This window comes from Arvicola amphibius, chromosome 1, assembly GCF_903992535.2.
Source record: "Arvicola amphibius chromosome 1, mArvAmp1.2, whole genome shotgun sequence".
Taxonomy (NCBI): domain Eukaryota; kingdom Metazoa; phylum Chordata; class Mammalia; order Rodentia; family Cricetidae; genus Arvicola; species Arvicola amphibius.
In genome coordinates this window covers 48,041,324-48,102,020 of record NC_052047.1, presented here as the reverse complement: position 1 = coordinate 48,102,020, position 60,697 = coordinate 48,041,324, and the positions used below count along the sequence as shown (strand labels likewise).

At 43.2% G+C, this 60,697-nt stretch overlaps 1 protein-coding gene across 2 annotated transcripts; it reads left to right on the top strand.

Annotated features, from left to right (window-relative positions):
- Window positions 1-13,076: 13,076 nt before the first annotated feature.
- Window positions 13,077-55,873, top strand: Zcchc4 (zinc finger CCHC-type containing 4). Of its 2 annotated transcripts, XM_038312190.1 has the most exons (13): window positions 13,077-13,203; window positions 13,922-14,040; window positions 15,033-15,115; window positions 26,625-26,900; window positions 27,297-27,374; window positions 35,132-35,204; window positions 37,700-37,850; window positions 39,219-39,319; window positions 47,200-47,321; window positions 47,547-47,622; window positions 49,943-49,994; window positions 50,456-50,600; window positions 55,044-55,873. In XM_038312190.1, the coding sequence occupies exons 1-13, from the start codon at window positions 13,080-13,082 to the stop codon at window positions 55,111-55,113; spliced, it is 1,470 nt and encodes a 489-aa protein (XP_038168118.1). In that variant the 5' UTR covers window positions 13,077-13,079; the 3' UTR covers window positions 55,114-55,873. The 2 variants fall into 2 exon arrangements, with proteins under 2 accessions (XP_038168118.1, XP_038168119.1); XM_038312191.1 differs by lacking the exons at window positions 47,200-47,321; window positions 47,547-47,622; window positions 49,943-49,994; window positions 50,456-50,600; window positions 55,044-55,873 and adding an exon at window positions 44,336-44,892.
- The last annotated feature ends 4,824 nt before the right edge of the window (window positions 55,874-60,697 follow it).

Genomic DNA, 60,697 nt, shown 5'->3' with positions numbered 1-60,697 from the left:
GTTCACGGTTTACCAGTAAGGTTCCCAGGCATCTGCCTCCTTCAGTGGCTACATGGCGTCTTCCTGACTCCGCCTACTTTCTCCTCTATCTCTGCTTGTATTTCCCACCTTTTTTAATTCTGCCCTGCCAGTCGACCAAAGCAGCTTTATTCATTAACCAGTGGTTTACAGCATACAGAGGGGAATCCCACTTCAATTACAACAGTACGCTTTGTTTCTTACTTTGGATCTTCTTGTGTGATTCTGAAGGTGGAACCCAGGGCCTTACACATGCTGGATTGGACCCCTGAACTACATATTCATATTGCAAAGCATTACTTTTCACACTGGGTATAGGGTTTAACCCTTTGTTGTGCCAAAAGGTAGAAGTAGTGGTGTGTGTATTTGAGCCAGGTGGTGGTGGTGCACACCTTTAATCCCAGCACTCAGGAGGCAGAGGCGGGCGGATCTCTGTGAGTTCAAGGCCAGCCTGGTCTATAGAGTTCCAGGACAGGCTCCAAAGCTACAGAGAAACGCTGTCTCAAAAAAAAAAAATTTTTTTTTTAGACTTGTTCATGAAAATGATATGATTGTCCTTAAGTCAGTACTGTGCTAGTGAGGAAAACAAAGACCATTTTGATGAAGTGACATCCTCAGGGTCCGTACCAACATGTGACAGGCTGCAGTTTGAAGGTTTCATATAGCCAGCTGCCTTCCTTAGGTCTCTTGGGCAGCTGTCCAGATGTGGGCAGAGATTCTTAGTGCTGTTCTACCTTCACATCCTCCTTGGAGTTAGTGCGGAACAGGTGATCTAGTTCTGGCCAGCGAATGTAGAGTGGTACATAAATTCCAGAGCCAGCGACGAAGTGCCATGTTTGAGCATGATTTTGTCTTCATTTGGTTATAAACAGGGACTTTGCTGGGCACAGGCATTTCTGCTGAAGGAAAGCCACCCAGAGAGTTGATTGAAGCATGAGATGGTCACAGGAGTAAGCAGGAAAGACTGGTCCCTGAAATTTAAAATTTAATCATTACTATAGCATAAACTGTCTTGTCTATAACAAGTATAGTTATAGTAATACGTTATAATGTAAAAAGAAAATGTTTAAAAATTTAAACATTAAATTTAAAGTTTAGAAAATGCTCAGGGGCAAGATGGAAGCAGCAGCGGGTGACTTCTTAATCTCCTTAAGTCATCATTAAGTCAAGCAGGAGAGTTTGCCACTACACCCTCTCTGAAACCTAAATTAGATTATTCCTGAATCCTGGCATTTGAATAGTTTCTGTTTAGTCCATCAGCAAGATCACGTGGAAACAGCTGTGGAGGAGCAGCAGAGAGAAGGTAACAGAAGGTTGATGGTCCTAAGAGCCTCTGATGGTGGCATTGATCTCTGATGAGGGGGATTCAATAACCAGTCAGTCAGGAAAGGATTGCCTGGCCTGCGGTCTTGGCAGTCAGCAGAGGGATCTGCAGATGGAACAATGGTGCTGGGATGTGTGGATGACTGGGAGGGAAGGCTTTGGGCAGAGAACCATCTCATCAGGTAAAGGAAAGGGTCTGTGCTGATGAGAGAGGTTGCCAAATAAACCCAAATTCACAGTGACAAAGCACTGTAGTGAGGAGAGAAGAAACTGTGATGCCAAGAACAGTCCTGGCCCAGGCCCACACTCCTCACCCCCCTGCCCGGGAAGCTTGAAAAAAAAAGGGGGGGGGGGAACTGTCTTCAGTTAAACATGACTACAACTTCCAGCATGCTCACAAAAAACACAGGTTCTTATAACAAACCCAAAGACTATGAGAACATCGCGGAAACTGATTAGTGAAGCAGAACAAACAGTAGTCTGGTTTTTTAGGGATGTGTTTCTATGCTGCCCAGGTTCGTCTCCACCTTGTGCACTCAGTGATCTGTTCCGTCTCCCCAGTAGCTGGGTGCACAGGTACCCATGCCACCGTACCTAGTCCAGTCTAGCGTTTGAAAACATGCTGAAGGAGAAAAGCATCACACTAAAATCAGACATAAAGGAGAAGTGGGGAAGCCCCAGAGGCAAATCCATGAGAGCTGACAGAGCTCAGAGGAAATACTGGAGATAAAAACATGCTTCCGAAATAAACTAGAACACACATAGGCAACACAAAAGACCAGAACAAAAGCATCACAGTGAGTGCTGAAATACCTAGATTATTAGCTGGACATCTCCAGCTTGCAAGTCTTGTCAGGTTTCCGTGAAATAAGCAGTAGCTCCACGTGTTCCTTAGCTGTAGTCTGCCCCTGCCCTTTACTACTGCTGTGGTATCGGACTCGAACCCAGGCCTTCCTACATACTAGGCAAGTTCTTTTCCAGGAGCAATGTCTTCAGCCCCCTTTTTATTTATTTTCAGTTTTTTCAAGACGGGGTTTCTCTCTTCAACAGCCCTGACTGTCCTGCAGCTCCTATAGACCAGGCTGGCCTCGAGTTCACAGAGATCCACCTACCACTGCCTCCTGAGTGCTGGCATTAATGGTGTACACCACCATGCCAGGCTTTTGTTTTATTTGATTGACAGGATCTCACCAAGGTGCTTATGTTGTCGTAGCCCAGGCAGGCCTTAAAAAAGAATTAATCATCCTTTTTGTTTCAGTCTCCGAGTAGCTGGGAGTGCAAGAATGTGGCTCTACGGCCAGCCCAGTTCACAAGACCCTGTGACTGCGAAGGGCCCGTGGAGATAGAATAGTGTTCTTTGCTTGCGTGCTTGTGCGTGCAGGTGCGTGTGCACATGTATGCATGCGGAGGCCGGAGGTGGGCCCCAGACATCTTCCTCAGTTGCACTCCACCTTTTTTGAGACAGAACCTCTCACTGAAACAAGCTCACCAATTGGGCAAAAGTAGTTAGTCAGCTAGCTAACCATTTGAAGATGACTTAATTATGTCGAAAAATTCAGGATCTACACAGCTAACTATTAGGATTAAAAACAATTTTTTAAATTAAGTAATTTTGGAAGGTTAATTAGAAAAATAAAATTTCACTGGACAGTGGTGGCACACACCTTTAACCCCAGCAGTCGGGAGGCAGAGGAAGCAGCTCTCTTGAGTGTGAGGCCAGCCTGGTCTACAGAGTGAGTTCCAGGACAGCCAGGGCTATTAAACTGTTGAGCAGAGAAACCCTGTCTCGAAAAACAACAAAGCAAAAAAGAAAAAAATTCAAATAACGCTATTTGTCAATAGCATCCAAGCACATTAGATCTTAGGAATAAGTTGAACTGAAGATACACTGGATTTCCACAACAGGCTGTGAAAGAATGCTAAAAATAAGGATTTAGGGGTTGATTATAGCTCAGTGCTGGAGCTTTACATGTCCAAGGCTCTAGATTCAGTTTTTACCATCACACAAAATACATGAACAGAGAGCTTATACTGGAAAATATTAAAGGCTTCTCAAATTTATTGATTAAACACAAAATACTGAGAAATTCTGGTTAACATTGAAAAGGTAGTTATGAAGTACATATGAAAATGTTTTGGCCAAAATACCCAGAAAATGGTTGGAGGAAATATTTTATTTACTGGGTCTCAAAACTTTGAAAGCTGCTGCCAGCCAGTGTGGTACTGATAGAGACACTGATTGGTGTTTTCAGTAGAGAATTCAGAAGGAAACCCTAGCCACGTGGTAAGCTGATTTTTTAACAAAGATACTAAGGTAATTCAAAGGGAAAGAGTTTTTTCAACAAAGGATACATCCGGTAGTAACCAGATAACAGGCAGGCGCACACATCAATACCCACATGCTTTTAGCCACATGGATAGACCCAGGAGAGTTTATAAATGTACAGAGGAAAATTTCTGTAATCCCAGCCTTGTGAGCCAAAGGCAGAGGAATCCTAAACTCATAGTGGCCATCCTGGGCTTTGTACTGGGACCTCCTCACCGCCGATAAAAGAGAACTGAAAGTTCTAGAAGCAAATAGGAGGATCTTGTTAACCATCTTACTTAGGGTTTCTGTTGCAGTGATAAGACCAAACACAGCCTAGGGAGGAAAGGGTTTATCTCGTCTTCCATGTCTACATCACAGGCCGTCACTGAAGAAGTCAGAGCAGGAATGCATCTTGTACTTAAGATTTTGGTTATTGCGTAAAAGGAAGTGTGTGTACAGCAGATCCTGGGAGGAGGTAGATTTCTGGAGTAGGGTAACAAAACAGCGAAGCTGTTGAAAACGTGTTCTCTTACCCGGAAAGAAAAGGCCCCTGTGGTCACCGGGAAGAGCTAATGGGACATTTCAAAAGGCGCTGGTTCAGGTTTCTCATGCCTGGGTCTGGCGGTTGTGTTGTCTGTGGCCTCTCAGAGTCCTCCTGCTGGTCTTTTAGATCTGAACACCAAAAGCACGTGATTTCAAAAGCACGTAAGTAGCAGCTGATCCCTGTAAGTGAAGAAATACTTCTTTTTCCTTTGAGTCCTGCAGCAGAAGTCTCCCCTGAAAGCTTCTGAAGCTCCGGACGGTAGCGACAGTAGCCGCAAAGGACAGGCAGCCTCCCTTGCCTCGGAGGTGGGAGGCGAGAGGGTTATGTAAACATCCAGGGAACAAGGCCTAGGAAACTGGTCTAACCAGATAGTAGGTGCCTGTTGCCACTGGGTTGAATAACACTGCCTTTCATCTTCCTGTGGTTTGGGGAACGTTCGGTAGTACTTGGAAACGGAGACGTGTTTTGAAACCGCATGCTGTTTCAGGCCAGAGTGGCAACTGCCTAGCTTGGTTGCTGAACAATTCAGCATCTGGCTGCTGCCCTTGCTCTCTGCTCCCTTCGAGGAGATGGGAGTGCATACTGCCCCAGATGGCTAACTTAAAGTGCCATTATCTCCCTGGGACAGTCTCTGCTTCACTTGTCTGCACAGCAGGTAGTATGACCCCCATGTCAAATCTCAAAAGCCCACAGTGCAGGCTGAGTTGTCAGCATTGGTGCAGGAATTTGGTGTTAGCTCTGGAGGACTGCCAAGGAGAAGGCCTCTGACTGAGCCATGAAGCTAAAAAGACCACGGTGGAGCCAGGGACTTGGGGTTTACAGTACACGTGTCGGCATGTGGATTGTAAATGTACACGCGTGTGGGAAAACACACTTTTCCGTATCTACCCTGAGTGCTGCCTGGTGTCGCTTCTTTTATTTTCCCAGGTGCTATGCTCTAGTTTTCCAGGCTACCCAGAAAACTGTCCATTCTCCTACAGTTCCCTTCTTCCCTGCTCTGTCCTGGCTGGCTGATCATCATGGCAGTGTTGAAAGCCTCCACATTTCTCAGTTTCTGTTGCTTTCTGCAAGTAACAGACACAGCAGAAGAAAGGTGTGAGGGCCAAAGGGGAGGGGAGTTGGGAATCTTTACCCTCCAATCTCAGTAAACCACTTTGGAGAGCATACACATTTTAACAATGCTTATTTTGTGTGCCTGTGTGTCCCCATTACAAAGTCTTTTTTTACCCAAAGCTTCTGCCCTGTTTGCTTGTCATAGTTTCCTGAGCCCTCTGGAAGACTCTGTAGGTTTACCCTTGCCATAATTCGCTTTGGCTTTGGGGAGCCCACCAGAGAAGACCACTCAGTCACAGTTTATAGTCAACTGGGAGTCTTTCTTCCAGCTGGCTGGGACAACACTCCTGTATTTGAAACCCAAGTGTAGCTGCATGTTTAGATAAGGGGCTTTTAAAAGCAAAACCTCATTCTGTTGTCTCGAGTAGCAGTTGCAGAGGGAGGTTTTGCACGAGCAAGCAGTTTAACAGAAGCCAAGATAAAGTTAGCTGGGGCATCTTGACTTCTTGTTCCTAGAATAGAGTTGAGTAATTTTCCAAGGGGCTTTCCATCAAGAAAGTCAAATTCTAGTCAAACCTAAAATGATCCCAGCAAGAAAACAAGATGGAGGAATCTCTTGCACTGTCTTGCCCTACTGCAGTTTCCAGAAGCTGTTGTCTCCTCTTGGCTCTGTGTGATGGCTAATTTATGTTTTAAGTTTAAATTACTGTCCTTAAGATATCTATAAAAAACAAAAATGCCTCTAACTGGTAAGCCCCAGTTGCCTAAAGCCAGATAACTTCCTGGAATGCTGGGGGCTGTTCATATAACAAGCCCAGTGTTTTCAATTCTGCAAACAAACATTTCTTTTCACAGGATATCTCGCAGGATGTGTGCTTGATCACACTTAGGCAGGAGGTATGTAGGAAGTATGTCAGGATGGATGTTTGCCCTCCCTTCCCCTCCCCTCCCTTCCCTTTCTTTTTTTTATTTATTTATTATGTATACAATATTCTGTCTGTGTGTATGCCTGCAGGCCAGAAGAGGGTACCAGACCTCATTACAGATGGTTGTGAGCCACCATGTGGTTGCTGGGAATTGAACTCAGGACCTTTGGAAGAGCAGGCAGTGCTCTTAACCTCTGAGCCATCTTTCCAGCCCCCATTCTTCCCTTTCTTTTGCTTGCTTGCTTGCTTCCTTCCTTCCTTCCTTCCTTCCTCCCTCCCTCCTTCCTTCCCTCCCTCCCTCTCCCCTCCCTCCCTCCTCCCTCCCTCCCTCCCTCCCTCCCTCCTTCCTTCCTTCCTTCCTTCTTTTTTTTTTTTTTTTTTTTTGCCTAGACAGGGTATTTCTGTGTAGTTCTGGCAGTCCTGAAACTCACTCTGTAGACCAGGCTGGACTCAAACGCAGAGATCCACCTGACTCAGGTTTTGTTTGGGTTTGGTTTTTTCAAGACAAGAGTTTCTCTGTAGCTTTGGGGCCTGTCCTGGAACTTGCTCTGTAGACCAGGCTGGCCTTGAACTCAGAGAAATCCACCACCTCTGCCTCCCAAGTGCTGGAATTAAAGGTGTGTGCCACCACCACCACCCAGCAGGTTTTGTTTTTATAAGCCCCTGGCTAATGTAATTCAGCCCCGTATTCTGAGACTCCTGAACATCCATCGTCCTGGCCAGTATTTAATAAAGCTTGCTTCAAATTTGGCTCAAAAATTGTGGTTGTGATCTTATTCTTGCCCAGTGGGATTGGTGTCTGTAGAATGGGAAGGAAGTGTCAATCAGGCTCCTTGGTGGTTTAGTTTAACTTTACACACAATTTAGAAAACCTATGAAACCTCCCTCAATACCCCACTTGAATGTGTCTTCTGATTTCAGCCAGCAGCCTGAATGCCACACAGGTGATGTCACTTAATTCTTACTTTTCTCGGAAGAGCTACGTGTTATCCCATATATATCCACAAAAGCTCAAGACAGAATACTTGCCTAAAGTTTATATAATTTATAATTTACATGTGGGAGAACAGGATGTAGGTTGAGGTCCCTCTGACTTAGCCCCACCGTTTCTCCTGCCTGAATTATACTGGTTTGGCTGAGGTTCCTAGCCCTGGGTACCTCTTTATAAAGCGATGATTTTCAAACCTCCTTGACTCCTTTGAAATCTGTAGTTATTGTAGAACAGTCCATTTGAAACAGCACGTTCTCTTTTCTTTTTTTTTTTTCTCTTCCTCCTCCTTTTAAGCAAGGTCTTGTATCTAACCTAGGCTGGCTTTGACTTCAATGTGTAGCAGAGGATGACCTTGAACTCTTGATTCTCCTACCTCTTCCTCTCAAGTGCTAGAGTTACAGGCTTGTGCTGCCATGCCATTTTGCGGGGAATAGGAGGAGGGTATTGAACCTAGAACTTTTTGTATGCTAGGCAAGCATTCTAACAACCGAGCTACATTCTCAGCATCTAAACACATAATTTCCAAGAAAATTAACAAGTGAATGGAAAGACAGCTACTTCTAATATAAGCCCAAGATTCACTTTCATCCTCATCCTGGCGGTGGGGCAGGGCCCTCTGGGCTTAGACACCTTTTGAAATGCTGAGTCTGGTTAATTTCTGCTAATACCAGCCATGCATTTCTTCAAGGGTCATCTGGGATGGGAAGGGTTAATTGAGAACACACCAAGCATTAACTGTGTGCATGTTATGCTAGTGATAAATAACATGCTTTACTGATTTAATTTAACAATACGGAGTGCAAGTGTGTCTCTATAATCCACACAATACAAAATATCCTTATCTGTCCCATCCTGACTGCTATGGTTTAGATAAACCGCTGCAGTTCCCTGAGGGGCAGCAGCGGGCCATGAAGGGCAGCTGGTCCCACCACCTGAGGCCTCTGTGGGTCCCCGGGAAGTGGCGGGTGAGAGACCTCAGTGGGTCTGGGGGAGCTGCAGCAGGTGAGAGACAGAGATGGATAGGCACACCATGCAGAGTAAGTATTTATTTAGTGGGTTATAGAAGGAAAACAAATGGGGAGAGAAGGGGAGAGAGAAAGAGAAGAGAGAGGGGGGGAGAGAGAAAGAGATAAAGGGAGAGAGAGGAGTGGGGGGAGAGAAGAGGCCTCAGCCACCTCTTCGGAAGAGAGACTGGGCAGAGAAAGGAAAAGCACAGGCTGGAAGTGGAAGGAAGATCTGCTTGCCTTGGTGGAATGGGGGAGTGGGTGGAGCTTGTCTCTTAAAGGGACAGGACAGACCCTTATCAGTTCCCTGACTCAAAACAGAGACTCCAAGCTTAGACTACCTCTGTCTCTACCTGGCCTTGATCTCTATAATCTCCTGTTGCCCTCGAGTGTCCTCTTCTAGATGCACTGTCTTAGGAATTCTTCTATGGCTGTAAGGGCACAATGATCAAGACACCTTACAACAGAAAGCGTTTCATTTGGAACTCAGAGTTCCCAAGGGCAATAGAGTCCATGACCGTCATGGCCAGGAGCATGGCAGTGGGCTGCTTGGTATTGTGCCAGAGCAGTATGCAGAGCTTCCATCTGATTCACAAGACAGACCCTGGGAATGGTGTGGGCTTTTCTTTTTCTTTTTGGTTTTTGAGACAGGGTTTCTCTACCTAGAACCCACTATGAGGACCAGGCTGGCCTCAAAGTCACAGAGATGTCTATCTGCTCCAGCTTCCTGAGTGCTGGTATTAAACATGTGTACCACTATGCCTAGCTTTGGTATGGGATTTTCAAAGCTCAAAGCCCCAGTCCCAGTGACACATCTTCTCCAAGGCCACACCCTCTAATCCTTCCTAAATAGTTCCACCAACTGAAGAACTATTTAAATATATGGGTTGTGGGAGCTATTCTCATTCAAACCACCGCAGATACCCTTAGAACCATTGGGTCAGGGCCTTTCTAACCTACCACCATATTCTCAGCTTGAGGAACAATCTGGTATTTCCTAAAGGCTAACTCACAGGAAGACAGTGGAGCTCCAGGTGGCAGGAATCTTGGAGGACACTTTCGGCCACCATTTGTGCAGCTCTCTGTAGCAGATGGCTTCTTCTCAAGGTTTCCATTTTACACTCTTTAAGGCGACAGTCACTTTTATGTATGTGTCCTGTTTTCTCCTGCCTTTCTCTAGCTTTCTTGCCAGAAAGGCTTTACAGGCAGGAAGAAGGGGCTGGCCTGCTCTTCCATTTGGTGAAGAGCTCTTCGAAACTTCCAGATCTGCAGGGTTGTTTGTATTTTGCTGTGTGGAAGACCAGGTCTCCTGCACACAAGGCAATCACTCTGCCCCTGACCTAGACTCAGATTCGGGGCTGTTCTGGCTTTCTGGAGACCTACTCCTTGGGACTTTTGCAGAGCACATCAGACATGCTAGTGCTTTAGAGACGGAGGCAAGAAAATGAACATAAGCCCAGTGGTGGTGGCACACGCCTTTAATCCCAGCACTCGGGAGGCAGAGGCAGGTGGATCTTTGTGAGTTCGAGGCCAGCCTGGTCTATAAGAGCTAATTCCAGGGCAGGCTCCAAAACCACAGAAACCCTGTCTCGAACTCCCCCCGACCCCCCCAAAAAAAACCCCCCCAAAAATGAACATAGGTTTGAGGCCAAACTGCTTGCAATAGTAAATTCCAGGTCAATCAGTGATATACAGTGAGACTGTCTCTAAAAACAAAAACAAAACACAACCACAAAAAGCTCAGTGAGTCTTGATAGCTCCCAAGAAGGTGACAGTTCCAGGGTGTGTAGCTCTTCGGTGCTGTCACTGTTTTCAAAGGTCTCAGAAGTCTCCCATAGTCCCTTTGGGTCTCATGTCTTCCCAGCCAAGTTTCCGCAGTTGGAGCTCTTCAGGGCTGCAGAGGGAAAGCAGAGAAAAGGCATTTAGGGGGCTTACTGGCCAACTCAGCAGGGAATCAGGGCTCAGATCTGAGACTGGGGTAGTAAAGCAAAGACTTCTGAGGAGACCACATTCTCCCAAGAACCTAGAAGACTTGAGGGAGGCTAACAGGCAAAGCTACCTATGGCAGAGAATGCAGCCAAGGTATAGGTCTTGACTGGAAAAGGGTGCCACAGTACTGGCTGCACACCTCCGCCACAATTGCAGATGGCTGGTTGTGAGGGACAGGACCAACCTTCTTCCACCAGAAGATAGAGACAATGGTAAGACATCCTCTACAAAATGATTAGGCTTTATTCATGTTTTTTGAAGGAGATTTAGGAATTGTAATTCTCTAAGGATGATGGAATAGGCTTCCTGGTGCTTGAAGGAGTTCACCGCTTTGTCCAGAGCCTTTGTGGGAAGAGTTTCTGAAATCATTGGGTCTTAGCTTTAGGATTCTGCTCTGAATGATGGGACACATGGCCAGAGTCCATTCCAATGCTCAGGTCTCTTTTCAGTTTTTCCATCAGAATCCTCCCAAGGCTTTCAGTGTATCTCTGCACACAGAATTTTCCAGTGTGAACTAAAGACACTATTAGGCAATAAAAACAATCATAACTTACTAATGATTATAACCCCCTCAACCAATATTCATATAGTCAATCAATCGTAGTTAACTTCTCATAACAACATTCCAGTCATTAATGGGATATACACACAACAAAACTCTAGAAAACTAGGACCTTGGTGATATTATAACCTCCCCAGTTGTGTTGAATTTAATGTTTCTGTGACAAGATGCCCTAGTGGCACAGTTCTTAAAATCCAAGCCTGCCTGTTGTGAACTGCTGATAACTGGGTCCCTAATTATAAGGCATGGTTTTTTTTTCCTCACCAAAGTTTTTCATCAGAAGAGAAAACTGCATTATTTTTTGAAGTCTACATTATCTTTTTAATTATGTAGTGACTCCTCATACACCTTCTTCAGATCAACCTTTGTTGATCTTTGTGTGTGTGTGTGTGTGTGTGTGTGTGTGTGTGCCATGTTAGGGATACTACAAAATGACATGTTTGAGAGTTTTATTGACAATCAAATGTTGTATGTGAGTCTTGATTATGACTCCCACCATGCTTGGAATTGTATAGACTAATTTCTTCCCCTCTGGTACTTTCTTTCAAAATTGTTTTAGCCATTTCTTTGACTTTTCCTATACATTTCAGAATCATGCTTTCAAATTGCACTAAATCAGTCTGCATTGAACCTGGGAGGAGCTGGCATCTGTACCATGTTTGTCGCCCACTTAATGAGCACTTAATGTGCTTCCACATTTATTTAGATCTTTCTTGACTTTTTTTTTAGCAATATGTTCTAGTTTTCTGCTCTGAGATCGGTGCATATTAGACATACATACTCCATTCATTATTATTTGGGAATTCTAAGTAGTATTCTATATTTAGATGATTTTTTTTATGTTAGTCTTATGTCCTGCAAATTTGCCAAACTCAAGTTAAACTAGAGGTTATAAAAACTGTGCATTAGCGCCGGGCGGTGGTGGCGCACGCCTTTAATCCCAGCACTCGGGAGGCAGAGGCAGGCGGATCTTTGAGTTCGAGGCCAGCCTGGTCTACAAGAGCTAGTTCCAGGACAGGCTCTAGAAACTACAGGGAAACCCTGTCTCGAAAAACCAAAAAAAAAAAAAAAAAAAAAAAAAAAAAAAAAAACCTGTGCATTAGGGGCTGGAGAGATGTCTCAGCGGTTAAGAGCACTGACTGCTCTTCCAGAGGACCCGGGTTCAATTCCCAGCACCCACATGGCAGCTTACAACCATCTGAAAATGCAGTTCCACGAGATCTGACACCTTCACACCAATGAACATAAAGTTAAATAAATCATTAAAAAATTTTAAAAACCTGTGCGCTATTTGTTATTCTCATAGGAAATTGCCACTGGCAAATGGGGACATTCTGTTATTGATGTACAAATATCAGTGGGAATCCAATAATCAAGTACAACTTTCAATGTTAGGTGAGCTCCAGGCATGGTGATACTTGCTGGTAATCCCAGTCTTAGGGAGGTCGAGGCAGAAGGTCAGGAGTTCAAGGTCATATTCTGCTAACCTGAGGAGTTGGAGGCTAGCCTGAGCTACTTGAGACCCTGTCACAAAACAAAACAAGAGGCTAGATGGTACTGTGGCTTTGTAAAACGCAGCAGAGCTGCTGAGCTGTTAGCTAATTCAGCTATTGTTTTAGCTCTTTGTTGGCCTTTCGACTCTATCATTGAATCAAATTTTTGTTCTAAAGATTCATCTCGCCGGGCAGTGTAATGCATGCCTTTAGTCCCCACACTTGGAAGGCACAGGTAGGTGGATCGAGGCTAGCCTGGTCTACATGAGTGAGCTCCTGGACAGCGAGGGCTGTTACACAAAGAAACCCTAACTCAAAAAAAAAAAAAAAAAAAAAACCCAAAAAATATCATTGGGGGGAGGAGAGAGGGAGACAGAGAGAGAGGGGGAGGAAAGGAGGGGGGGGCGGAAAGAAAAAGACAAGATAAAAGAAAAAGTCATCATTACAGCCGGGTTGCACATGCCTTTAATCCCAGGACTCGGGAGGCAGAGGCAGGAGGATCTTTGTAAGTTCGAGGCCAGCCTGATCTACAAGAGCTAGTTCCAGGACAGTTCCAAAAGCTACAGAGAAACCCTGTCTCGAAAAACAAAACAAAAAAGGAAGGAAGGAAGGAAGGAAGGAAGGAAGGAAGGAAGGAAGGAAGGAAGGAAGGAAGGAAGGAAGGAAGGAAGGAAGGAAGGAAGTCATCTCCCGGCTATAGGTTAGCTCTTGGCACAGGTCGGCCAGCCCCCTCCCTCCCCCAGGCTCTCTGGGTCCGACGCTTGGCTCCTCCAGGACACGCGGGGCGCTGTGGGTCCCTGGCGCCGCGGCGGCGCTCTTTCTCCGTCTCCTCGGTTGGGACCGAGACTTTCGGGACGGCGGCGGTAAGATGGCGGCGCCCATGGGCTGTCTTGAGCCGGTGGAGGGAGAAGGAAGCACGGGAAGCAGGGCGTCCGGGGTGGAACTGTCGCTCCCCTCGGACCCCGCGGCTCCCGCCCCGATGTGCCCACACGGTGGGTCGGTGTCTGTGCTCAGCCTGGCGGGATGGCGCCAAAGGCACTTTAGGACTAGACTGTGGAAGAGAAAAAAGGCTTTTCTCTTTCCCTCTTCCTCACCTTGTGTGATGCTTGAGTATCACCCGTATTAGAAAGTGTTTTTCCGTGTGTTTAAGAAACCCCTAGAGAAGTCCTGACTGCTGGCGCTTGAGGGGCGGGGTAGGGAGTAAGCAGAATGAAGGCTGCAGGGGATTGAAGGATTCCCGTTGACAAGTTCTTAGGGGAATTTCATTTGTTTGTTTGCTAGGTTTTTGTTGGTTTGTTTTTGAGTTAGAATGAACAAATAACAACAACAACAAAAGGGAAGTCTAACCAACTTTCGCTCATTGTCCAACTGTAAAGCGTAGGTTTTCACCGAAAAGACACCCCGCGTCTTCCCCAGTTTTGACGTTCCTTGAAGTTCTCTGGGCTTTTCCTTTTGTTTATCCAAGTCTGTTCCTTTAAGTCTACTTTCATTATGGACCCAAGCTGGTGTCTTTAATAATGTAGACAGCAAGCATTTTCTTTTTGGAGGGATTCTAATATTCTAGTGCATCAATGTTACAACTGAATAAAGTTTATCACAGAGAATAGTGCATTGAATTATAAATTATGCATAATGCCTAAGTAACTTTTAAGTAAAATAATTTGTAGACTGTTGCTTGACGCTTCTTTTTCCTTCCTGTTCTGAAACTAGGGCCCACTCTTCTGTTTGTAAAAGTGAACCAAGGGAAGGAAGAAACACGGAAGTTTTATGCCTGCTCAGCCTGTAGAGATAGAAAAGACTGTAATTTTTTTCAATGGGAAGATGAAAAGGTATGATAACATTTTCTTGGCCATAGTTATTGAGAATGAACCAATAAACATACAGTTTAAACATATAAAATATCTTATTAATTTTAATACACTGGTATTTTTCAGATTTAATTTTAACTGTGTGTGTTTGTGTGCTTTCTTATGGGTATGTTCAAATGTGTGCAAATGCCCGTGGCTGTCAGAAGAGGTCTTGGGATCCTCTAGAACTGTAGTTACAGGCAGTTGGGAGCCTCCTGATGTGGGTGTTTTGACAGACTTGGGTCTTTTTTTTTTTTTTTTTTTTGGTTTTTCGAGACAGGGTTTCTCTGTGGCTTTGGAGCCTGTCCTGGAACTAGCTCTTGTAGACCAGGCTGGTCTCGAACTCACAGAGATCCGCCTGCCTCTGCCTCCCGAGTGCTGGGATTAAAGGCGTGCGCCACCACCGCCCGGCTCAGACTTGGGTCTTAGAGTAGTATTTGATCTCAACTGCTGTGCCATCTCTACATCCCCAAGATAAATTCTTTAAAAGGGAAGAAAATCCCAAGCTTTGAATTTTTTTTTTTTTTAAATTCTGGAGATCTGAGTTATTACTTGTCTCTGAACTTTGATACTGTTATGTTACTGTCTCTAAAGAGAATGAGTTTAAGTCGTCAGCCTCTGTGTTTTAACTTCAATTCTTGCCTTTATTAATTAATTAATTAATTAATTAATTTTTTGAGATAGGGTTTCTCTGTGTAGCCCTGGCTGTCCTGGAACTCACAATGTAGACCAGGCTGGCTTCGAACTCACAGAGATCTGCCTGCTTCTACTTACTGAGTGCTGGGGCTGAAGGTGTGCAGCACTGTTCTTGGCAGCTTCCACTTTTGTTAAGAAGAATATTAGAAAACAACAATCATTTATTTCTCACAAGCTCTGGAAACTGGGAAGTCCAAGCTAACAAGGGGTGGTGGTGTGTTCCACCCTTCTGATAATAAATAAATAAATGACTGAATATGGTTTGCTCTCTCTTTCAGTTGTCGGAAGCTAGACTTGCTGCCCGAGAAGCTCATAACCAAAGATACCAGCCCCCTCTGTCCCGAGCACAGTGCATAGAAAGGTATTGGTGTGATGTCTTTTTTTCTTTATCATTTTGGCAATAATGTTGCTTTTATTGTTTCTGTTCCTTTTAGCTTTCATTTATTTATTTTTAACACAAGGCTTTCCACTTGAATTACTGGTATGTGTGTAATACACTGGATTTGATTGCATTCACGATGTGTGCAACCATTACTGCTGTTTCCTAAACGTTTTCATCCCATCAACAGAAATTCTGTCACCATGGAGTAATAACCCCTTATTCCGCCTCCCCAAACCTTGGTGACTTTTTTCCTACTTTTTGTTGCTATGAATTTGATTATTCTGGGTACATATGAGCAGAATAATATAATATTTATTCTTGATATCTATGACTTTTACATTTAGCATGTTTCCAAGGCACATTCACGTTACAACATGTGACAAAGCTTTCTCTTTTGACTAAAATTTCATTGTATGAATGAACCATATTCCAAAAGCCCACCCATCTGTTGATGGCACTGGCTTGCCTGCACATTTTGACTGTCGTGAATCATGCTTCAGTGAGCACAGACATACAAAGTGTGTGTTTTCATGTCTTTCCAGTGGACGGGGTCTTGGTCGTGTGGTAGCTATTCTTTTTGAGGAGCAGCCAAACTCTTCCACAGGGGCTGAAAATAGTTATATGTCCCTGTCAGCAAATGGATAGAGGTTCTCCATGTTCTTCCTAACATTCCCTTTTTTTGTAGTTTATTTTTTCAAGACGGTTTCTCTGTGTAGTCCTGGCTGTCCTGGACTGTGTACCACAGAACTAACAGAGAGCCAACTGCCTCTGCCTCCCAAGTGCTGAGATTAAGGGTGTGCACTACTACTGTCTGGCTAACATTTACTTTTCTTGTGTGATGCTGGAGATCAAACACCACAGGTCTTGTGTGTGGGAGGCAAGTGATGTAGTTCTAAATTACACTGTAGCCATATTTTTATGATTTTTAATGTGTGTGTGTGTGTGTGTGTGTGTGTTGGGGGGGTTACAAGAGCAGGTTCCGCAACAGGCACCTTGAGGTCACAGGACATCTTTAAGAGGTGTCCTCAGTTTGCTTGAGGTGGGGGTCTGTCTTGTTCACTGCTTTGTGGACCAGGCTAGTTTGTGTGCAAGCTTCCAGGGATTCTGCTCTCCCCACCCACTGTCTTCCCCTAGGGGCTCTGTGAATAGAGGTGCACGGACACATGCCCACGCAGCTTTTAGGGAAGTGTTCAGCTTGGGACACAGGCACTGCTCTCTCGTTTTCAGTATTGTCATCCTAGTAGTTGAGAAGAGCTATGTTGTGCTTTTGATTTTTATTTCCCTAATTGGTACTGATGTTTATTTCATGTGCATATTGGAATTTGTGATTTCTTTGAAGAATTATCTATTCAAGTACTTCTGTTCTGTGTGTGTGAGTGTATGTATGTGTAAGTGTGTATGTGTGTTATGAAGATTTATTGAGGGAGGAGATAACAGAGTAGGCTCAGTCCTTGGCTTCTGTTTTCCTTGTGGCCTCTAGTACGTTGCCCTACTCCTGACTTGTGTTGTTATTGATATTTGTTCCCTTGCTCCCTTGAACTTGAGCGCTCCCTTGTCCTTGAGACCTTGAGCAGCTCCATGGCTGTATTGCAAAGCCTGTGTTTAGCCATGGCTTTAAAAAATTGGTTTATTTTTATGAGTGTTTTGTGTTCATGTGTATCTGTGCACCATATTCATGTCTGGTGCCTGTAGAGGCCAGAAAAGGGCATTGACTTCCCTGGAACTAGAATTAGAGATGATTTTAAGCTACCATATTTATGCTGGGAACTGGACCTGGGTACACTGGAGGAGCAGTATCCTTTCTTAACAGATGAAACATCTTTCCAGTCCTAGCCGTTGTGTTCTCTCTCTCTCTCTCTCTCTCTCTCTCTCTCTCTCTCTCTCTCTCTCTCTCTCTCTCTCTCTCTCTCTCTGTGTGTGTGTTTTGTTTTGAGATAGAATCTTACTACATAGCTCTACCTGGATTTGATCTTACAATCTCTGTGCCTCTGCCTCTCAAGTGCAGGATTATGGTTGAAGCTATAAACATTTTAAAACTGGCATTATTAAAATGTTATTGGATGTGTTGGAATTCACGGACTTATTTCCGTAGGAAACCTGTGACAAGAATTCCTTTCTGCCCTGACTCTTTTGCATAGTGCTCCATGTGCTGGGTGAAGCTGTCCAGGAAGCCATGTCTGATTGACAGTTTACTGATAACAGACAGGTTTTCATTTATGGTGCTTCCTTCTGCTGCCCAGGCTTCAGCATTCAGCAGTGTGAGGCCTTATTCTGGCCAAGTGAAAAAGAGTCCTGTGGCCTGTTTAAAATATCTTGCTTGAAGCTGGGGGTAGTTATGAATCCTTTAATCCCAGCACTGGGAGTCAGAGGTAGGTGGTGCTCTCAGTGAGTTTCAGGCCTGCCTGGTCTATCTGTGTAGGGAGTACCAGGCCAGCCAGGGTAAAGAAGAGAGATCCTTCTTCAACAAAATAAGCTAACCCAACCCAAACCACAATGAGTAAACAGGTAAATAAAATATCTTTTCTGAGCTTTCTTAGACTTTAAAGCTTGTGGTAGAGGATGCTTTTCTAAGATAACTTGATTGCCCTTCACTTTAGTACTTAACCAGAGGGGTCTGTTTCCTGGGTAGGAGCTCAGTCAGCAGTGAAAGATGTTGAGACGGGAGTGAGTGAGTGAGCACTCTGTGAGGCTGGTGCTCAGCAGTGCCCCTGAGGTGACCTTCAGTCTCACCAAGGTGGCCACACTTGGTGGAAATTGGAGACTTGGAGCCATGAAGTAACTTGAAGTTCATCCAGTTAGGATGACTGAATTGTGATTCATGCTTTCTGCCTCTCTGATTCAAAGTATCATTTTAGAAATGAAAAAAAATAGTGATTCGTGACTGACAATGATTTCCTGTATAGATAGGAGATAAAGGTATGTCCGGATGTGATTATCGTAGCTGTAGGAAACAGAGTATCGGTGGTTTGGGAAGTAGAAAAGCGTGCCTGCGCTTTCTGCCCAGCAGCCCATCTCTTTTGCAGCCATGTAGGATTTGGTGCTGGCTTTTATTTTTCCTCAGTGAAACCACTAAGCTGTACCACTCTGTGGGTAGAAAGAAAGGTTTATAGGAGAGGCAGAGAGGAGCAAGATGGTGGGAAAGCAAGAGGATTTTATGACAGTCAGCAGGGTGGGGTCTTGGAGCTGACTGACTGGGACGGGATGCCTTTGCCCAAGGTTGTTGACGTTTGGGGGCAAATTGGTTTAAGGGAGGTTCCTGTAAACAGAAACCCCCTGTAGCTCTCTGTTTGCCAGATGACAATCCTTCTGTGTACCTGGCCAAAGTTCTTCTATTTAGGACATTTTCATCAGCACAACCATTGGGGGGGGGGGGGCACATTAGAACTGACACTAAAATGTGCTTTTTTTTTTTTACAGAGTTGCGATAATAATATGTATTTAGTTTTGTACTCTGCTGTCAGCCATTTTCATCTGTTAAGCATGTTTTCATGTCACATAAGGATGTTGGTGACATGGTTAGACCCTAAAGAGGTCTAGATGATCCTTTTCTCTGCATAATAAACTTCTAGTCCAGAAGTGGAGTCCATTTTCATCCCCGTATTGCCAGAGTGTGGGAGTTATTTTTTAAATTATTTTAAATTATGTTTAGGCAAAAGACCTGATAAAGAGTATTTTATTTTGGTTATTTGAGACAGGCTGTCTCTGTTTAACAATCCTAACTGTCCTGGAACTTGCTTTGTAGACCAGTTGGCCTCAAACTCACAGTAATCCACCGCCTCTGCCTCCCATGTGCTGGGATAAAGGGTATTCTACCATGCCTGGCTGATAAGGATTTTTTTTAAATCTATTTTTAGATTTATTTTCTCTTACATTTGTATTTTGCCTGCATGTATGTATGTTCACCATGTGTGTTCCTAATGCCTAAGGAGGCCAAAAGAAGGTATTAGATTTCTTGGAACCGTAGTTACGGATGTTTCTAAGCCGTCATTTAGGTCCTGGGAGCCAAACCCTGGTCCTCTGTAACAACAGCAAGTGTCCTTAGCTATTGAGCCATCTCTCCAGCTCCTGTTAAATGAATTTTTTAAATGTATAATTAATCTGTAAAATTGGCTAAAATATGAAGTATTGAATTTCCAAAAAGCTTTTTGGTATGGGGGAGGGAGGGGAAGGATGGCAGAAACTTCATCTGTTTTATGCTGATCTCTTGAGAGTATGTTTTGATAAAATTATCTTCAACATCTTAAGCCATATATGACCCATAACCCCTGTCCCTCCAGTCATTTGTTCATACAGCAGATATTCATTAAGAGTTCAAAGAGAACAGGAGTGCTACCATTGGAGCCAATGTGTGTGCTTAAACTTGTATAGATACAAAGATGCAGAGTATAAAGAATGCCTTAAGTGAGTGTCAGCTCACTTCGTTGAGACGACTTAGGTGCTCAGGAAAGAGAGGACATTACTGCTGACTCGTGCATTAGCTGACCCGCACACCGTGAAGACGTAGCATCTAATCGGGTTTGGGAAATTCACAGAGGCTGAATTGCTTTCACTGCATGACTTTCTAGTTGATGTTCCAATGTTTTGTTATATGCTGTGTGGAGTAAAAGTTCTAGATAGGTCATTCTTCTAAGATTTACCTTAAGATAGATTGTGTTGAGATCTTGGTGTTTTTAAAATCAAAGCATGGTGGATTACCTGTTCCCTTAATATGCCTTCATGTTGAGATTAGGAGTTTGTTTTTGTGTATGAATGAACCTAGGGGTGTATATTCTTGAGATTGTAATTGTTTTCTAATTTAGGTAATTTAATCATGTCAACTCATCTGTAAATTAACTTATTAAAGAACCATATTGCAAGCATAAATTATATTTAAACTTGATACTTAGGATAGAGCACAACCTTGGTCTCAGTGTAAGTAGGAAGAGCTTCCTGCTGCCTTTTTTTTTTTTTTTTTTTTTAGATAAGGTCTTGGTCTGTAGCCCAGGCTAGCCTCGAACTTACAGTCTTCCAGCCTCAAACTCCCCAAGTGCTGGTCTTATAGACAGGGACCGTGATTCCCAGCTGACTCGTGTTGTTTTGAAATTGTTAGAGAAAGATGATGCAGTAAGATGAATAGATCTTTGTTACCCAGTTTTTGTTGTGGGCCTGGGAATATTGCACAGATTTCTAGTTTATGGAATGGTATTTGATAAGCATTTTTATAACATGGTCTTTGAATCATGTTATATTTCATAGATGCTCAACTGATGGATTTACACTTTGTGCCTGAGATTTGCTTTTCTTTATAGTTTTTAGCTGCCTGTTATGCTTTAAAATGTGTTAATATTCTATTATATGGTGTACTTCCATACTTATTGCGACCTATGAAGTCTGAGAGGAAGATAAATCTGAATGTGGAGATCAGTGTTAATTTATGTGCATCCAGATAATTTTGCTTGGTTGATATTTCATTTGGTTATTTTTTTTTAGAACTCATTTAAACTTAGATTTTCAAGGTCTGCTGTTAGACAGATGCCATAAACATAATTTGTGTACTCCAGGAAAGGCAAATGGAACATCAAATGGAGATCAATAAAAATGACATTTCAAAATGCTAGCCTGCAATTTGTGAATCATGCTGAGCCATGCGGCAGAATGAAATTTCCTCTCCCTCAGGGCATGTGCAGTAAACAGGAGGCAGGAGCTGAGTAATCCTGAGAGCTTCCGGCTCCTGTTCCTTCTTCTCTCAAACTTCAGAAGCCAGCCTGAATGCTAAGTTTAAAGAGGCGTAAAGTGAATGATGATGTTGTGGTCATGAGATACAAAAGGGATGTAAGATCTGTTTATTGTGCATCAAGAAAGGCTTACTAAGATGGCTGCAGAGGCCTCTGAAGAGTAGTTCGGGAGGCCTTAAAGGAAGGAAGCTGTCAGGGTGCAGACGGTAGTGTGCTTTGCTCCTCTTGATATTAGTTATTCTCAGGTGAGTGAATTATCCTGCCTGCCCACTATTGCTTTCTGTATTAGTTGCTTTCTATTGTTGGGATAAAGGCAACATTATAAAAGAAAGCATTTAATTGGGCTTATGTTCCAGAGAGTTGAGTCCATGATGGCTAACCAAAGAGATGGTAGCAGGAACAGCAGAGAGTTCTTATCTTGAACCATAGCAGGAAGTAGAGAGCACCAACTGGCATGAGTCTTGAAACCTCAGAGCCAGCCCCCAGTGACATAATACTTCCTCTAGCAAGGCCCCACCTAAGGCTACCAACTGGGTACCAAGTATTCAGATGCCTGAGACTTATGGAGGACAGTTCGTTCAAACCACCACACTTACCTTCCTAGAGAATTCATGGCTTCTGCCTTCAGCTGGCTATTCCCCTGTGTGGTAGGTAGTTCAATTGAATATCAGAATCTGATTGAACATCTTGCCCTCCATCTGCATGTGGGATTGTTTCCCTCCTCCTGTTGCTGTGGTCAGTACCCTGACAAAAGCAGCCTACAGGAGAGAGGACTGTTCTGGCTCGCTGTTAGAGTGTGGTCCGTCTTGGCAAGGATGTCGTGGGGGCCAGGGCTTGAGGCAGCTGGTGACTTAAGTCTGTCTCAGCAAACAGTGAGTGCTGGTGGTCTGTGAGCTTTCTCCTTTTTGTGCAGTGCAGGACACAAGCCCAGGGAAGGTGGTGCCCTTTATTCGGGCACTCTTCCCATCTGAGTTAACCTAATCAAGGTAGTCCTTCACAGCTCTGCCTGGAGGCTTGTTTCCTTGATTGGAGATGCTATCAAATTGATGATCACATGAACTGTCTCAGGCATCTTCCTTGTTTTCTTAGCTCTTATAAAGCCTGTGTTTGTTGTGGTTGGTGAGTGCATTCATCTCCAATACCAAATGTGCCTGCGTGGTAGTGTGCCTTCATGCTAAGCCGTGGCTTGATGGCAGACAATCCTTCACTGGGATTCAAGTGATGTGCAGTACTGACTTAAATGTGATGGCGTTAGGAACTGACAGCAGTTACCCGTTCAATCTCAGTAGCATCCATGAGCTAAAACAAAATGTAAAATATGTGATGAAATAACATTCTAGATTTTGCTTTGATCCAGAGTGATGCACTTTTTAGCATGATTGTGAGAAACAGGCCCCCAACCCTACAGTAATGAGGTCAAGATGCTCCAAGTATTGAAAGCAGACTATTGGTACTCCAAGTATTGGACTTCTTGCAGTTCCTTCCTCCAGAACCTGTGCCAGCCCAGATGAACTCTTATACTCACACAGCTGATGTGCAGAGTCCACTTTGGCACAAACCAGTGGTTTTTATAGTCACAGTGCAAATTCTACCCACTCCTGTGTTCCTTACTGGTGTGGAGCACAGTTGATGATCATCTGTATAGCCCTGCCCCAAACTTGCCATCCTCTGGGGCTAAGATTCCCTCCCCACTCTGACACATGGTCTCCATCAGGAAGTAGACTGTCCAGTGCATCCTACTACAAGCTCCTCGCTAAGCAGGTGCCACCTGCTCAGGAAAACAGGGCCAGGGCCCACTGCTCCTGCTTGTTTGTCATCTGGCAAACTCAAACCCAAGCACCTCTGGCATTGGAAATAAGTCGCTTGGATTTTGTTGTCATGGTGAATCAGCCCATTTTTGGCTGTCCTGTTGTATCAGTCTGCATGCCCTGGGTTTTGTTGTCTACTTCTGCTTGTTCTCTTTATATTACAGTTTATGTGTTCTCCTTTTGGGGCAGAGTGGTGTTTCTTTTATATTTTTCTATCACCTTGGAAACTTTGTTATATGTTATATGTGTAAGTGCAGGTGCATGTGAACCACAGCACAGGTAGAGAGGTCAGGGCACAACTTCTGGGAGTGGTTCTCCCCTTCCAGTGTGGTTTTGTGAACCCTGGGGATGGGACTCAAGTCACCAGGCTGTTGTGGCAAGTGCTATACCTAGTAAGTCATCTTGCTTGTCCTCCTTTGTACTTTTGGATGCCATGTCTAATCCTTTCTCTGACTTTCATCACTGTAAAATGAGAGAAGGCCATCTGTTTCTTCCTGGTGTTTTATTACTTTCATTTTAGTTGATTCTTTTCTTTAGTTATCTTTGCATCTTTTGAATATGTCTTAGAAATCCTTTACTTGACTCTTTTAATTTTAGGTTCTATATGTCGGCCTATGCACTATTCCGTAGCAAAGCCTCTGCGCCGCAGCTGACCCCTAGCCCCTGTCCCGTCTGTCCTTTCCTCTTGTGTTGTGTTGCAACCATAGTCCTCACTGTTAGGAATTTTTCGTAATGCGAGCTCTCTGCTGACACAAAAATCTCAATCAAGCCAAATCACAACAAGCCAAGTTAAAATATATCCATGTTTAATGGGATTCCTGCGCTCTCAGGTAGCCCCGAGCAGGAACCCGGAGGCCGCTAGCTCGACCACCAGGAGCAGGGAAAAGAGACCTTGTGTTTCTCCTTTGGGAGCTCACTTAAATACCCTGTGGGAGTGGTCCTGACCACTGGGATTTGGAGTCCAGACCAATACAACTCTCAGGCCTGGGGGCTATGTTCCCAACTTAACACTCACCTTTGCTCTGAGATTCTGTGACTTGCCTCAGTGCCATAATAGCCCCCTTGGCAGTACTTGTTTATGTATCCATTTGGCTGAATGTCAAAGTCATTTCCATTTTGAAGCAAAAGACTTTTATTTAAAAGTTTTACATAAGAATCTGTATGTAGCTACTCCGTGATTCCATTTATGTGACCTGTCTAGGGTAGGCAAATTCCTGGAGACTAGAAGTAGGTTAGTGGTGGCCAAGGCTGGGGATGGGGTAATGGGGAGCAGATGCCAATGGGGTCAGGTTTCTCTTGGTGGTGATGAAAATGATCTGGAATTAGGCTATGGCATTGTAGCATGACTTTTAAATACCCTATCTGCCATTCCTTGACCACACAGCAACTGGTGGATTGTGTGGCATGCGAATTACATCTCAATTGAAAACATCTGTCTGAGGCAGGAGACGCAAATATTCCTGAAGCTTCAAAAAGAACTGCCCTTGCTCAAAGTACCTATAGCCAGCTCTTTTAGATGATTTCTTTTAGATTTGGCCTTCCTACTTTTGTTTCTTTTTCTGCACTGTAAGGCAGACTGGTTCGTTGTTCCCTTTTGTGATATTAAGATCGATATTAGCTAGCTTATCTAAAACCTACCAGTGTTTCAGTTGGTGAGTTCTAGCAGTAATTGCTGTTGCCTAAAGCTTAGAAGGGCTGCAGAATCTGATCGTTGCTTTAATGCATAATGCTGTGGAACCAACGCTGTGGACCACCTCGTTGAAGCGCATGTGGGGAACTAAGATAGTGTTGAATTCTTCCCCTCCTGTTCTTTTGGTTTGTGTGTTTGTTTATTTCTGCACTGGAGACCAACGCCATGGTGTTGTAGTCTGCAACAGTAACTTTCTACATCAGCGTTTGCTCTGCAGTCTGGAGAGTTTGCTTACTAGTTCAGCGCCTTTCTGAAGATTTTCTTAGGACTTTGTGCATATATGACAGTGCTGACTGCGATTAAGGAGATTTTAATGTTCCCTGTCCCATCCATCTAATTAGGTTGACTGGAAACTCCAGCAGATGAGATCTAAGAATAGCTAGGGGGAAGGCATCAGGTATTCCTCAGGAAGATGTCAGCCTCAAGGCTTCCTTCATGGAAGTTGACTCCATGTCATTTTTGTGAGGGACCTGCCTGTCTTTGCTGCCCCTCCCCGCAGTGCTAGAGTTAATAAACAGCACGTGTAGCCATGCTCATGATTTCACATAGGTGCAAGGCTCTTCTGGGGACCACGTGGCTACGTCAGTCGTGGTCTGCTCACCCCTTCCAGGCGGTGTGCGGTCAGCTGCTCACTCCCCCCTCTGCTTCCTCCAGTTACTGTGCTGGGGGAACAGTACCTGAAAACTTTATTTATTTATTTATTTATTTATTTATTTATTTATTTATTATGTATGCGACATTCAACATTCCTTCCATGTATGCTTACATGCCAGAAGAGGGTGCCAGATCTCATTATAGATGGCTGTGAGCCACCATGTGGTTGCTGGGAATTGAACTCAAGACCTCTGGAAGAGCAGTCAGTGCTCTTAACCTCTGAGCTCTCTCTCCAGCCCCTCTGAAAACTTTTGTATGTTTTGTATGTTTTGGAGGGTCAGATGGTAAATCTGGACTCCACGAGTCCGTCACTGGTGGAGAGGCAGCCGTGGTGACTTCACACCAGGGCTGCTGAAGGCTCTGCTAGACTTACCACTGGCCATCTGTGCCTTAGGGTCCTTCCTTGCTGACCTCACTATGTGTTATTCTGAAGTTTCTTCTTTTCCTCCTCTCTTTCTTCTTTGTAGTCATGAATGAAGCTGTCAGAGGAGCCCTTAGCAGGGGGCGAGAGACATTTCCGTTGTGGGCAGCAGCTGATTTCTTGCTGTAACCGTTTAGAATACTCGCCACTGCCTTGGGGCCTTTGGAGTGAAACTGCTTAAAAAGTTCTAATGCTCTCTGGGTTCCTCTTTATAGCATCTGCCATGCAGATCCCGACTGATCCCGTTGACTTACTGGATGCAGGCACCCTGTAGCACAGTGCTGCATGGCATGCTTGCACTCACACCGTCTGCTCATTTCTTTTCCTTTTGTGTTCTTACTCTGATTTTGTAACTGGTGTCACATATATAAAAACCGTCAGCCTTTAAGATATAATGACTGTGTTTTCTTCAATAATCTTTAATACACTGAAAAAAGAAAAGAAATGTAGTAACTCTGGAATCATATTTGAAAACAAATAAGCGGGGTATCCAGTACTGACCCGGTTTCTGGTTTTTGAGACTGGTTTACCATTTAGTCCAGGCTGGCCTGGGACTCATGGTCTTCCTCTTTTGGTTTGTGGGTGCTGGGGTTGCAGACCTGTGCTGCCCCAGCTGGCTCGGAATAGTCCTTTAAAAGGTTCTCGGTCCTGCCTTGCTGGCCTGGGGAGGGGCTGCTGACAGCCTGTGTCAGTACTGCTAAGAGCGGAGAGCTCGGTTGGAACATCTCTCCTTTTAGGAGGTAATTTTTCTTGCTAAATATGTCATAAGAACTTGAAGAATGATTTTGATTTCTCATTTTAAAATGACTGCCAACTGAGCCAGACTGTTTAACATGTCAAAGTTAGAGCACATGGATTTGTCAATAAATTTAAATGTGCTAGTAGTTGCCATTACTACTAAACTGTTTGAGTAATATATTATATTCACATTTTAAATGGATATTGATCTTCATTCAGTGACTAAATTGGAGCATCTCAATTCTTATGAAATTGCTGACTCTCTTCCACTTTGGAGGTGTACAGCCAGACATAAATTCTGGCCAACATTCCATGGATCCCTTTTCTCATTTTTGCTTCTTCATGCAATACTCTTTGGGAAGTAAGAATACTTCGTGGAAACTAAAAATAGCAGAGTACATTGTCCTAATAAACAAAAACAAAGTTAAAACACACACCCCATGTCCTTGGTTGTATCTTGAAGGTACCTGAGTTTTATTCAATTGCCCTTGACTCAGAGAAAGTTCTGTCGAAGTTGCCAGCAATTGCTGTTACCTGTGGATTGGGGGGAGCATGGTGAGCATCAGCTGTTGTCTGACATCTCCATCACCCAGCTCCGGAGGCCCAGTCAGCTGCTCTATCCACTGGAGAACAAGAAGACACACGCCCAGTACCTGTTTACGGATAGGAGCTGCCAGTTTCTGGCAGGCCTCCTTGCTGCCCTCGGATTCAGAAGAGTACTGTGTGTTGGAACACCAAGGTATGGTCCACTTTATTCGTTCTCCTCGCAGCGCTACGTTATCCTTACAAGTGTTACTGTGAAGTGGTTCTGTACTGTGAGGAGTGAGGCGTGAGCTCTGGATGTCAGAGGACATGGAGAGTGTGGCCTCTCAAAGGGTTTGCAGCCCTTGGCCCGCTTGAGAGAAGCCTTGTTATAGGGTGGGTGCTTTCTGATCTGAGAGTGAAATGTTTTATGTTAGATTTCTCTGTTAAAGTTCTGCCCTTTAAGAAATATCTGCAAAACTAAACTGGGCCAGATTCTGCAGTGTTTGATTGAAGTATCCGAGATGGGAGAAGAACAGCTACGGGTTTTGTTTGATGATTGTCTGTGGCATTTGTAGCTTCTTATTAGATTGGTTTTCATTACTTCCTTCAGGCTACACGAGCACATCAGACTGACAGCACCAGGTGAAAAGTCCAACACAAAAAGCCTCTTATTGGATATTGATTTTCGGTAGGTTTATAATGTAATATCTCCTCTTTATTGTCTCATTTCTTTCTGTTTTTTTTTTTCTCTCTAACCATTCATAACCTGTCACACTCTTTAACCAACATTCATAGTCGTAGGTTGTGAACATCTTGTTGGTCATGCAAAGTCAACACGCAACCTGTGTGATCTCACAAAAGCTGGCAGTTGTTCTCTGAGAATGTGTCTCCTTGTATGTCTCAGAATTAGAGATGCCTTCTCCTACATCAGTCTTTTCTAGTGTAATAATACTTTCAGATAAACTGAACTGCCTCATTGTGGTCAGATTTTTGGGATCTTGTTTCATCTTCAGATCTTGGTCATGTGATGAGACATTTTAAAAATACTGTCTTACCAGGTGATATGTACACTGCTTCCTAGGTGCAGCCAAAGTGGCAGGAGTGCAAACTTAGAGGAGGCAGTGTAGAAGGAAGGCAACGGGGCTGCGTCCCGCCACCTGGCCACCGGCTAGCTTTACACCCGAAATAATTACACGGAAACTGTATTCTTTTAAAACACTGCCTGGCCCATAGTTTCAGCCTCTTATTGGCTAATTCTCACATCTTCCTTTAACCCATATTTAGTAATCTGTGTAGCACCCCGAGGTGGATTGCTTACCAGGAGAGATCTTAACCTGCGTCCATCTCGGAGAGGAGAAGCATGGAGACTCACTATGGCGACTGAAGTGTCTCCCCCTCCTGCTACCCAGCATTCTGTTCTGTCTATTCCGCCTACCTAATTTTCTGTTCTCTTAAAGGGCCAAGGCAGTTTTCTTTATTAATTAACCAATGAAAGTAACATAGACAGATAACTCTCCTCCATCATTTCCCCTTTTTCTGTTTAAACAAAAAAGAAAGGCTTCAACTGTAACATAGCAAAATTACATATAACAAAACAATTATCAAGCAAGTATTACAGTTACAATATTTAGATCTATTTTATCTTTTATCATAACTAAGGAAAGCTATAACTATCTATTTATTCTTCAACTCCATCAAAGACTCCAGAGGATATAATATTACCTAAGTAAACAAGATATATGTAACTTTCAAACTCTAGAAATGACAGAGACAACTCGCTGCCTGGACAGTCACCCAAAGTTCCTCTGTACCGTTGGGGCATCCATCTTCGGCCTTCAGGCCCATAGTGTCCAGCAGACATTTCCATGAAGCAGGAAATTCCAAAGACAGTTCAGTCACTTTCTGCTGTGTCCTGCAGAACGTCTCGCAGGCTCTTTCATGAATCAGGAACCCCGAAAGACCATCTCACCTTTAGGCAAGTTCAGCAGTCCTCTCTCTGCGGGTTCTTTGTGTCCAGTTTATGCAACAGTCCAGCCAAGAGCAGTTTCTTGCCCAAATGGCTAACAAACTCCATAAGTAGCCTCTTCGATGCCCATCTTCCTCTCGAAGTAGATTGGTGCTGCCAGGAGCAGACGTGTCTCATTGTCATGAAAAACCCTAAGTTATTAAAACATTAAATGCCATGTTCTGTAGTCTTTGAAAGATATGAAGAATGCCTATCTGAAATATATCTATGCACATCTAGAAAATCTAACTAACATGACTACAAACTTGACTATTATTGATGATTATCCATTAACAACCTATATTTCCTAATTATACATTACATTCTTAAATGAACTACACAATCACAATACCTTAATCAAGAGCAGAAATACATATACATATAACAAAATTGACCTTAAAATCTATACCAATGCAAATTATTCATATCTATATCATCTCCCCCTTTAAATGTAAAAGAACATTTATAAACAATATTCGGGAAAATGGGCGCAGTTATTTCTCTCCAAACTGCTTCCTGCTGAATGGGGGCGCTGTTAATCAGATCTTTCATGATGTAACCTGTGTGCCAGGTTCATCTCAGTCGGCAGTTGAGTGAAGTAATTTTCTGAAGGTGTTCACAGCAACTTTTCAGGAGGGCGTGGTCTATCATACCATATTGGGATAGAAGCAATCCACAGAGTCTCGTCCTCTGTGAAAACAAAAGAAACTCTTTTCCAAAGCATCATGTTCTTAGATCCAAATCCTGAAGTCATACCGTTAAGATGTCCATTCTGGTCTAGCCTGGCAGCCCATATAATGAAATGTCTCTCTGTACTTAGCTCCTTTATAGTCAAAAATTTCAAAGAAAACACAATAAAATACATCATCCAGACTCTGTGAATTTTCCATTTTTACGTGGCTTATTTTTACTCTATCACTTACTTTATTCTGTCTCTTTAAAGACTTTACCCCTTTTTTAAGGCATTAACTTTATTCTCTATATATTTATTTTTTCTCTCTCTCAAGCCTACGTACAGTCATCCAACATTGTGACCCATATGGGGGTCTTCTATGTCTGAATCTGTCCTATTGTGAATCTGTAATTTTTTACTATGCAGGAGCATTTTTTAAAATGTTAACCACTTCTTAAAAACTTAAGTTGCGCCATGTAGAGGTAATACAGTACCGCCTGTTTCCAGCCAAGTCTAAACCTTAACTGCGCTGTTATCATGGTAATTACAATAGATCCTGCCTGAGGTCAGCACAGTTCAGCATGGCGGAGCAGAGCCAGAGCCACTCCTGCCTCAGTCATTTGGTGCCCCTGAGCCACACACAGTTCCAGGCACACAGCAGTCCACATTGGAGCCACACTCAGCAGTTTAATTCTGAGACTGAGCGTGCAGCAAGGCAGGTCTTGGCTGAGGGCTGGAAAGCAGGTGTGTTTGTGGGAGATAGCTGTGTGAGCGCTGGATGGCACTTCTGTTGGGATGCACCCCAGTGCTGACTTACAGTTTAAATGGTACAAGGTCCATCACTGCCCGAGTATGCAGAGTTGAAATGTTCCTCTTAGTTTCTATAATGGCTTGAGTACTGCCTCATAGAGACTTTATGAGACAATTATTATTGTCTCATATTGTGGACTATATTAGAGGGATCAGGCTTTGTGTCTTTCATTTAGATCTGATAGTGTCTGTTTGATCAGTGCTACAGTATTTGTTAGGATATATGCCATTAAATATGCTTTCTCTCCCTGAAAATAAGGCAGGTTTAGAAAATTATTTGTATAACTGTTTTATTTGCATGTAATATGGATATCATATGTGTGTCTGGTACCCAGGGAGGTCAGAAGAGGGTATCAGATCTCCTAGAACTGGAATTAAGGATGGTTGTAAGCCACCATGTGGGTGCTGGGAACTGAACAAGTGTTCTTAAGCACTGGCAATCTGTGCAGCTCCAAAGCAGTCTTATCTTTTAATTTAATTTTTATTTGGTTTTATTTCATGTGCATTGGTGTTTTGCCTATATGCATGTCTGTGTGAGGGTGTTAGATACTTTGGAACTGGATCCTTTGGAACTGTGTTGTGAGCTACCATGTGGGTGCTGGGACTTGAACCCGGGACTTCTGGAAGAGCAGGCAGTGCGCTTAACCACTGAGCCATCTCTCTAGCCCCCAAAGCAGAGTCTTAAAGCTTAAAATGTCACATGAAACAGCACAGCTGTGGGGCTGGGAAGATGGTGCAGGCGTTAAAGAGTGGGAATCGGGGGGTACGTATCCCCGAGGCCCTGAGTTTAAGTGGGTATGACGGAATGAACTGTGAGACAGACATGGGAGCATCCCTAGGGCTTGCTGGCCAGCCAGCCTCACTGAGAAGGTGAGCTCCAGATTCAGGAGGAGACCCTGTCTCCACAAGTAAGGTGGAGAATTGATTGAGGAAGGTTTCAAGACTGCCAGTGTTAAGCCCTGACTTTCTCACGTACCACACACACATCACCTCCAGAAGTACAGATTTTATGACGGATTTTTCTTTATAATCCCAAGTCAACTATACTATCTGCAGCAGCAGGTCCTGGTTTTTCATCCTGCTCGTTGAGCCACGGGAGCCTAATTAACTAATTAATGGGACTGGCCCATTAACCACTTATCCCTTGTTGACAGAACTTGTCTGTGTGTAACAGGAGTGATCCTTCCCAAAGTGGTAATACAGATTTCTTTTATAAAGATTTATTTAAAATTATGTGTCTGTGTGTGGGTATGTGCATGTGAGAGCAGGTGCCCTCCGAGGCCCAAAGAGGGCATTATTAGACCTCGCAGAGCTGGGGCCACAGGGTCCTCTGTAAGAGCAGTGTGTGTGCTCAGAACTGCTGAGCCATCCCTCCAGCCCTCAGCTTTATTTTTAAAATGAGATGTAATTATTATCATTTACCAGTTTGAGGTGTGTGTTTCACTGGTCTCCAATATGTAGTCAGTGGTATGTTGGGCGGGTTTCTCTATTTCTTTATTGGGGGCTTTTTGATATAGGGTCTCATATAGTCCACTCTAGCCTCGAACATGTGCCTTAAACCCCCATCTTGCCTCTCAAGTGTAAGAATTACAGCTGTGAGCCACCATGCCTGTGTTAAAGCATTCCATCTGCAGGAAAGAAACCTCATGGTCGCTGCTCCTGACAGCAGCCACTTGCTGCCTCCATGGGTTTGCCTGTTCTGGACATTTTCTATAAATGGACCCATTTAGTAAGTGACCTTGTGTCTAGCTTCCTTTAGTTATCATTCTGTTTGCACGGTTTGTACATACGGTGTTCAACAACATTTCCTTTCTTTTTGTGACTGTTTAACGTCCATTGTATAGAGACATCAATTTCCTTTTAAAAACTCTGTATCCCATTCTTCCCTAAAGTTGTGTTGTAGTAGAACCTTTAGGGTTGGTTTGAGGCCTGATGGGAGGCCATTGGCAGGAGGGTATGTACTTGGAAGGTGAGTCTCATAGCTCACCTTGGTAGCTCCCACAAGAAACTCCAGTAGCTGGGCCTGATGGCTCATGCCTGTAATCCTACTACTTAGGAGGCTGAAGCAGGAGGATTGCCATAAGTTCAAGGCACTCTAGTTTCCTGTTGCCCCATGAAAGGCCCTTTTAAGGCTATCCAAGTACCTCAACAGCAGTGTTTTCTGTTGTGGGCTATAGATAGTGGGGGCTGAGTGATGTGAAGTTAACATTTGCTAAGATGGTTTCTATACACTCTAATTTTAGCATGAAAGATGTGAGACTCTATTTGGCAAACTATTATCCAAATAAAGTTAGAGCAAAAAATGAATTTCTTAGGTTCATTTATGAAGTAATTTTATTCAGCTCTTGATTACATTTCCTGTGGAAGAGCGTGCTTCACACTTGGTGACTGACTCTCATTTAAAGAGAATGAATGGCCAAATTAAGCCAGTGTCCTTCTGAGCGGTTTTCAAGTGCATGCTTTTCTGATTGGTTTTGTTTGCCTTGTTCAGTGGAGAGAATAATTCTTTGTGGCCAATTTCATTTTAAGAGGGCAATGTTGGGTGATTTTTTTATATAATTTAAAATATGAATAATTATGTTCCCTTGTTTGTGTTTGATGGAAACTTAGGGCTGAAATCTTGGCCTTTTCCCACTCTGGCTCAGCATATTGCTGCCCAGGACGCTTTGACCAGGTGTGCTGTGCTGGATGTCAATCAAATCCTCTTTTCAATTTTTACAACTGACTCTGCCTTTGGGAAGCAATGAAAAACTGGAGACTAAATTCAAAGGGGATTGTATTTCTCTTTCTTAAAGCATAGAACACCCTCACATGATAGTAGATGGACAGCTCTCTGTACTAGTATTGGTTAAACAATAAAAAGTAGAGCACAGTGGTGCATGCGTATATTCCGGTCACTTGGGAGCCTAAAGCAGGAAGACCACTGTGAGTTCAAGGCTAGCCAGGGCTCCAGTGAGCTCCAGGGCAGTCTGAGTTACAGAATGTTGTCATCCTGTCTCAGAAAATGGAAAAAATAAACAAGCGAATAAGACCCTTTCAGAAAAATACCCTTGAAATTTAATTAGATTGGAGGATGTGTTTGTTTACTAATAGTGGTTTGGAAATGGCCGGTAAGCCTGGTGTGGTGGTTTGACAGTTCCTAAGGCACTCAAGCCTTTATTTACTTCTTCAGTGCAGATCAATATTTTATGAAACCAGCAGATATGCTGACCGCATCTTAAATAACATTAAGGAGTGGTGAGTGGAGCAAGGAAAAATGGGTTTAGATTATGATACAGTGAATGAAAACGTGATTTTTTAGTATTGGTGGCATTAAGACAGAAGTTTTTACGGCTAATATTTATTAAAGTAAATACACATTTAGAGTGCTATGTATCGTTGTTTTACTTGCTCAATCAAGTTGATGAAGAAACTGAGGCTCAAGAAGGTTGACTGATTCCTAAGGTTGCAAGTAAACAAGGGACGGCGAGCTCGAACCAGATCACAAGCCCACACCGTTACCAGGCTGGCCGCTGGAGGGGCGCTCGCGCTGTGCGGTCCCTTCCACACAGCGGGGTCAGCGCCACGGCCTTTCCAGGAGGTAGAAAGTAAGGCTGCATTTCTGATCTTTTTATTTTTTTAGTTTTGTCAGTTTTTCCAACAAGGATGGCATGGTTCATATGTGAATTATTTATAATAAGATAGAAAAAGCTCAAGATTTTTTGAAGTATCTAAAGTTTCTGTGTGAAAACCTCAGGAAACAGTGATAAAGACAGCAAGGCCCAGGTACACAAATGAAGAAACAGGTAGTTCAGCTGGGAAACAAAGATTTGGCCTTCTACATAATTAAGTAAATATAAACTAAAGCCATTATGCAGTATGAGATTTTCTTAGCAAATTAGCAAAAAAAAAACAAAAATAAATTTTAAAATGTTAATTCCCAAAGCTGGTACTCTGATTCATTTTTGATGGTATTTTAAAGTAGTGGTTAGAATAGAATAATTCATTCAGCAAATAAATGTTCTTCTCTCCTGGCACAAATTCAGCAAACACTAAATGCTCATACTTCTTTCAGGATTATATTGAGAAATATATTTTATTAAACTAATTTGTATTAGACAAGGAAAACTTTTGCATTAAGTGCTTTTTTGTTAATCACAGAAGAAATAATAGCTGTTGAACAGAAATGTTGACTTAAGATTTCCTTAAATTGATTAACCACGAGGAACTGGAGAGATGGCTCAGAAGGAAATATACTGCTCTTGTGGAAACTCACATCAGGCACCTCACAAACACCTATAATTCTAGCTCCGGAGGCTAGACACCTCTCACAAACCCACACACATAGACACACACACGCACACATAATTAAAAATAAGATTCTAAGAAACTACTAACCAGGAGAGACATATCTTAAATATAAACACACCGCAAACTTATGTTGCACGATATGTCTAGCCCAGTTGTTTATGTGTGGTGGTCTGGCCCATAAGGGCATCTGTCTTGTTTGCTGGTTTCGTGGTTCAGAGAGTTGAACATGGGCTTCAGGAATACCAATCCGGCAGGTGTTTTGTCCCTGAGCCGTACTCACAGCCCTTATTTTGTTACTTGAGATGGGGTCTCGCCAAGATGCCCTTGAACTCACTCTGTAGCCCAGGCTGGCTTTAAACTTGCAGTAGTCCTCCTTCCTCAACCTCCCAAAATACTGGGCTTACAGGCCTATACCATCAGCTACTTGGAACCTGTATCTTATGTATAATTATTCTTTGGTTTTGCACTGGCCTGCTTGAGAAAATAAATTCAGTATATACCGTTACAGATTCACTTAACTTTTTTTGTAAGGTATTCTTTATTTTTAAAAAACTAAAGATGATGAAATTTAATCAAAATGTGATTGGGGGTTTAAAAATCTATTTTAAAGTTTGTTTATTTGCTATATGTGCCGGGGTACGTCATTTGGTAATGAATTGTTTTACAGGTATTCGCAGTTTTACCTGGAAGATAGCTTTTGCCGCTACAACATGTTCAACCATCATTTCTTTGATGGAAAGGTAACATTTATGGCCACTATCTCCTTCTTCTGTTATAGTTGATTAACAAATTCGAGAGCACCTTTTTGTTATAATTATTTTTTAGTGTATCTTCCCTGTTTTGTCTAGTGGTGCCGGGGATGGAATGTAGGGCCTCGGGTGTGCTAGACAGGTGCTCTTCCTCTGAGTTCTGCCAGTCTCCCTCACTGCTTATTACTGAGCAGCTGAGGGGGAGCCGCTGTTCCATTTTCACTGTTTTCCTTCAGACAGCGTCTCACTATATAGTCTGCCCAGCCTGCCACTCACCACGTACAATAGATTAGCTTGGCCCGGACTTGAGGGAATTTTCCTGCCCCTGCCTTCTAAGTGCAGGAATTACACTTGAGCGTGCCACACTCGGCAAGACCCACGGGGCGCCACATGCTCTGACTTCCGCTAACCTTTCCTGCCTCACCTGGCCTTGGCCTTGGCCTTGGCCTTGCTGTTTGTGTTGAGGATGCACGCTGTACACCTTCATCTAGTCTAGTGACCCCACCACAGGGCCTTTGCTCCATCTGGTCCCTGGCTTCTTTGCTTTGATGACTTTTAGAGCTCTCTGTTCCAAATCACTTCCTCGAGCCTCCCCTGAACCCCTAGCAAGGGCAAATTCTCCTTTGTTTTCTACCATACTCTAATTAAATGCATATTCCAGACAGGGACTGCATGTGAACTCTGTACCTTTCTCTTGCTTTTCCATGACCTAAAGTTGTTATTAAAATAATAAGTAAGAGCTGGGAATGCTGGCTCACTGACCCTTTAATCCTAGCACTCAGGAGGCTGAGGCAGGCAGATCTCTGAGTTTGAAGCCAGCCTGGTCTACAGAGCAAGTTCCAGGCAGCCAAGGCTAAGACCACAATAAATTTAAACAAACAAATAAGCTCTAACACAGAGGAAAGTTGCAGGGGAAAAGCAACTTTCAAGGTGCTGTTTCTAACATCGCCGAGGAGAAACGGATCAGGCTACCTACATGACTGTTCCTAGCTGCAGCTCTCGTTAGTCCTTGAGCCAAATCTAACCAACCAAATAGTCACACCTGACAGGAGGTCAGGCTTGGATATCAGCAACAGTTTGAAGCATCCTTGGCGGTGTATTGTAAGTCGGTCGTTTTAGAACTGGAACTCATGCTTAGCTTTGTATTGTCCTCTGAGATATTAGCTAGTGATGGAATGAAAGCAGAGCTTTCGGGACATGAGCGCAAATGTTGAGTTATTGGTTAGGCTTGAAACGTGAGTCTTGTGATGTAGCAAACATAGTTTTCCATCCAACGGGATCAGTTTGCCATGGGATGTATCTCGGCTACGAGAGCCACCAAACTCAAGGGTCGCAATGAACAGCAGTTAGAGTTAGGTGTGTGCCACTGTTTCCCAAAGGGTGTCTCTGCATTTAAGAACTGATTCCGTCCGTGTAGAGGAGGATGGGAGCTGAAGCCACCTACCAGCATTTCTTAGCTAGGTTAGTGACGGGAAGGAGGTGGGGGTGGACTCTGCAGCCCTTCCCAGATGCCAGTCAAGGCCAGCCTGCTCTGTGAACCACTCTGAAGAATACAGGGCAGGGGGAGGAGTGAGGCCTAGAAGTGCCGCGTTGGTGTGGCTAGTGGGGTACTGATGTGGAGTGGTTGGTGACCATTTGATGGGGGGCAGGGAGGCATGAGATTAGGGTTGTGGGTGAGGAAGTGGTTTGCATCCTTGATGCTGCATTACTGGGTTAAGTAAAGTCTAGAGTTCCACGTAACTTTAAAAGCTTGTGCTTTTTGAATACTGAAGGTGTTGATTTGCCAGCTGCTTCCAAGTCAGTAGACTAACTAAGAGTATCATAGTGATACTGTCAATGGAGCTCACAGCAGAAACTGGTAAACCTGTAAGGCTGTGGTTAGTTTGGCAGCTCCTGGAAACACCGCAGCCTGGTGGGAAAGTGTGTTATTGGCGCAGTTTCCAGGACCAGATGGGGTTTGCCATTTGTGGACTTGCTGTGCATGCTCACCTATGTCTGCTGCTCACCTAGTACTCAGAGTGTGCATGTTTACCTGCTGACTCGAAGCAGTTCTTAAGCTGAACTTGTGGCAGTAGACAAGACAGACAGCAGAAACCATAGTTGGCCTCCTCGTGTCCTCGAGGCTCAGCACCGCCTCTGCTCCTGTTTGTTGAATTGAATGTGTAGGTTGTTTTCACGGGTGACGGCTTTCTCTTCTTTGGGTTACTAAATTTAGTTCTTTAATTTAACTATTTGAAATGTGTAGTTGTCTGATAGTGATGGTATTTGAATTTGCAATTTAAAAACCTGCTTATCCAGGGACCCAAAGATAAAATCTGACGTGAGTGACTAAGAGAGACTTTGGATGTCACTGAGGGACTCTGCAATGGCAGGGTGACTTGGTGACGTTTCCAGTCCTGAGAGAGACCAAGCTTAATGCATTCTCCCAATAGGATAAAGGGCTGCTCTCTGGTTCTAATTTAGAAATGACTTTTTATTTGTTCCAGGCTGCCCTTGAAGTGTGCAAGGCATTCTTACAGGAAGAGGAAGGGGAAGGAGTGATTATGGTGACAGACCCTCCTTTTGGTGGCTTGGTTGAACCTCTGGCTATTACATTCAAGAAGTTAATTGCTATGTGGAAAGAAGGTCAAAGCCAAGGTACCTTTTTTTAAATTTTAAATTGCTGTAAAATGAGCATGGGTTTATGTATCTGCTTCCTGTGAATACTAGCCAAGCCAGCACGATGCAGTATGCGCTCCCGGACTCTTTTTAAAAGCGTGTTGATTTGATCATGGCGAACTCCATGATCCTGGGACACTTCCTTTTACCCTACTCATGTTTTCGAATGGCTTCTCAGTAACACAGTTGTAAGGTTATGTAAGGTTATAGAGCATTGTGAAGCACAACAGTTAACTGCCGTCATTTGTTCAAAAATGCTTAGTGGCCGCTGTGTCCAGGTGCTGCTTAAATGCTAAGAATAGATTAATGAGTTCCGTGGTCCTTACTTTTCCTGTCCCTAAAGTTTTTCTATTGCTGTGATAAAGTCCATGACCAAAAGCAACTTGGGCAGGTAAGGGTTTATTTGACTTACACGTCCTGAATCACGGTCCAGTGAGGGAAGCCAAGGCAAGAACCTAAAGGCGGGAGCTGATGCAGAGGCCATGGAGGAGGCTGCTTACTGATTTGCTTACTGGTTGCCCCCCCAACACACACAAATGGCTCGCTCAACCTGCTTTCTTATACATCCCAGGACTTCCTGCCCAGGAGCAACACTGTCCACAATTGTCTGGGCCCTCCCGTATCAACCATTAACCAGGAAAATAGCCCAGCAGCCAATCTCATGGAGACATTTGCTCAGTTGAGGTTCCCTCTTCCCAAGTGACTTTAGCTTATGCCAAGTTGTCATAAACACTAACCAGAACGTTATCAACCTCAGGCCCAGAGCCTTGAATCTCAGCATGACTTAAACGGAGATTGGACACCCAAGTGGGCAATCAGCAGTAACAGAACATAGACTTCCAGCTCTAGAGGTGGGATAACAGGTGGGGAAAATTCTCAGTTTGACGTGCCTGGAGACTTCAGAGTGTTTTATTCCATTATCCCATTAGTGAGTCCATTCAGTTTTAGATGCAGTTCTAGCCTGGGAGCTGCTAAACTCCACGAGTGTCCAGGCCTGAGCACAGGCCTCTCCTAGCTGAGCTGTAAGGAGTGTGCTTCAGGGACAGAATTTCAAGGGATTCTGAAGCAGGGCTCATTGTTAAATACCACTTACTGTGTGCTGCGCTTATGATCACAAATCAGAGCAGTAAAGCCTGTACATTGTTTTAGACATGTGAAATTTCATTAACCTTTGGGAACGCTCAAGGCAGAATGGCACTGTTGTAAGAATTCCCTTTCTGTATGACAGACATATGTATTGAACAACTGAAATGTCTATTGAAAACTTTAGTTTTGTTTTTAGAATTGATTTCTTATTTTCTTTTATGTATCCATTTATTTTTTTTTTTTTTCTGTGTGATTCATTAGATGACAGTTACAAAGAACTGCCCATTTTCTGGATATTCCCCTATTTTTTTGAGTCCCGGATTTGTCAGTGTTTTCCAAGCTTCCGCATGCTGGATTACCAGGTATAGTAACACCCTGTCTTCCGGTGCGGCTGGGGAATGGCTGTGCTGCTGGAATATTCTGATAAGACTAGCCATTGATTTTAGTAAATTAAAGTGTTTTGAACTATTATCAACAATGAAATTGTACTGTGTATAAGCTAGTTCTGGCCTAATGTCTGCAACTTCTAGGGCACTTGCTAAAAATACAGATTCTTGAGTATGCACACTCAAAACAAAACAGAACACCCTAGCCAAACAAAATCAGAGAATAAAGCCCTTAAAAAAAAAAGCTTTCTCAGGTATCCCAGGTGAGTGCAGAGTGCAGCTAGGTTTTAGATCAGCTGATCTACTCTTTCGTTAGCACCAGCCCCAGGACCACAATGGGAATGTTGCTGTGCTCCGTTCACAGGTTATGGAAAAGGAGTGGGGTGTCTAGAGCAGTGGAGATCTGTGTATGAGCGTGCCGGCCCACTGACGTGAGCATCTCTCCTGGCACTGCCAGAGATTAAATACAGGCCAAGGCCCAGAAAGTTTCACTCTGCCCCTTAACTTCTTTCTTTCCTGGGGTTCTAAAGTTAACCCTCTTGTCCCCATTACCTGGTGTGTTCACCAAGTTAGCACTGTTTCTTCTGTGTGCACAGACATTTTTCCTTTTGAGTGTCTGAATAATTGACTGACTGAAGTTTTCAGCCTTGAAATTGTAAATGTCTTTCCCAGCTGTTGCAAGACAGCACTGTCTCTCATCTGTCTGCTCTCAAAGGCACATGCCATCGTGAAGATTATATTGCAGGGACGGTGGAGGGGGGCTGCACCTGCAATGCCAGTTTTAAAAGACTTTCTGGAATTCTTCTCTGTTCTTAAAAGGACATACTTTTAAAGGTAGCTATATAATCATTATTTAATAATTTCTAATTACTTCCTTAACTGACTGCTGTCACTTCATTCTTAGGTTTCTTCTGTCTTTAAGGGACTATAAATGAAACTGCTGTAAGCATTTCTGACGCATAGAATTTTTCCATTGTAGAAATTTTGAAAATTGGATTATTTTCTCAGGTGTGGTTGGCATTTCTATGGCTGTTGAGCCATATTAACAGGGTCCTTTCCAAAAGTGGGTAGTGTAAGCCGTTTCAACCTTGACTTCTAGGTGAAATATAGCCTACATCATGGTTCCCTCCACAGCTGTTTCAAGCTTGCAGGGTTTTGTTCTTGTTTGAGGGAGGACTGTTTCTAGAATTGGCATTTGCAATGCAGACACAGCTGACTTAATCTAAAGACGTCCGCTAGCTTAAACTGGTTCCAGTCTCAGTGGCACCTGCTGCCTTTGGAGGGTGCCCTGGTGTGATGGTTGGCACACAGTAGGTGTCCCGTATATTTCAAACGATTGAATGAAAAGATCACAGACTCTGGCGTCGAGGCCGTCTGCGTCTTAGTCTTGACTCAGCTGCTCGGGTTCTCTGAAGCGCTCCTGTCTGTGAACTGAATGTGGTGGTGGTGATGGTGATGGCGATAGTGATGTTAGCAGCTACGATGACAGATGGCTCACGAGGTAATGTGTGGACAGTGGAGCAGTCTCCACACTCAGAGAGTCCGGGCTGTTGTTATCAGCACGGTCATCATTCAGGTAGTCCCAAGGTAGGCAGAACTTTTTCTCAGCCTTTTTTTTTCTGTATACCTGTGAACTTAAGATTGGATAACACAGGTACCTGGAAGGTGGTTGCATCTGTATACAGAGAAGTAGCAAGAATTTGAAATGGTGATGGGGCAAAAGAAGGCAGCTCTTTAATAGGGCAGACAAATTATGTTAATGTAGACTTGTCATTTTCATGTCACTTTCTTAGCTTGCCTGTGTCATTAGGAAAGGGCTTTGGGGAATAGTTGACAGCCTAAGCTTACTGGAAATAATTGTGCAATTCACTATGTTATTGAAAAAAAATGTTCAGGTTAGGGCATGTGTATCTGTCTGGGAGCAAAGCAGTGATTTTCATAAAACAGAAGCCAACCACTGGAAAGAAGATTGAGAATAAGATCTGTAAGACAGAACATAGCATGCCTGAGGCCCCAGGTTCAATCCCCAGCACCACAGACAAATCTAAATCAAAGGAAAACTGTGTGTCTCCTGACCTGGGATGATCCGCTTGGCTTTCTAGATCTCTGTTCCTCACCTGTAAAGTGAATGCCTGGAAGAGCAGAGGGACAGCAGACAGGCTTCCCTCAGCATCGCTGAGCCGGAGACTCCTCTAGTAGTGACTGTCTAGAGCTATTCAGATTTTGCCAGGCTCGTGTGACAAGCTAACAGGATTGATTAGTAATGTTTGCCACAGGATGCAGAGCTAGGAGCTGGGTCAGGGAGTGGTAGTGTTTATGTCATTATCACATCCCAGTGAGATGGTTTCACAGTTCAACCCTCCTGGAATGTTCTCTCATGTCTCTTCATATCTTAACATGGAACGCATCTTACGTGTTGAAATTAGAGCTATTTGCTTTGTCAAAACTATTTTTTTTATAATCAGCCTGTGTAGTACACCTTTTGTAGCTTATTTTTTACAGTAGAAAAGAAAATATTTTGATAGGAATTTTGAGAAATTATTGAATATTAAAAGATGTCAACTTGGGCATGTCTTTAATCCCAGCACTTGGGAGGCAGAGGCAGGCAGATATCTGAGTTCCAGGCCAACCTGGTCTACATAGTGAGTTCCAGGACAGCCAGAGCTACATAGTGAGACCCTGTCTCAAAAAAAAGGTGGGGGGAGGCAACCACATTCTTGAAATTTAGTGTATAATAAAGACTTAGTAGGTATTGAGTAAAAAGCAGGATGAGGTCTATGTGGGAATTTTAAGTTGGGGTTCCAAGGACGTGAGGTTATGACTACAAGGCTGACCGTGGTGGTAGGAGCTGAGGCATGGTCTTGAGACCTTAGTGAAACGATACAGAACATAGTCCTCGGGGAGTTGTACAGCTGCTAGGGTGGCCTGGCGTACTGCCTGGAACATAGTAGGTACAACTAAGGCCTCAGTGTTCCATATAACTAGTTTCAGTCTCACATTGCGGACGATATTTGCGTATGGCTCAAATTAAAAGTTGGGAATTGCAGAGATTTTTGTCCTTTTCCTCATTTCTATACAGCACTTCATCACATTAATCAGTTCTGTGGGAGAAATTTTCTGTTTGAAAATGCCTCTCATCATCATTGTGAGTGAGATGTCAGGGATAATGATGGGAACATGGTGGATCAGCTCTAGCAATAGCGATAGGCAATTTGCAAAATTGTGTTTGCTTTACAGCACTTCCACGGGAGGTTTATTTGTGTGGATGAAGCTATGAAATATGGATGTATGTTAGAGGTACATTAATTTACTCTAGCAGCATGCGTTTTACATACCATATGTTTATAGTTAATTAGCACAACAAACCCGCATTTAAAAATAATAATAATCTCAATTAGGTTATGCAAAATCGAGCAATCAGCCACCTTCCTGACACATGCATTCTCCGGCTCCTTGGGAAACCATAAAGAAAGTGCCCCTCCATCTGCTGTTGTAGAGCACAGAGCATCCCACACAGCAGAAGTCTTCCCACACTATAACTCTCCAGCCTTCGAAAATTTCCATAAGATTCTCTTGGGAAGAATGGTTTTTCTTACGACACTCGTAAGTTTACGTGCAAAATATCTTTTGTTGAATTTAATAAGGTGCCACATGTATTTGAGTTCACAAAGGAGTACACTGGGGAGACATTATCAATTTAAATCCCTTTAAAAGAAAATTACTTCAACTACTATTTTAGGTTGATTTTTTAAGTAAAATCTATTTTCGTGTCTTGCCTCTAATAGGTAACATATATTCAAAGGATTTTGGAAGTTGAGAAGAAACGTAGAGGTTACCTGGGCTAACTTCCCGATGTAATAATCCTCTTTGCCAAATTCATGACAAACACTCATCCAGCTTCACTGGGATGCTTTCGGGGCGCAGAGCCCCACAGCCTTACAAGGCAACTCTATTTAATAGCTCTAATCGTTAGAGAATTTTCTCATATTGAGATAAAATATGCTCCCCATTAACTTCTAGCCATTGCTCCTGGTTCTGTTCTCTGAGGCAATAAAGGATAAGTCTAATTTCTATTCCATATGATACCCTTCAGTTATGAACTAGCTGTCAGTTCCTCCCTGTCTTTTCTGAACAAACATTCCCAATTTGTTAAACTATAAATTCTATTCATTGCTATTATTTTCAGTAGAAGTGAGCCGGTTTTATCAGTGTCTCTCTTAAAATGTGGGAACTGAGCATAGGGCTGCAAATGCTATCTAACTTAGTCTTCCCTTGTTGGGATGCTGCGCCTAAGTAGAGGTCTCCATCCTACCTTGATGGACCATAAGGCATGACTGAGGATGCCCCTGCTGGGAGCCAGTCAGAAACCCTGGGGTTTTCACCTGACCCTTGCCCTCCCCTGTCTTATCTACTTAGCTTCTGCTCACTGCTGGAGCTTGTTAGTGGGCCTTAGGGAGTGCATTTACTTGTAAACCTGGTAACACTGAGTTAAACCAGAGCTGTGGAGAGAGGCAGGCAGTCTAACGATTAAAAGCCTGGCCCTTAACAGTTCGTTGCAAGTGTGGAGATCAAGTATTCAGCCTTAAATGGAACTTTTTTTTCTTTTGGTATTTCAAAAAACTTCATTTTACTTGGTCCACGACTTTGGGGGTGGGCGCTCCAGGGCAGTTACAAAGCTGCCTAGTGGCTTGAAAGGTTCCCATGGAGGTCCTGAGTCTGGTGGTGCAGAGTAGAGAAGGGAGCCCCTGGAAGGCAAGGCCTCCTAGTCCTTGAGAGTGAGCCGCTCCAAGGGACACTCTGTGGCTGGGCATTGCTATCTGCATTGGCTGTGGCCCAGCCAGCCTGCGGAGCTTGGTCAGGTGGTGTCTCATCTTCTTGATGAGTTTTATCTCCTCATCCAGGAAGTGGTTTTCCAAGTCACAGAGGTGAGGGTCTGTGCAGGCAGGATCCGGGGAATGCAATTCCAAGAGCCTGATTCCGGTTCTTCTCCAGGGCCAAGGCAGCTTCCATGGCCTCCTGGATTTTATCCCATTCATCTTGAGACAGCGTCTGCACATCCCGGAGAAGTGCACCCCGCGATTGTTCTGCATCTTGAATTGGTGCCCTCAGCCAGTGGAAGAAGTGACCTACACCCTCCAGAGCCGTGTCATCCTGATCAAAATAATAGCCCAGAGAGAGATAGGTATAGGAGGCCCATGGGTACAAGTTGACCAGGTGGTTCATGGCAGCCTCCACTTTGGTGGAGTAATTCTGATGAATCTGGGAGGTCGTGACTGATCCGTAGGATGGAGCTAACCACAGAGACGGCTGGCTGGTCCTGGGAGCTGAAGGCGGCGAGGAGATGGTCCTCAAGCAGCTGGAAAGACTGAAAGGCAGCTGGAAGCCAGCAAAGAGGGAGTCCTAGGCTCTGTTCCGTCCAAACACTGTTGAAGCAAGACTTAGATACACGGGACCTCTGAGGCACTTCTAAGTGGAACTTTATACGTAATTTTAAAAATGTATTCTTTTGAGAATCTCTTTATTTTCATATTTTTTATTAAAAAATTTACTTTTCAGGCTGGAGAGATGGCTCAGAGGTTAAGAGCATTGCCTGCTCTTCCGAAGGTCCTGAGTTCAATTCCCAGCAACCACATGGTGGCTCACAACCATCTGTAATGGGGTCTGGTGCCCTCCTCTGGCCTACAGGCATACACACAGACAGAATATTGTATACATAATAAAAATAAATTTAAAAAATTTACTTTTCATTTCACATACCTATCCCAGGTCCCCCCTCCCTCCCCTTTTTCCGCCCCCCCCACCTCTCCCCTTCCTGTCCCCCATCCACTCCTCAGAGGGGGTAAAACCTTCCTTGGGGAATCAACAAGGTCTGGGATACCAACTTGAGGTAGGACCCAGCCACTCCTCCCAACCCAGTTCATGCACCTGGGGTGGGTCTTGACGTGCTCTCATATGATGTATTTTGTCATAACCACTACTGCGCTTGCCTTCTCCAGCTCCCATGGGCCCCTGAAGTGGGACGTGCACATTATTAACATCCTGACCTGCTCAGGAAACACCATGGAAGGAGTAGAAAGAGTGCAGCGTCTGAGGCTGGGAGGAGTACTGGGAAGTGTTTTTCTGGACATGACCTGACCAGAGCACTCATGACCCAAAACAGTCATGATGAGCTCTACAAGACCTGTCAGCATCCTACTGTGGTGAGAGGGTGGTTTGGGAGGTTCTCTCCCTAGCCGAGGAGCTATCGGCAACTGTCAGCATCCTACCATGGTGGGAGGGTGGCTTGGGAGGCTCCATTTCTAGCTGAGGAACTATTGGCAACCCATGACTGCTGGAAGACAGGAATCATTTTCCTTCCAGGGTGTAGTTGCTGGTAGATTGTCCACGTTGAATGATGACCTCATACTCAAATGCCCATGCAGACATGCAGGTAGCTCCAATTGGACTCAGAGGGTAGATATATTTAAAGGACATGAAAGTGGGAGGAGGGAGCATTGTGATGGGGTCAGAGGGAATTAAAAGGGAATTTCCCTTTGGATAGGCTATGATCAAGATACATTGTATACATGTATGAATAATCTAAGAAAACGTTTTAAAAATTACTTTTAAAAAACACCTGTCTCTGTGTCATGGTTCCCCTCCATGTTTGGGCTTCATTTATTAAATAGCTGGCCTGCAAGCCTGGTCTGTTCCAGCTTCCTATGTGTACTCTTGTTTCTTTTTTATTGTTTGTTTATTTGTTTATAAACAATCTTTTATCATGGTATCCTTGTTTCTAATCAGAACAGTTCATTACACATCATATGGGAGTTAGGATCCAGCTGTCCTGAGCTCATAACCATCTCCTGGCATTCTTGGGGGTGATCTAAACCAGTGCTTGAGTGTGCAGGGCGGTCTTGCTAAAAACCAACTGCTGGGCCCCACTCCCAAAGTTTCTGATGCAGTTGGTGCTAGGTTGAGTAAACATTTGCACTTCTAACAGGACCTAGGTAATGTTGGTGTTGCTCAAACACTTTGAGTATTACTGAGCTAAACAAACAAACAAATGAACAAACAAACAAAAACACAACAGATTTAGTAGCTACGTGGATTTACAACAGACCAAAAGCCACACTGAGAATGTGTGTGGGCAATAGGCTGAAGGAAGACAGGGAATTTTGAGTACAAAACAATGCTTGTTGGACTGTCCAGATAATCAGCTGAAATGCCAAGTTCCGACGTTAGGGGAGGTCAGTGTTGGTGTGGAGCAGAAGCACAAGTGTGCTCACTTCATCTTCTGCCTTATACCAGACTCTGGGCTAAGTGTTGAACCTCACAGCAGCTCTTAACGTCAGGATCCATGACCCCTTTTACAGTTTAAAAACATTCACAAGGATGTCTAAGGTCATCTAACAAGTCAAGCCCTCGTCTGACACCTAACCTCTGTCCATTGGAAAGTAAAAGGACAAGTCATGGGTGGAAGGCCAGACTGAGGATGCACTTTGACTTGGTGAATGACAAACATTTCTCCAAGGAAGTGGAACATCTCAGTGACACTGGCATCTTCAAACAAAGGCCTTGTTTTTAGCATCAGAAATAAAGTTCTTAATTACAAACCAAACTTTCTTATGGAACCTTTTAGATAGAGTTAGAGTCATTTCCCTGGCCCACCAACATGAGTGTGTTGTAACACATCTTACCCTTGTTGTAATGAGATGCCCCTGCTATAGAGGCCTCTTGAGATTGGCTGTGAGTACTCTTAGGAGTTTCTTATTTGCTACTTGCTTCAGACTGTATCTTGGCATCACTTTGTTTATTGGTTAAAGGGGCTTAGAGAATGTTGGTGCATTTGAGTGAATTTTCTTTTTACTTTCTAGGTAGACTACGATAACCACACACTTTACAAACATGGAAAGACAGGTCGAAAACAGTCTCCTGTGCGGATTTTCACCAACATTCCACCCAACAAAATAATCCTTCCTGCAGAAGAAGGATACAGGTGAGACCACTTTGAACTTGACAGGTCATCTGAAAATGCAATTCTGTGTACCTAACAGTAAAATGCTTTCAATATTGAATCAGTTGGTTCTTGTATTGCTCTTAGATTTGGTCCAGAATTTCACATTGAATTGAATTCTGATTACCTCCAATTTTTGGAGCAAGTACCTTTGTCTGTTCTGTGAATCTCAATGAATCCATGCAGCTCCTTTTTTTGTTTCTCTAGATTTTGCTCTCTCTGTCAGAGATATGTTTCTCTTGAGAATCAGCACTGTGTGCACTGTAATTCCTGCACATCCAAGGTATAGTTCTCTTATGTAAAATATTTTTATGTGAGTGTTTGTTATACGTTAGTTTGATAATTTTATTACTCTTAAAATGTTTTGTTGTCTGGCGGTGGTGGCACACACCTTTGATCCCAGCACTTGGGAGGCAAAGGCAAGCAGATCTCTATGAGTTCAAGGCCAGTCTAATCTACAGAGTGAGTTCCAGGACAGCAAAGCTGTAATACAGAGAAACCCTGTCTGGGGAAAAAATGTTTTGTTACTACTTGAATTCATATGTATTATCACTTCCTATATTTTAATAATAGTAGTACCTTATTTCTAATTAAAAATTCAGTAGGCTTAAAAATATCTTGTGTGTGGACGGTGTATATGTGTAGGCACATGTGGAGGTCAGAGGACTACTTGGGGAGGTGTTTTTCTCCTTCTACCATGTGGGTTCCGTGAATCAATTTCAGGTCATCAGGCTTGGTGATGCCTTTACCACTTAGCCATCTCTCCAGCCCTAAAACAGGCTTTTTAAGGTACTTAATTTCTTTCATCATTGTAAATAGCGATTTCAATCATTTTCATATGGTACTTACCAAGAGTGTTTCAAATAAGGCACTAAGTGCTGAATTTATATGTCTGTTAAGGGTAAAATTACGATGTTACAAATCAGGCATTGGACCATTAGATACCATTGCCGCTCTGATGAAGTAGTGATTAGTAACATGTACCATGCACTTTTTTTGTGCTAGGCTTGTTCCTGAGAGCTTTGCATGGGTTAACACTTTAGTCCCTAAGTAGCCCCCGAGAGGTAGGGGTGGTTACTCTCTGCTCTTTTACAGCTGCTACAGAACAAGAGACCTGTCTCCTGTTGACGGGTTTAGTTCTTGTGCTTTTCTCCAGAGCCTTTGTTTTTGAAAGCGTTTTAGATTTGCTGCACAGTGAAACAGAAGGTACTGAGATGCGTGTATCCTTCCTATTCCCTGCACAGCCTTCTTTCATTAGTGTGTGGGACTGGAGTATACCTTGGGTGACGGTTGATGAACCCACTTATTTTTCACCCCTGAGTCCATGTTTTACTTTGGGGTTCACTTTTGGTGCTGTGTGTTCTTTTAATTGGATGAATATATATAATGGCTGGCTTCTGCCACTGTGGGGTCATCCAGAGTGACTTCACTATCTTCTATGCACTGCTTGGTCACCCTTCCCTTCCCTAACCTGGGGCAACTGATCCTACGGTCTCAATAGTTTTACCTTTTCCAGAAAGTCATAATGTTGGAGTCACACAGCATGCGTGCTGCTTCTCAGACTGGCTTCTCACCTGAAATGGCCATCTGAAGCGCCTATCTGGCTTTCCATGACTAAATGGCTCATTCTTGTTAATGACTTCCCGTTGTCTGGGTGTATCACAGTTTGTAACCATTCACCTACCGAAGGACATCTTGCTTGCTTCCTACTTTGAGCAATAATGACCAAGCTTCCTGCTTATTTTTAAGGAGATAGGATGACCTCTCAGCCACTTTCTTCATCTTTACTCAGTTTACTCAGAAAGAACACATGGAGCTTAACTTTTCTAAACAGCACAAATTATTTTCCAAAGAAAAGTTTAGGTTCATACAACTATTTTCAATTAATTTAGAAATGGTTTGTATTATGCCCAGGTTGTATAAAGTTTAAAATTGATGGGGAAAAAACTTATTTAGAAATATGCAAATGGGTGATAAATATCAAGACTAGGGAAATGAGGGTCACAAAACTCAGAGCAGGTCTGTCTATCCAATGGGAAGGAGGGGTGCTGTGGTGAGAAACCTCGCCGGGAGGTTTTCGGGGCTCAAGAGGCCCCAATTCTTGATAAGCAGTTGCTTTAATATTCGTAAAGTGTACATATGTATTGAATGTACTTTTCTAGGTATGTTTTATTTCACTTTTTAAAAAAATAACTCAAGTAGTAACCTGTAATCTATCTTGCTAAATTACACGAAGCTCTCAAATATGAATTTCATTAAGGGCTATGTAGTATAGAGAACATAAAATTATGGAATCATTAATTCTCTTGAAATTTTCATTTGCGTCCTTCTTTGTGAAGATTGGATGGCTTGAAGCAGAGTGGATTTTCAAGATCATTTGGATAAATCTAGTTTCATAGTTAAGGAAATTGAGGCCCATCAAGGAGGCATTTGAGTTAAGTGGAGAAATGCATAAATTAGAATCAGAGTATTTAATTGTGAAGCCCAGGAAAGGGAGAAATAGGGAATGAATAATTTACACATATTTTAATAAGACATTTTAATTTTTAATTGTGAACTTGGCTTTTATAACAACTTGAACATTTTAAAATTTGTTTTTGTAGGATGGCAGGAAATGGAGCCATTGCTTTCTCTGCGGAAAGTGTGTAAAGCCTTGTAAGTGTCCGAGATCCCGGAAAAACATGTTTAGTTCTGTTCATGTAAATAGAATTTTTATTATGTTCATAAAAGGAAAATAATGCAGAGACCGACATTGACTTTTGTAATTACCTGCACACATGTCTTTCACGGGGAAAGCTGACTGCTAGCCCATGTCAGTGTGGCATCTGGCTCCATTGGGCACTGTGCCTCTGAGCCAGCCTCTACTGTGTGTGGCAGCTGCTGTCAGCTCATGATGTATTGGGCAAGGGCTGAATTTGTTTGCTTTCTAACAGAAGTTACTGGTTTATGTGGGATTCAAACACTTCACCTTGATCTCTTTAGCCAAATTAAAATGAGCTAAGCCCACTAGCTACAATATTTGAAGTCAACATTATTCCTGTAGCCTACCTCAGAAGTTAATGAAATGAAAAATTATGTTAATGAACCTCTTCTGAAACTCAGTTTTTCTCTTACAGCCTGGATCCATTGTAGCACCTGCCATCGCTGTGCGCTCCCCGATCATTCCTGTGCAGGCCCTAGAGATGGCTGCTTTATTTGTGGTGCGCTGGATCACAAACGCAGCAGTTGTCCCAACATCGGTGCCTTGAAGAGAGCTAAGAAGTTAGTTGAGTTCTTTTACTTTCTAGTAAAAAAAAAAAAAAAAGATTGTTGGCATCAAGCTTTCCAGGAGCCAAGTTTTTGGTTTTGTTTGTTTGTTTGTTTTTAATTTTTCGAGACAAGGTTTCTCTGTAGCTTTGGGAACTGTCCTGGAACTAGCTCTTGTAGACCAGGCTGGCCTCAAACTCACAGAGATCTACCTGCCTCTGCCTCCCAAGTGCTGGAATTAAAGGTGTGTGCTACCACTGCCCAGCTGAAGTTGTAATTTTATTGTAATTGTAATTCAGACTTCACTGAAGGAAATGATACTCGGGTCTGGCTGTATGGGAGGACCAGGGCAGACACCTGGTGGCAGGAGGAAAAAGGCATCTTGGATGGGATGGAACCGTTCCATAACAGAAAAGTGTGAATTCCAAAGCAGAAAAGGGTCGAATTGATTGTATTATAACAGAAGTTACCGGTTTATGTGGGATTCAAGTACTACAGCTTGATCTCTTTAACCAAACTGAAATGAGCAAACAAGCCACAATATTTGAAGTAATGCTAGTGCTAGTTAGTTCTGTAAATTCTGTCACCTCTTAAGAACATTTACATGTGCTTTCTACTTAAATAAATATCTAAATGCTATTTCCCCCCATGATTATTTTCACATCTCCCACCAACATTTGACATTGATAACGCAGAGTAAAATTAGTTCAGTTGCAGGGTGGTGGTGGTACATGCCTTTAATACCATCACTCGAGAGGCAGAGCAGACAGATCTCTGTGAGTTCGAGGCCAGCCTGGTCTATAGAACCAGTCCCAAGACAGATTGAGCTGTTTGTTACACGGGAAACCCTGTCTTGAAAAAGAAAAATAATCAGTACTTATAGCATATTTAGAAAAAAAACTGCTACTGTATATGTACCCACTGGGTTACTGCAAGTGATATGTTTCTATTTGAGCTGTGTTTGAGTGATTTGCCTGCGTGCATGGCTATGTGCCACATGAGTGCCTGGCGCCCTCAGATGCCCTGGAGCTGGAGATAAAGGCTATTGTGTGCTTCCACGTGGGTGCTGGGCAGTGAGCAGGGGTCCTCTGGAAGAGCAGCCTGTGTTCTAAACCACTGGGCCATCTCTCTAACCCCTGAATACACCTTTTTTAAAAAATTAAAATTGATGATAGGAATCACGTCTTCTTGTTTGAGTGATTTAAATTAGAAAACAAAATAGAACCTTGGTGTCACATATTTTGTGCAGATGACTAAATAGCTAAATTTAACATTATGTGAAAATTGAGATTATGGTAAAAGTTTGCCTGATGATATTGATAAGACAAAAAATTTGACAAGTATTTGAAGTTTTTGTTACTATGATTATGTTAGAGTTGTTTCTATTTATTTGTTTATAGCCAGAGAGACTTTTTCCATACAGTTCCAGTCTGTTGAACTGTGATTCCTATTTAGAATGCCTTTTTCATAAACTTACTTTGTAATTATTTCTACTGAGTAGTTCAAAGTAGAAGAATACTTTTTAAAAAAACTAATTAAATGAACCAGGCAGTGCTGGTGCACACCTTTAATCCCAGCACTTGGGAGGCAGAAGCAGGTGGATCTCTATGAGTTTGAAGCCAGCCTGGTCTACAGAGTGAGTTCCAGGACAGCCAGGGCTGTTAAAAGAAATCCTATCTCAAAAAAGAAAAAAAAAAATGGAGAATTTTGTAATTTTTGTTTTTTTACCCTTAGAAGCCTTCAATAATAAAAATACAACCCATCTATCTGCCTTTGGTCTAGGATGGATGTATCATTTACAGTGTAATTTTGAGTACAGTCAGGGGTTAACATGCCTTTAATTCTTTGAATTAATGCATATGAAAACTGAATCTTCATTTTGGTGTGCATTTTGATTTTGAGACAGTTTTGCTGTATGGTCCAGTGGCCTGGGACTTGTGATGTTTACTAATGGATTATAGGCTCTCTACTACTGTTGAGAAAAGCTGGTTTAGCCTGGCATAGTGGTGCATACCTTGAATTCCCAGCACCAGGGAAGCAGTGGCAGGCAGATCTTAGAGTTCTAGGCCAGCCAGGGATATATAGTAAGAACCTGGCTTACTATAAAAAAAAAAAAAAGTAATAAAAAAAAGAGAAAGAAGGGAAGAAAGAAGGAAGGAAGGAAGGAAGGAAGGAAGGAAGGAAGGAAGGAAGGAAGGAGGGAACTAGTCTGTTTGTTGGAGTGTCTGTGGTGTAATGTACCTGGTGGTCCTTAGGTAGTATTGCTTTCTTCACTCAGAGAACTCTTTTAGACTCTGTCTTTGCCTTCTAAAAAACCTGCATAATGAAACTGACAAAAATACGTATTTTTAAAAAGATTATCTGTATGCCTGTTTTGCCTGCACATATGTATGTGCACATGTGCCTGCCTGGTGTCTGCAGAGGCCAGAAGCTGCCCTGGAACTAGAGTCATGGATGTTTATAGCTGCTGCATGGGTGCTGGGAATCAAACCTGGGTCCTCTTGCAAAAGCATCAAGTCCTCTTAACCACCGAGCCACCTCTCCAGCCCTGACGAATGCGCTTCCTTTATATATAGCAGCTGTTTTAAGATACGTTTGAGCATGCTATGGCATGCAATATTTTTTAGTCATAAGCATTTTACAGCTGCCTTTTGTATTTTGTTTTTCTATGGTTAAATTTTTCTGCGGCTGTGAACTGACTAAAATGGTGCTGGCTCCCTCTTGTGGTGGAAGCTCATGTGTCTGTTACATAAATCCTGCCGGATAGAGGACGAATGCTAGGTCAGGATAATTCTAAGGAAACTGAAATGATTAATTTTACTCAGCCAGTTCACCCACGCTCGCATACTTAGCGCTTGAAAGTTTTGTTTATTTACATTACAAGTGAATGCTTTTAAATTCTTTTTCTTCTGCTTATTCCCTGGGGAACTCTGGTTCATTTTTAATCCCGCTTATGAGTAGATGAACCAAAGAGAAATTTAAAATTTGAATAGAGACACATGGCTTCATTGATTTTTCTATTAGAGATTATACTTGAGTTCATTAAATTTGCTAAGTCCTTACTTATCAGGAAAGTATCCTACTTAAGAAAATGACTGGTTGGAAGAAGAGGTTTATGTAATATGCAAAGAAACAATAAACAGTAAAGTTTTGGGGGGGCTGCTGCTGCGTATTCTTGGCCATAGCAGAAAATATTGACGCTATAAGTCAAGCAGCGCTCTGCTGAGTGGCAGGAAACCTGCACACAGCTGATGTCTATCAGCGACCTGTGGGGCTGGCGTTCTATTAGCTAGTAGTCACTGTCAGAGCATGGAAACAGTCTAGAGTCAGACTGGCCCTGCCCCTTTCTCCTTGGATAATTCTAGAACTTCACAGCCTCAAGTTTTTCACCTGAAAAAAAATTAGGGGAAAGGGGGAGAGATCTGCTTTGCTTAGTTCCCTAGCTCGTTGAATTTCAAGACTACGCTCGCTCATTTTATTTTCCCCACACGGGACACATACTGTACTGAGGGAACAAGAAGGAAGGCCCGGGTTGGCTTCCTCGGGTTAGTCAACTGACTCTTCATGAAGCCCTTTACCCAGGTTTGGTTCTGGGAAGACCAAGCTGGGCCTAGCTTGTTACGTCTTATGAGAGTCATGGCTTCTGACTCTCAAGACTGATGCTGCCAAGTAGTCAGGCCATTTCCAGGTGATTCCCAGTGCTGTGAGTGCCAGCCCAGTCCTTGGCAGAGTAAACGGCTCTGCCAGCATAGAGAGGAGATACCCAGTAATCTTGCACCACAGGCTGTCTGTATCTTGGCTCTGAGACCAGCAGAGCAGAGGACCTGTTCTGCTGGGCATGTCATAGAGGGGCAGTTCCAGCCTGTTCATTTAGAGGCTTGTTTTCAGGAAGCTTAGGACACAAAAGCTGGACATCCCTTGACTTGCTTGCTGGCATTTTTACACCTAGGAGGAGAGGAAGATTAGCGTTGGGGCTTTAGGAATGGGCCCTCTTCCGTGCGGTCATTTTTTTTCCTGTTGTGCTGTTTCATTTTTCTGCCCCTGCTGACTGCCGCATGTATTAATCCTCTTCTTAAAAAAAAGGAAAAGAGAGAGAGAGAGAAATGTAATTGGGGGATTTGGAAATGGAAGTGCTGAGTTGAGCAGTATAAATGTAGCAGAGAGACAAGCCCATTGGTGTGGCTGCTCACTTCTGTGGTGTGTCTGTCCTGAATAGCGTGTTCTAAATCTGTAGTAACCATCTTTTAAAGAAATGTCTTCGGAAACATTTTGCTTGATCAGGCCTCTGTCTATTTCGTTGTCGTCATGGTTAGGACACCGAGGATTTATGCTTACTACACAGTAAATTCTTTCGTGTCTTCTATTTTCCTATTTGGTTAGCCAGTTAATTAAACTCCAACATAATTACATAATTCACTGTGCTCATTCCATAAAATAATTTAGCACCTTGCTTTTCAGAACTGTCAGAAAGCAGAAGCAAAGGAAAAGTAATAAGATAAAAACGGAGCCACTAAAGGACAATCCATGAATCACACATCTGCTCTAAGAAGAAAGAAGAGGAGGGAGCGGGCCCATCAATATCCCTGCTCTTAAACGTCCAGAGACTTGAGAATAAGGGAGATTTATAGTCCAACCTTTGATGCCATTTTCTCCGCATGCCACACTAGACTTAAATCCAGCTGCTTTCAAAGACGTGTGCCTTCCAGAGCTCAGGAATAGGCAGGTGGCATTTGTGGGCTTCGAGCCCCTTCAGCGGCTTCTGCAGACCTGGGAGCTTTCTACCCTCAGCAGGTTCCCTGGTTCTGTCTGCATGCTTTTTCCACTCTTTAAATCCCACCAGTCTTTGTTTTGGCTTCTTTTTTCTGAAAAATGGGCATACAGCTTATGTTTACATATAATACCAGATATTAATGCAAATGAAAATTCATAGTTTTCCTTATGTCAGGCTTTTGTTTTAATTTAAATATGAAGCTATTTTTATGAAATGACCAAGCAAGACATTAAAGCACATCCAGCCGATGGCCCATAGGCCATGTGTGTTCCCAACACAGAATCATAAACATATTTAAATATTATAAGACTTTGTGTGACTTTTTTCATAATCACACAGTCCTTGAGTAGATGATGTCATGTTGTAATGTCAAAAGGTTGGACATGCCCAGACTCAACAAAAAGTATGATACATAAATATTTAAAGATTGGATCGGAATATGATGGGGTAAATTGTTATTAAAGTCTTATAAAGATAAAAGGATTGTAATTTATTATTAAATCTTTATTTTTCAGTACTTTCCCAGTTGTCTTTATTATTGTTGTTATTATTATTATTATTATTTGCATTAACCAATTGATATATTGATATGTGTGCCCATGTATACCATGTGTGCCGCAGCGCTCATGTGTGAGTCAGAGGACAACTTGTGAGAGCCCATTGTCTCCACCGTGTGGATCCTCCGGATTGACCTGACGTCATCAGGCGTGGTGGCGCCTGCCTTTGCCCGTCTCAGCAGCTGCAGCGGTCTTTCGGTGTGGATCACTCGGATGTTGGACGGATGCTTAGGACTGTGCCTGCCCTGCCATCTCAGTGTCCTCGCCCGCGCTGTAGTCTATCTCTGAGGGAGGAGTCGGTACAGAAGGCAGGATAGTGACGAACCCTCATGCCCACTGAGGAGCACTTCCTGACTATGTGGCCTTGGTCCGATCCCTTCCCCCCCCCCCCCCCCCCCAGAAGCCTCTGTGTCTTCAATGTGGCACTGGGAGCATCTCATACATGTCACACTTGGTTTGTGACTAAGACATATGTGCCCAGCTCTCGGTTTTCGGTAGTGAGCGAACTGTGTGACCACAGAGGCCCGGGTGCCTAGCTAGCGCTGAAGAGCCTGGTTCCATCCCCTAGAACCAGCGATTCATTGCTCCTTTCTCCGCTCAGTGCCTGGCTTTTTCTATTTAAGACTGATTAGTTGTAAATGGTTAATTTGCATAATGACTTTTCTCTTGTTTCCAAACAGCTGCTCTGGAGCTCATGGTGAACCCACTTGGCTTGGTGTTAGCTGGAGCCCTGTGAGTGCTGTACCCACTCCCTGTATTCAGGACTGGTGAATGTGTCTGTGAGGTGTTTAAGCCTGGGGCAGATCAAAAGGATAGTGGTGTAGTGATGTTTTGTTTGTGTTTTAACAAATAAAGCCCGTCTGAAGGTAAGAATGCCGAGCTAGCCGTGGAGGCCAGGCAGTGGTGCCACACACCTTTAATCCCAGGACTCAGGACAGAGGCAGAGGGATTTCTGTTAGTTCAAGGCTACCTGGCTACACAAGATTGAACCTGTCTAAAAGAGAAACAGAGTTCACACAAAGATGGTCCCAGCACGGATCACATGCCTCTACTCTAGGGAAGTAGACACAGGAGTGATATGGCTGGGTGGAGAGAGGAATATAAGGCAGACAAGTCTGAGGTTTGGTGGAGACAGATGCCGTCTGAAGACAGGATCTCCCCTTCGGTCTGAGCATTGGTAGAGGTAAAAGAACTCTAGTGGCTGCCCACTCTGCTTATCTGATCTCCAGCATTAACCCCTATATCTGACTCGGAGTTTTTATTATTAATACCAATTAGCATTCGTGCTGCATAGTGGCAAACATCGGATGACATCAAAAGACAGGAAGACAGGAGGTATAGGTAGGACTTCTAGACAGAGAGAGCGCTGGGAAGAAGAAATGGGGTGTCGCCAGTTAGATGTTGAGGAAGCAGGATGGGCAGTACAGAGTAAAGGTAACCGAACCACTTAAAAGAATGTAGATTAAAAGGTGTGGGTTAGTTTAAGTTCTATGAATTAATGGAAAAAGCCTAAGTTAGAATCTGTTTACAGATTTTATTTCTCCATGGAAGATTTAGACTTCCAACATCAGCACCCATTGTATCAACCCCTTTGTCTCATGTGTTTTATAGGAGCTCAGCAAAAGTTAGATGGATGTGGTAATATTTTGTTTGTGCTGTAACAAATAAAGCTTGCCTGAAGATCAGAGGGTAGAGCTAGCCGATAGGTAACCATAAATGCCAGGCAGTAGTGGCACACATCGTAGATCCCAGCCCTTGGAAGGCACATGCCTTTAATCCCAGCACTAGGGAGGTGGAGCCAGGAATATAAGGTGTGTGGAGACAGAATCTCAGGCTCATTCAGTCTGAGGATTCATAGAGACAGGAGCTCAGCCCACTCGGTTAGAGGAGTCAATAGAGGTAAGAACTCTAGTGGCTGCCTGCTTTGCTTCTTTGATCTTTCAGCTTTCATCCCTTAATATCTGACTCTGGGTATTTAATATTAAGATCAATTAGAACCTAGTTTTAGAGGCATTGGCATGGCAGACACAACTGAGATAGGCAGAGGATTTGCTTTTGTCTTCTTCAAAAGAAGGAAAAAGGGAAAACAGACAATAGCTCTAGGAGGGATGTAGCATGGCACATGATCCTAATTCGTCTTGATTTTAAAAACCTGGAGTCAGATATAGGGTAAACGCTGAAAGATCAGCGAAGTAAAGGACCAGCCACAGTTACCTCTTACCTTTCTGACTTCTCAAACCTGTCTGGTATGTAAGAGTTAGCCAGTAAGAAGCTAGAGCTAATGGCCCAAGCAGTAATTTAATTAATACAGTTTCTGTGTGATTATTTCGGATCTAAGCTAGCCAAGCAGCCTAATGGCAACAAGTGGCCCCTTCCTCCTACACCTGTCTCCATTCCACCTTAACCCTTCCTGTCTGTCTGTATAGACCTTCAGACGTCTATGGTTAACTAGCGGCTAGCTCCACTGTCTGATCTCCAGGCAAGCTTTATTTGTCAGAACACAAACAAGATATCACAACATTTCCCCCATTTGTCTAAAATAAAGAGGTTATAACTAACATAGAAAAACTATCCACAATAAGTACAATAACTATGTACAAATATGTACAGGCAATAATTATATTAGCAACGTCTAGTCCATTAACATTTGACAAATTCAGAGAAAATACTCCGTTATTTATTCTATCTTGGTGAGTTCGACGTGTTGTTTCTAACTCACTTTCTATCCCAACTTGCATTACCAACCAAAAACTGTCTTTGGATGTCTCTCAACCCTATACACTTTATACCTCTTTATGTGAGTTTCTTTTCTGAATTTGTTAATGAGGAAAAACTAACAATAATTATCTAGTGTTCAACTCCATCAGAGACCTGAAAAGGCAATAAAATTACCTAAGTCAGCAGGAAGAGCCAGTAAATGACTTCAGAAACTATGAGAAATGACAGAAACAGCTGGCTGCCTGGATGGTTGCACGGGGACTATCGGTCCTTGTAATGGTCTAACGGCAGTGCTGGGAGGGCACTGAGGCCTTGAACTTCATAAAGAAGCGAACAACTGGACTTTGGGAGTAAAAATAAAAATGTTTCATTGGTGCCTGGCCCTTCACTGTAATGTAGAAAATTCAATGTGGAAAACAGTCTACAAAGGGTCCTGATTTCCTGTCCCCTCCTTACCATGTCTTTCTCTTTGTTCCCTCCTGTGGAGCTACAGAGCTGCAGCACATCTCTGGCCAGTGAAATAAAATTCTCTCTCTCTCTCTCTCTCTCTCTCTCTCTCTCTCTCTCTCTCTCTCTCTCTCTCTCTCTCTCTCTCTCTCCTCACTTTTTAAAAATCCTTTAAAAATATACTTCCTTCAGGGAATTTAATCCTTCCATGTGTTAGAATAACTTAATGTACTCACTTAGCTCCGTACAGATTAGAAGCTGATGGCAGAAGTCCCTTGCCTTCCTTGGATTTGACCAGAGATTCCCACCTGCGTCACACAAGACCTCCAATCATGGGAAGCTGGCATACAGAATAATATGTTTTCCTGCTAGTCGTTGTACATAAATACCAACTTAGTAAGTGGAAATGCCATGTAATAGGACACTTTCTGACTCAGATCCTTAACCACATTCCTTAAGAGGCTAACACTCTTGGAGCTGCATGGTCAGGAGCACTTCCACCAAATGCAAAGGAAAAATCCAATTTCACTTATTTGATGTAATTTTAATTGGAACATTAAGACATGGGTTAAATTACTTGAGGGTTAGCTAAGAAGGTCATTGCAATAAAGTGAAGATAAGGTCACTACTGTTTGATTCCAGGTATTTTCAGTATAAATGTTAACTCAGCAAGATTGAGGACAATAGTACCAGAGTGACTGAGAAGATCTCAGAACTCTGAGAGGTGGCTTTTAGCCCCCTAGTCAGTACCAGGATTTCTAGTGTTTCTTTCATGTTACTCTGTAAACCAGCAGAACTAGGATGTTAAATGTGCACACCGAGGACCGAGGACCTAAGCCTGAGCTGGGCGTGGATTTGCATGTTTGGAATCCCAGCCACTCTGGGAAACCAAGGCTAGATGGTGAGTTCGAAGCCTGCCTGGGTATCGAGACCCCTCCCCCCATTTTGAGGCAAGAAGAAACAGCCTGTAGGGAATGGGTCTGTTTCTATATCTGCAAATGGGAATGGCTCGGCTGCACAGCTGAAGGCAAAAGGAAACATCACTGCCTAGACACTTATCAGTAACCGTGTGCCCCAGGGCCACGTAGACGTTGTAACGACCTCTCAAACTGCAATCCCAAGAAAGTCAGTTACATCCCCCTTAATTTTTTAGATTCTTTTGTGTAGAAATATGAAGCATGCTAAAGCTACCCCTTCCCCAAAACATAATTGGAAATGTTTAGTGAACTGTACCTTTTCATAGATGTGAGAATCAATGTATAAAGATGGAACTCTTCAGGATGGATTTACCATATCTTAAAAAAGGTCCTATGGTTGGGCGTTTATTTGGTTTGCCCTTTTTCTATTGTGTTAATGTATTTCTTATCCAATCTGGAACGTCCTTAGGGTAAATAAATGTGTCACATTAATAAATACCATGCATTGCTTACTATGCACTGCGCTGTTTGTTTCATATGAAACAGTAATCACATTGATAAGTCCTTGTTTCCTATAAATGCCAACACTTGTTTCTTACACAATCAAATACTGTGGTTCTAGAACTCCTATTAGAACTTCAGACTGGAGTCACTTGAGTTAGTCTCTGAATTTCTTTCCAAGGACAGCAAGTGAAGGAGTAG

Bases quoted from the DNA above. Each gene is read 5' to 3' on its own strand.
- Zcchc4 (XM_038312190.1), top strand. From the start codon at position 13,080: ATGGCGGCGCCCATGGGCTGTCTTGAGCCGGTGGAGGGAGAAGGAAGC. The intron at 14,041-15,032 runs GTATGATAACAT...TCTCTCTTTCAG, and splicing joins TTCAATGGGAAGATGAAAAG to TTGTCGGAAGCTAGACTTGC. The intron at 15,116-26,624 runs GTATTGGTGTGA...TGTATCTTGAAG, and splicing joins CGAGCACAGTGCATAGAAAG to GTACCTGAGTTTTATTCAAT.